Source organism: Larus michahellis, chromosome 2 (genome assembly GCF_964199755.1).
Source record: "Larus michahellis chromosome 2, bLarMic1.1, whole genome shotgun sequence".
Classification (NCBI taxonomy): Eukaryota; Metazoa; Chordata; class Aves; order Charadriiformes; family Laridae; genus Larus; species Larus michahellis.
The window spans coordinates 100,652,859-100,724,947 of NC_133897.1; positions in this window are offsets into that span (position 1 = coordinate 100,652,859).

The window sequence follows — 72,089 nt, forward strand, 5'->3', positions numbered from 1 at the left end:
TTTTTCATACACTTTCTGGAGGCTGTTTCATGCTGCAGATGAAATTTAATTAACTGCTTCTCAGTATTTCTATCATTCGCGTATTTCTGGTGCTGAGGAGCAAAACCGGGAGTCACTTCTTGTTCTGCACCTCGTGAGAGGACAGGCAGGGCTATGATGGTGATCTAGACTTTTTCCTTACTGTGAGCTCCCTGAAGAGACCAAAGGGTCTTTTAAACTCAAAAAGGCATTTTGTATAGAACAGAAACGAGGAAGTTTAACTTCATAAACAAATAAACATTTTCTCTCTCTGTGAGGACAAAAAAAAAAAAAGTAAAGAAAAGCTTATAAACAGCTTCACCCCTCTACCCCTGTGTGGTGTTAGGTGGGTACTTGCTTCCAGGTTTGGTTTCAGTCAACTCAGTGACTTTCTGGGTTGCGGCAAGCTCCGCGCAGTCCTCTCTGATCCCTAGGAAGTTTTCTTCCTGTCGCCAAGGGAGCCTGGCTGTGCATATGTTCCCCGCTCCTTTCATGAGCCTCTCCATGAACAGCAGGCTCCCATCTTCTCGCTAGGGCTCCCATTCTCTTCTCCTCTCTCCGCTACACCCCGAAGCCCGGGAGCTCCTCCTATCCTCCTCCTCCTCCTACCCAGTCCTCAAGCATGCTCATCTGCTCTCCAGGGAAAGGAGGAATCTCTGCTCCCTCCAGGGGGTCCATCTGACCTAGTCACTCCCTTTTTAAAGGAACATGACATACAACGGAGAACAAAAAAATAAAACAGATGCTGTCCAAAATAAACCTATTCACATGCCAGAAGAGAAAATCAGCACATCTCCCAGGCTTGGTTCTCTCAAACCCCCATCACGTGGACGCTTAGGCCCTCCAGCTGTTTGTTGTCTGTGTATGGAGCAATGAGACCGTGTTCTGGTAACTTCTGCACAAACTGGCCAAGATCCATCGGATTTTTTGATCCAAAGCTTTTACCCATTTCCAGATTGCAACTCGCTCAATGCATTTTACACGAGACACATGAAAACAGAGGGAGTAAATCAAAGATTCTTTGCTTCTCTCTAATGCTCATGAAAATAGCAAGGGCTGCATGGCCAACAGTACCTAACATGGTGGGCCTACGGGCTGCCTAAAAGTCCTCGTGCTACCGTGCAGGGCTTTGATAACCATACTGGACTTCTTTGTGTACAACTGTCTCTTCCTTATCCTCCCCCCAAACTGTGCTAATTGCTATTGCTTAGGTAGCAAGCCCAAGTCCTCATCCTCTGCAGCAGCCCAATAAAGTCTGAGAGCGCCTCAGTGTCTCCATGGGCAGCGCGTGACTCAGGTCGGTAATTTATGGCAGAATTAGAGAGAGAGCAGGATGAAGTTGAGAAACATTTTCAACATTTTTACTGCTGTATCTCACTGTCTTGCTATGTTCAGGTGTCTCATTTTCCTTCATGGAAGATTAATGGAACTGACTGATGATGGTTTCATGCGGTTTAAGGCCAGAAAGGATTATTAGATCATTTTAGCCTGACATCCCGTGCATTGCAGGCCATAAAAGGTATATGCACATGACACGGTGCAGTGCTGTACAGAGATACCCGCGCTACCTCTGAACAAATTAGCTCAGCTCCAGGAAGCAATAAAGCTGCATTAGACTGGGAGCAGTGCTGAAAGCGGTACAGCTAACGTAGTCCAGGCGCGCCAGCTCCCGGCTGCAGCTGTGCTGTCTCCAGTACCCAAACTGTCACTGCCAGAAGTGGCTCAGGTGCCTCTAATAAATCCCCTCTACCAAGAAAACTATTTAGATTTAAGCCTTTCGGTCTTTAGGGATGCTAAACTGCATGTGACAGGAGAGATGGAGACCATGGCGTCACTGGCTGGAGGGGATTTCTCCACCAACGCTCCTTGCAGTATTGTTACGAGGAAAGCAAAACCCCGTTAAATTACTGCCTGGTCAGAGGCTTGCATGGGACGACCCACACCAGCGAGGTCCAGGCTTCTTCTGCTGGGGTACCCTTGTCACAGCCTGTCTCTACCCACAGTCTGTGTGGAGGGACCTGGCAGTCCAGCTTTTCGGCTTAGAGTCCTGTTTAAGTAGCCTCACAACCAGGACTTGAAATCCACTTCCACTTGATTTTTCCCAGTTTAGACATCTGTGGATCACATCAAGTAAAGTATTTTTTTTTTTTAACTATAGTCTTGCAATGGTAGTTGAGGTGGTTAATCCACATTATCTTTGAACTGATCCTTTTGCCACTGTATTTTGAAGCAAAACCTCTCAGCCTGTAGGCGCAATTTTCATTCTTTATTCCTAGGTATATTAATTATTATATTTTTTGGGGGGGGGGGCATGGCATTTTAGGCAGATTATTTGGCTCATTCTTGATGATCCTCTTCATTATCTACCACACTAACCTTTAACCTTTGTGTTATCTGCAAAACTTATTAACAAAGATTTTTGTGCCATCTTTAGGTGACTGGCACATGAGTAAAATAATATGGATAAAAATAAAACCCTTGAAGACTTCCTTAGAAACAGGAATACCTCGGCTGAGATCTTTTAGTGAGCTAGTTTGAACCTGATCTGCGTAGTCTCTGTCAATTTTGGAGTGTCCTGTGCTCTGGAGAATCCGTGTTTATTATGGTAGCACACATTGATTTAACTTGTAATCTTGACAAAAATGGTTGTCTGGCAACAATTCTTTCACCAAGCTTATCTGTAAACAGAATCCTAAATTTAAAACTTTTAGTTAAACCAGGTTGGGTGAACCTTCTATCAGAATTGTGTTGGTAAAGGGAATTTTTCAACACCTTGAAAATTCCCCTTTTTTCATATGTTTGCAAAAACATAACAGTGGTTGTTCAAAAGTCTGTGATTATTTTATATAAGGCTTTTGCATGTAAAGTTTTTTCATAAGATATGTTAACTTGAAACCATACCATTTCAGCATGTGTTTCCTCATGTGCCGTCCTTTGAGGGTGGTAAACTCTCTGTCCCTGGGACTTTATAGAATGTGATTGGTATAGCATTTTGTTAAAATGAGAACCCCCAAAATATCTATGGAACATACGTACCTAGCTACAGTTTGCCATCTAGAATAAACATACATAACCTAGGGTTTTTCTTGGTCCTCTACATTTACATTCCTTTTGTTATTACTTACTGTTGTAGCCATGGTTATTTGAGGATATATTTAGTGCAAATTGTGCAGGGAGAGGGGACGTTTTCACTAAATTAGCAGATGTAACTGGAAAAAACAGACAGGCTTTTGGCCATACAGTCCTTTCTTCAGGCTGAGTATATTTTAACTTGTAGCTTATAATGCTTTGTTATTTAATCAGCTTTGTTATTTAATTTATTATTATTTAGTTATTTTAATGCTTTGTTATTTAATTTATTATTATTTTATATTCAATTTTGTTTTCAATCTCCTTTTAACTAGGATAGCTTCTTGCTCAGTATAATTTGTTTTACTTGTGAACCAGACTTATGTATATCTGGGATTTTATTTTTTTACAGCTCCCATATTTTGCACATACTTACCACTTTAAATATGTGATGTACCAATGACTATTTCATTGTTCAATATACCAGAAAACAGCCTACACAAAGTTCATATAAATATATATATATGTACATAGTTTGGTGATATGTTCTGTCTCCACAAGGTAAATGCAATCAGATCATGATATCTATATCTAGGAAACCATTTGCTTTATGGTAGCAATTAACTCTTAGTTCATTTAAATAAGATCAAAAACTGAGTTACCTTTTTTGAGTTCAGGAGTTTCTGCATAAAGATATTAACTTTTCTTATTTTTAGAAATTCTGGAAAATTTTGTGATGCATGAGATGATGAGCAAGCATCTTCCGGGATGAAGTCACCCCTATTAAAATTTTTAGCTTTGTTACACATTATAGGCAGATGTTAAAGAACAGTAAAGGCTGTTATCTATTGTGAGTAGGTTTTCTATTGTGGATTCTACAAACAGGCCAGTAGATTTCTTTTTAAATTTTTTTTTTTTTGCTATGTAGATGTTTCATCCATAACATTTGCCTCCCATTCTGAGCTATCAGAAATAACTAACAATGTCTTTGATGTGAAGTCCCTGTCTGTGCCTTTTTTTCCCCATTTTATCCTTATGGAAGAAGGTGGAAGTATGAAAGGCTTTTTTAGTTGTAACAACCATCTTATTGTATTTCCAGGACCAAATGCAGAATATTCCTTCTCAGGCAAGAGCACCTCCAGCTGTTATTTTTATTATCTAGGCTCCTCTCGCTAATACACAAATGGTTAAAAATGTGTTCCTTATCCGACCCCTTTTGCTTACATTATCGTGTGGACGATACCATAAAACTGGTTTAAACACTTGAGTATATCTACTAGGATTATCCTGTTACCACCGTCCGCCTTCATGGTTACATTAACAGCAACCTAATACCTTACCTAGAGATTATTCCCTCTACTACTATGATGGTATCCATTAGAATCACGCAATCTGCCTCTTTCCATGGTATCTGTGTACTCCACTGAGTACATGCTCTTTCTCCTTCAGAATACCACTACAATTATTTACGAAGAAAAGGAAGATATCAGTACAAAAAGACCTTAAACTTTAGGAAACATAATTTTCAGGTTGCTAGGAAAAGGAGACAGTTCTCACAGAACTGCCCCATAGGAACAGAGAAAAGGGAGAAACTTAATGATACTGACCAATAATTGCAATCACATTTGCCCACCAAAATATATTTTACCAAGTTAACAGAACTACAGGGAATAATTAAGTACAAAAAAAAAAAAAGGAGAAAATTCATCTCAGGATTCATAATGGCATAAAAGCATGTATAATCACAAAGCAAAACAGCCTCATCATTACAGAAGCACATGTAAAAGCACACATTAAAGCAGTTCCAGCTTCATGAAGGTGCATGTAAGTCTAGAAACAGGAAATAAGAAAGATTTAGATTTTAGAACGTAGATACAAAGTTTGATCTTTTATTGATCTCCTTCCACACAGGAAATAAATAAAAAAAAAAAGATAAAATAGCAGGAGTAGGATATGTGTTCTTTCTATCAGCTATGTAATGGCACAGACGTGCCTTAAAAGCCCATAGGAGAAATGTCCGAGGGGAATTGCTGAAGTAGAAGCTCTGTAACAAATACACAGATTAAAAATTCAGACCTTGTGGATAATTAGGTGGTGCTAAACAACTGAATTGTAGCCAAATCTAGCTGTCTGTGACATGTGAAGGGGGATGAGAAACATCAGTGTATCAGTTGAGTACCAGAATTGGTGGGGCTCCTGAATAAGAAAAAAATCCGTGTTGGTCCTTACCTTCTTCCTCCATATTTGAGGTCTGCGTTTCTATTCAGTGCCCGTTGCAACCTTCGGCACTTCCACTACACCGCGCTTTCTTTTTTATCTCCCATTTTATCTGTGCCATCCAACAGTTATGGTCAGGATCTTGCACTCGGTGAGCGTAACAGCTGTGCGGAACCTACCATTGCTTTTAGCATCTGCAAAAGGCAGGGCAGGGGGAACAGAGCGGGCTGCACGTGCCAGAAAACACCGCTGTCGCCAGCCTCACCTTCTTTAAGAGCAGAGCAGCTGCCTCAGTTCTGAGCTCGGCGTGAATGAGGGTGCCACTCGAAATCCCTGCATTGGCAGGGTAGTTTTTCTTCATCCCCTAATACCGAGTTGCAGTCGTAGGCCACGGTTTCACTCTAAACAAGTAACCTTTACATTCCTTTTCTTCTGCAAACAATCAACAGAAATCTAAACATGTGCATAACAGAATATAGTAAGAACAGAGCTCTAAATTTAGAAGTCGTGCATTTGGGATTTCAAAGCTGCTTCAAGTGCTGTTAGTACTTTTGGCAGCCCAGATTTATGTTAATTACATGAGGGTTGCTGGAGATGTCTCTCAGTGTCTGGACATTTTTGCATGTACTCTGTCTGTCTTGGTTTCCTGCATGCCACAGTCTTCAACTGAACGTCAAATTTTAGTTGCAGCACTGAAATCATAATTCCACACAAATTCTAAAGGGCCAAAGAGAGTTGTATTTCATAGCTTAGGTTTCTGCAGCAATATGGACTTGGTATTACAAACCGTGTAACATGTGACTGCTGCCGAAGGAAGAAGGCACAGCTGGCTGCTGCGTGGATGAGCAAGCACATTGAATGAGGACATTTTTCAAGCACTGGTTGGGGAGAGAGAAAAATATGCAAATAATTTCTTTGGCAGTGTTTATTTATTTATTTTGGAGCTCACCCCATTGTTTATCATCATGATAGTTTTTGACAGATCATGTGTTGTGGTTACTTTGTATTTCAAAGGCGGATGTTCTGATATAAGTGATGCTGCCCACCCCACTTATTAATAGCAAGGGGTTGTAAACTTCCATAACTGCACAGTTTATCATATCATATGTTACGCCTTGTCTAGGAGGAATGTTTTCATCCCTGAAAAGATGGACAATAAATAGACAATAACATACCATAATTTGTGACAGCCAGAATGCCTTTGCCAGGAAATGTGATGACCAAGCTGGGCAGATCATTTGGACTGTGCTATCCAAAAGCCACCTGATTATTGAATGCATTGTGCTTGAATAAGGGTTTGTGAATGCCCAACCAGCACAGTCATTCCTCTCCTATACTAAATGAAAAGTCCATTCCATTTCCTTGCAAACCCTCTACTTCTTGTCCTAGGTGTTTTACCTCGTTCAGTCACATGCGGGATCAAGGACAACTGATCAAAGAGAGGTAATAAAAAAATCTGTTTCAGTTACAACATCAGCCTTGTAATGTCCAAGCTTCTTAACAAACGTGGCATATATTCATGGAAGTTTCTGCTTCCAGGAGAGCTTAACAGGAGGAGGTGATGCTCTGTGGACCCTGGTCTTTCTCGTAGTACCATTCCTTCAAGGCCTTTGATGACAGCAGAATCAACCCCTGGCTACACAATAAAATCAGCCCCAGGGCAGGGTGAGGGTGGCAAAATGGCCTTGTCATATTCCAAGTCCAAACAGGTAAGGCATTAGTGTCCAATTAGTAGTGCTTGGTTAAAAGGAATCATGACAGCAAGATGGAAAATGTTCCTTTGGCTAGAGCTGGCTCAGAAATTCTCAATGTCTGTAGGGAAAACTGAATTTTCTTACCGGCAATGGGATGCCAGGACAAGGACAAGGTTGGGAACTCTTGCAATGAAAGTGGGAAGGAGAAGGGGAAAGGGCAGAATTAAAGAGCTGAGGAGAGAGGCCTGGAGAGTTGAGCATGTTTTTTTCCTCCTGCCCAAAAATGTTTTCTTCTTTGGGCAAACTGCTCCTGCGGAAAGGGATGTCTTGCACATGGAGCACTGGTCCTCAGCAGTATAGGCTCCTGAGGACAGGGGAAAGTAGACAGTTGATCCAAGACTATTTGCTGCCTCCAGGAACTGCCTACTTCACCATGCTTACAGCTGACCATGTTATGCTGTGGGGAGTTCATATCATATCATATCATATCATATCATATCATATCATATCATATCATATCATATCATACCATACCATACCATACCATACCATACCATACCATACCATACCATACCATACCATACCATACCATACCATACCATACCATATCATATCAATACAAAGTGTTGCTTTCTACTGATAGCATACCTTCTTTAATTTACCCTGGCAAAACTATCTGTCTTAAAATTCTTCTGGCTGCAAAAACTGCTGTCTGTGGCTGTCTGTGGCAGCTGACTGAAATATTCTCTTTAGTCTTTAAGTACTACCCGGGGTATTGGAAGCAGATCTGAAAGAACCAGTGCTAGTAACCCCAGCAGATGCCTGAAGCACAGCCTATTCATAAGGTGAAGTTGCCCTTCCGCCAGTTCATGTGCATACCTGGAAAGGGGCATATTTTCCAGCAGGGGAACTCCCCTCTGCCCTGCCCTTCAGGTCCCATTTCTCTAAGGCAGCTAAGGAAATCACTTCCGAGGAATAATACATTAACATGTGTTTTTAACCTGGAACAGATCTAGATCTGCTAATAGGCATGTTATGAAATTCATGTGTGTGTGTAAGCGGTTCTCTGGATGTAATTTGTACAAGCAAAGCCATGGCTTGATTCTTCAGTTATCAGTCTTCAGTTCTTGGACTACAGCTTGCAAGAATGAATTTACAGAGGTCCTAAACCCGTCCTCCTTTATTCACGCTGCCCCTTGCAGTAAATACTCCGGCCCTCGTGGTGCCAGAGCTGGGCTGCACCTCATCCTTTGTCTCGCCCCCCTTATGATCAGATCTCTCAGCTCCACACTTGTTTCTACAAAACTCATTGTCCAGTGATTCCAAAATATGGTCTGGGGGCTTGTGATAGTAGCAGGTACATTTATTTATATGCAAAACTCTTTGCAAAGCAGAGGATTAAGGGCCAGATCACTAACTTCCATTAAAAGTGGAATCTGGCTGCTGCCCAACAGTCAACATAATGTTTTATAAAAAACCATATTTCTCTACTTTTTAAAAAAAATTCAAATGTCTGGGAATTAACAGTTGTGTCTCTCAGTCTTCTCCCTCTGCACATAATTCTTTATAACTCAGCCTCCCTACACCTGTCTCAGGCTGGCCCCCTCCCATCTTCCATCTGAAAAAATATGTATAAAGGTCAAAATAACAAATTGCTGGGAGATTGTTGGAAATAGAGCATTTAAATAGGAAATGGTGTTTAATAATCTGTGTTTGCCCTGTTCCCTGTAAGGGCAGAAGTGCTTATAATGGCAAAAGCAGGAGTCAGTAGAACCATACCATGTGGCCTGTCTCTAAAAGGGAGACAAATGCGGTGGAAATAAAGCAGTTGCATAGAAATTGCAATACAGAAATTACATGAGAATTGTATTGCAGCTAAATAAATTGGGCAGCATTGCCACAGTGTGTTCGTTACATTGAATCTCTCAGCCTGTGGTGCAGAGCAAGGTACCCGTGTAGCCAGCTTCTCCTGTGCAGCTGTGGTCAGACGTCACCCAGCTCATACAACGAGTGGCTGAAAAACAAGCGTGAACACTGGCAGCAAGAGAGGGAGGCTGAAGTGTTCCCTGAACAAGCAGGTGAGAAGAGACAGGGGGTCCTTTGTTTGCTCCTTTTGGTTCTTTTTCACCAGGAATAAATTGTCAGAGACGTTCTGAACCAGCTACAGATGCCTTCTCGGGGCATCCTGACACTGCGGAGTGGACGAAAAAACCAAAAGGACTGAGAGAGCTAGTGGGAAGGGATGCCTCACTTGAAATACACAGGGGAGTGAAAAGACTCCACGACATTTTTTTGGACATGGAAGACTTGATGTTAACAGGAAAAGATTGGTGAACTACATCTCGTGGGTTAGAAGCTGCTGGAGTTGGTATTTCAGGGGAATTGACTAGAATAACCTCTGGAGGGAGGCTACAGACAAACAGAATTACAAAGCTTAACACCAGCAGTCTCTTGCATCTTCACTCCAACACTTGCCCCCTCCACTCGTTCGCTGTGTACTTCATCCACCATTCTGTACCGTGACAAAGATTGTCACATCTTTTTAGGAAGCAATTAGAACAAAGGATACAAAGCTTGATAAAGCCTAATGAAGTCCAGTTAGTGCCTCAGGCTATTTGAACAACGTACTGAGCTATGCCCCCTGCAAACCCCCACCATTTCTAATTTGTTAGGTGTGTTCCCGTGCAGCCTTATTCAAGGTGAACGAGGGATATCTCTTTTTACTTGGAGAAAAAGTAAATACTGAATAAATTGACCCCTAAAAAGGAATTTTCGTACATTTATTAGGTGTTCAATTATTTTAAAATAAAGAATGTAATCCAATAAAAGCCTTTTAATTATATATTGATATATTAATTGCTTTACTATACAATAATTCTAATGCTCACACTAAAACTACTTTGTAAACATTCTTGCAATGCTAGTACACAAAAGTAAGCCTCCAAATGACCGCTGGCTAATTTATGAGAATGGAATAGCTTAGTAGGAGTAATATTCTAGCTTCTTAAGGCCTTGTATTCACAAAATCTAATGTTACATATTTCAGCAGGTTTCATCCCTCTCTTGTGTCTATGGATGAAGAGTAAGCCAAAGAAAACCTATATCCCATAACCTTATTGAATAAACTCTACTATTAATCTTCTCACAAAGTAATAGATTTTTTTTCTTTCTAGAGATATGGAAAGAATAAAGGGAGAGGAAAGTAAAGGAGGGGGAAGTAAAGAAAAGTTGTACAGAAAGAAATATGAATATTTCAGCTGTCATTCAGAAGCCACTTCAAAGCATATTATTTTGTCTTTATTTTTGAGGATATTTTGCAGTCCTAGAACATCCCGAGATATGTTTTAATCTGTTTTATGCCTGTATGCATTTTAATGTCCATCCACAAAAAAATATAATTTTTCTAGTTATATGACCTATATTAATAGCATTGGGCTTGCCAGTACAATGGCTTTTTTTTCCTTGAACCTCTGTTAAATGACATTTAACTTCAACCTTTATACTGTTCTCAGAATATTCAGAGGAATTATCTAGTTTGACACACTGAGAGACTGTGTTGTCCAAGACCAACATTTAGATGCCTCGGGTCTCCAGAATTACAGCTTAGCTCTTGCCACGGCAGATCTACCAGAAAAAGGTGTAAATTTATGTTTAACCCTTCCAGTTGAACTGGTGCAAAAAACCTGAATGCTGAAAGTGTGTGGCAGGCTCAATGTTGCAAAGCATTTTCATGTGTCTTATGATTTGAGTGTCATTTATGCATTAATTTATGGTTGAAATTTCTTGCTAATAGCATCTATCCTGAAGATGATTTTTCACAAGCATGTGTAAAATTTGTCTAAAGCTGTTCAGCTCAATGTGTTTTAGAGATCAGAGAAAATTACTTTTCAACCCCTTTTTGGGGGGCAACAATATGCATATGAAAAATACGGGGTTGGAAAGTGCCTTTTCATATGGAAATAGTTCACTGAAGTGTAATGCAGAGACTTGTTCTAGATAAGCTTTTTGATTTTGTGAAGCTAAGAGTGCTTAGAAATCTTGTATCAACCATGCACATTATTTTTTAAAGGGCTGTCACTTTTATCTTTCAGGGTTCTGCAGACACACGTTTGTAGTTAGGTCTATGGTTGGGGAAAACTAACAGTGGTTGAGATTCTTCTCAGTGGGAGCAAGTAACATTCTCATTCTCATAATCTCTCTGGTACTGAACATCTAACCAAAGTGATAAATGACCTGAGTTCAGTTCATTTATTGATCGGTCTTAGTAAGTTCAAATTTTCTTCACTGAAACTTTGTAGCCTCTCCAATAATAAATATATTTCCCCGAAATGTCGGGTGACTGAGAGTCATTTAGGTCAACTTGACCAATCTTTTAGGATCAGGTAAAAAGGATTGCAATATAGAAACAATCCTCCGTGGCTACAGAAACATTGCAGAGGGTCATATTCAGCTGCTTACACCATGCTTAGTCTTTTCCAAGCTACCGCTTTGCTATCGGATAAATTTTATCTACTGCTCCTTTACATTTACATTTTATCATAATTATGTACACTTTATATTTGACGGTGTAGAAATGGAGTCTTGTTCATGCCTGGTTTACCAAAGAAGCTATATTGCCTTCTCACCTACAGGCATACGCCATGGCATTGAGCCCAATATTCCTTCTTTGACAGCAGTCCTTAGCTTTTGGCAGGGGTGACATGATGACCAGAAGGTGATTTTCCCAGGGAAAATCTCATCAAATGTGTTCGTACCTGTAATTTCCTCAGATGCAGAAAACAGCTATATATTTTATGTTACTGGTGAACTGCATTTGAGCTCTCCCTTGGCTTAGCATAAAAGCCTAAAACAACTCCAAGGGTAAATAATAAGGGAAAATAGGAGAGTCCAGTAGCAGTACTTTTTATGAGAATATTCTCCCAATCTCCAACAGTACGTGACAGGGGAATTTCCCAAACACTGTCCTGACAGTTGATTGCTATTGATGGATTTTTCTTCCATGAAATTGTGTGTGGGTTTTTTTTTTTTTAATCCAAACACATATTTAGCATTCAGAGTTTGCCATTCTGCCAACAAATCTCAGTGCTGTTTTCTATAGTTATCTTTACTATTCTAAATACTTTAATATCATCATAACCAAATTATTCCCCAAATATTAATTCCTTTTCAGATGATTGATTAGCACAAGATCCCTTTGAGACTCCTCGTGTGATTTCCCTTTTTTTATGAACACTGACCATTTACTCTTACCATCTGTTAAAAAAAAAAGTTTATCCGTTTAAGAACCTTCTCTGAAAAAGCCTTTGAAAATAAGCTTTTCTGAAATTCTTTTGGATATTTGAGAAGGCTAGATCAACTAAATCTTTGTCCACATAGCCTTTAACTCTTTCAAAAAAGTTCTATAGGTTTGTGAGGCATGACAGCCCTTCATCAAAAAGTGTTTTTTCGCCCAATATTTCAGGTTTATCCACATGCCCATTAAACAGAGACTCATCTTCTTTATAGATCACACTTTCCCTATCCTTTATCAATCACTGATTTTATCAATAGTAACTATTTTCAGATTATTGATAGAAAGATTGAGTAAGAAGGGACAAAAAATGATCAATAAGTTTTCCAGTTTCATATTTTTACTGAACAGTTAGAAAGATTTTTCACTTATTTAATGAATAGTACTTAGGCTTCAGTATTTGATTTCTTCATTAGAATATGTGGTATCTGATCAGCTACAAAAAAACCCTCTGTATACTCCTTTTTTTTTCTTTTGTAAGAGAGATATTATGGAAAAAATGTATAAAGCAACTTTGTGTAAGTCCATGTTCAGTAGGATCAGTTATATTACTATTCTTAATTCTTTTTTAATCACATGTCATGCTGGGTATTTGATTAATCTGTGGTCAGTGTCAGGTTAGAAGGCCTGTAATTGCTATGCTCTTCCTGTTAATTTTTCTAAAATATGGACACAATAATAGCTTTATTCCAGTTTGGGAGACTTTTACAAATTCCTAGAGTTACTGAAGAACAGCCTTTATAATCTAAAGAGTTCTTTGTTAGTTCTTTTTAAAAAATTGCCTATTTTCTAGAGTTAATGATTTCAAAATGATTAGATTTAACAGGTGGTGTGTAATATCCAGGTAATAAATTTTCCAGCAGAAGGTGTTTCATCATCATAGCACTGTGTACCTATATAATTTGGTTTTCTTTCAAACACAGTTTTGCCTTCCTGTATTAATTCTTGGAAATTCTACTATTTCTATTTTTCAGGATTTCTTGTTTTCCTAATATTACAAATATTCTGTCTAATCGGTGATCGGGTAATAGCGCAATGGGACTGTGCTTTAAATTAAAGAATCCTTAAGGTGCAATGACTCCCATCGGATTTTTCATTTATGTCTAGTGACAAAGTACCGAGAAGGGAAGCTAACATTTCCATCTCCTGAAAGACTCATGTGAACATCTTGGGTTTTGCATATTTAGGGGAAAATGACACTAAGAGATCAAAAAAAATATTGCTGAGGAGGGGAGGGGGTAGGGAATCCTGCTTCTGGAATGAATCAAGGTAGCATAGCAAAGAAATATCTTGTCTGTTCGGAAAATCACCCCAAAAGCTGGACATGGTGTTATGACCAGAGCTGGAGACTGCAAATGGTCAAAGGACAGCTAAACGCTGTTCAGGAATACCTTCTGTGTCTTTGTTCTAGGGTTCCTGGAAGTGACTCGGGTGCCTAAATGCGGAGTCCAGAGAATATATGGAAGTCCTACACAGGGATTTCAGATATGACATGAGAGTCATGGAAGACCCACACACTTCTGGAGCAGCAGCTGATGAGTGGCAGGATGATGGAAATAATCCAAAATGGGCTGTGTTTAGACACACTTGCATTGCTGCCCTTTTGCCAGGCTGGGAAGTTGACTTAATTAATGGTGTCAATTGTATTCCCTAGTTGTGTTTTTCTCATCTTCTAGATTTGTACTTGACATCCTGAGCTACCTTAACTCAGCAGAGCAGACAAAAATTAGAATTGAAGATACAAAGCAGTGCGTTTTACTAAATACCTATTGAAATCAGATCCTAAGCATCTTAAATATGTGAAATGTTTGGAAACTTTTCATCCTAAATGCTATTTATAAAATAAGTCACTAAAATGTTAAAACACATGCTGATCAAAGACTCGCAGAAAAGAACAGTAGACTCTCATACTGACTCATATTTAGTCTGTGATGCAGAGTAAATGATTTCATATGCTTGCAGACCCATTGACCTACTTGCAAACTCAGACTAGTTATATTTGCCACTTTTGCAGAAGCCTTTTTGCTGCTTATGGATGGGAGAGTTCTGTCCATAACTAATAGTATTTTAGTTTATGGAACAGAATTTGAGGTAAAGAAACCCTGAGTAACTTACTAGAGGTGGTAGTTACTGCCTCTAGAGGTAGAGAATTTGCTGTCAGCCTACTGAAAGCCTACTAGTTGCATACTGCTGGCTTGCTGCAAGACTATTAGTAAAAGGAGCAAATGAATGCAGGAATGTTTTTGTTAGGTGGGCACATACAGTATGAAACGTGGTTTATTAATAGTTTTTATTTTATTAGATGAAAGCCTGGATCATGTAATGGCACTTGGGGAATTAATGCACAGACCTTTTACCATCTTATCAAAGTGATCTTCTTTCAGCCATGTCTTTCAGCACAATCGTCCAAAAAAACCCGCAACAACCCTTTATTTAAATAAGTATCCTGCTAGCCATGAATCCAATTCCTTTATTTTTTCACTTGTCTGTTCACCATGACCACCAAGGCAGCAGTTTGTTCAAGAACTAGAGGCTCTGGCAGACCCAACAGCAGATCAAGACTCAGAATGTGTCATTTCTTTGGAACAATGTGCTGTGTATTTAAAATAATGGGAAGTTCCCAGTTCACATAAAATTCTATGAGCATTTGTCTCAGTACAGCCTTTAGGTAAAAACACCTTATTTGAGCCTTATAATCAAAGGCATTGAGTAAAAATTTTTGGCTGCAAGTTTGTGTTTTTTTTTTTAAATAAAAAGCAAGAACATCACCAAAGCAAGACAGAAAAGCAGATGTTCTGCTAAGCTGGGAGTTACTCCACAATTTTTTAAATATTCAGTTTTCTGATAATCTAAGGTACTTTATACACTCACTAGAGTTAACTAGCTCTTGTTATAAGCTCACATAAGGAATTCAGTGAATGTTTAAAAATCTGGGAAAATAATTCAGCAAAAGCGAAATAATGTTTAAATACTTAAACATAAGCATTTCTTTAAAAAGGTGGTTTACCCCCTCATTTAATGAAAATGTAATAAGGCTTGTAAAAAACTGCCCAGATTGGTGACAGGAGTAGGGTTAAGAAGGTTTGGATTGGTCACTCTAAATCTGAACTCTCATAATTTGTGTTTGTGGAAAGCAAATTCCACACGTAGTAAATTCTACTAGTGCAAAAATTAATTCAGGCATCCATTTAGTCGAGCAGTCTGTCTCTGCAAGTGGTAGAGATGTTTCAGAAGACAGCGTATAAAATGCTGCACTGTTCCATAGAACTTCTCCCTACCACCAGGTCACTAGAAGCTGATTTATGACCTTAAGTGGATAGTTTTTATAACTTAAATTCATGTGGGTTTTTTTTTAATTATTTATTGTCTTCTTATAAAAATATGAATCCTATAAATTTAAAGGTCTTGGCCTTGACATCCTGTGGTGGGGAGTTTCAAAAGCTAACAACGTGATGCATTCATTGTAGATTGTGACTAATTAGTAAATGAGTGAAAATAAAAATTCAGTGATGTTTAACTCCCCAAATAGTCAAAAAAGTAATCAATTTTTAAGTAATATGTCTAAGATATATGCTGATTGAAATAATATGATCCAATGCGGATGTCAGTGCATATTGGAAATTAATTTCTTACATGTTTATAACTTTTTTTACTGTGGTTATGACACACCTTCTGAAGGATTTGTGACCATTAGCAAGTGCACAATGCCATATGTCCTCATGCGCATGGCTCTGATTCAAAAAAGGAAATAAGAAAAGTCTGAAGGACACAGATTCTGAAATGAAACAGGCAATTCTCACAAGATGTCCATCCACATTTTTCACATCTGAAACATTTATAGAGTTCAGAATACTTCAGACTAGGATCCAGACTTGTAAACTGAGACTTCAAGGTTTTTGAAATTTGGCCATCTTCACTTAGTAAGCTTCAACCGGGAACCCTTTAATATTGACTTCATGTTTCACTTGAATAGCAAAGACATATGGTATTCTTTTCACATTGCCATTTAAGCCACCTGTCCACCAAAAAAGGACATACATAGGTAGAATTTCCACAAACCTGGGAGTGAAATATTTTCCTTAGCATTTAGGATTTACTTAAAAAATGTTATGCTCTATTCTGCAAAAACAAGATTCTCCTACACTGTGATGCTGTGGCATAAGGACTGACCTCGATCCTGGAGATATACCTCAAGCTATATCTCCACCATATCCAGATTTTTATGCCTAATAGTTTTTAAGGAATCTTATTGAAATAGCTCCCTTCTATTATATTTCATGCACTGAGAAAATATTAGGCTATAGATACTACCTTGTCTCTTTGGAAAGCTCTCAAAACCGCAGGCTTCTAAAACATGCTGGCTTTCCTAGTTACCATAGTGTTTATCTCATTCGAATAACAAAGCTTGAAATCCTTTAATAATACCAAAAAAAAGGAGAGAAAAAAAAAGAACCTCTGATAAAAGGATTTTGAGTCTCCTATAATAATACAATTCAAACCAAATTGTTTTAATTCAAGTATTTAGAATGCAGTAACATATTTCAAAACCATAATGCGTTTGTAGATAACCCAATTTCTTTGTGTATAGAAATCTCAAAAGAGAGATGTGAGTTTGTTACTTAGTTTTGATCATTTATTTTGTATAAGTAATGACTATAACCTAAAATACTGTGTGGTGTTTTTTTTTATTTTTAATTTCAGTAAAATATCTTCTATTCCATGTTTAGCACATGAAAAGACAGGATTTTTTTGAAACAAACACAGTAACTGCAACTTCTCTAGAAGGGCTTACAGTAAATGGATTTGATTTAGGTACAGTACAGTGACAGCAGCCTGGATGTGCAGCTGACTGGGTACTTTCTACCTGCTGTCCTTGATGAAGCCTAAACAGGGTGATGAGATATTTCTGGAATAGCAACTCTGAGGATGATCCTTTATGACAGGGGAGAACCCAGTCTCTCCTCCATGTCCCTCTATGCAGGAGCCTTCATATGGGTCTCACATGGAAGAAATCTGCTGGAAATGCCTTTCCTACCAGCCTTTTGTTTTTTCAAGGTGAAATCTACAATCTTGCCCATCTCGTTCCATCTGTGTGGATGGAATATTTTAAATGCTGAATGTTGATTTTACTAAACCGCTATCGATCTGTCCATCCATCCATCCATCATATTTGAGAAGTCGTGGCAGTCTGGTGAAGTTCCTGCTGACTGGAAAAGGGGAAACATAATCTCCTTTTTTAAAAAGGGGAAAAAGGAAGACCCGGGGAACTACAGGCTGTCCAGTCGCACCTCTGTGCCCAGCAAAATCATGGAGCAGATCCTCCTGGAAACTATGCTACGGCACATGGAACGTAAGGAGGTGATTGGTGTCAGCCAACATGGCTTCACTAAAGGCAAATTGTGCCTGACAAATTTGGTGCCCTTCTATGACAGAGTTACAGCATTGGTGGATAAGGCAAGTGGAACTGACATCATCTACTTGGACTTGTGCAAAGCAATTGACACTGTCCGGCATGATATCCTTGTCTCTACATTGGAGAGATGTGGATTTGACAGATGGACCACTTGGTGGATAAGGAATTGGCTGGACAGTTGCACTCAAAGAGTTGCAGTCAATGGCTCGATGTCCAAGTGGAGACCAGTGACGAGTGGCATGCCTCAGGGGTTGGTACTGGGTATTGTGACCAGTGCTACTTAACATCTTTGTCAGCAACATGGACAATAGGATTGAGTGCACCCTCAGCAAGTTTGCCAATGACACCAAGCTGTGTGGAGCAGTTGACACACTGGAGAGAAGGGATGCCATCCAGAGGGACCTGGACCAGCTTGAGAGGTGGGTCTGTGCAAACCTCATGAAGTTCAACAAGGCCAAGTGCAAGTTCCTGCACAAGGGGCAGGGCAATCCTAAACACAAATACAGACTGGACAGAGAATGGATTAATAGCAGCCCTGAGGAGAAGGACTTGGGGATGTCTGTGGATGAGAAGCTCAATATAAGGTGGCAATTTGCACTTGCAGCCCAGAAAACCAACCGCATCCTGGGCTGCATTAAAAGAAACGTGGCCAGCAGGTCGAGGGAGGTGATTCTCCCCCTCTACTCGGCTCTGGTGAGACCCCACCTGGAGTACTGCGTTCAGCTCTGGAACCCCCGACATAAGAAGGACATGGACCTGTTGGAGGAGTCCGGAGGAGGGCCACAAAGATGATCAGAGGGCTGGAGCACCTCTCCTATGAGGACAGACTGAGAGAGTTGGGGTTGTTCAGCCTGGAGAAGAGAAGGCTCCGGGGAGACCTTATAGCAGCCTTTCAGCTCCTAAAGGGGGCCTACAGAAAAGATGGGGAGGGACTCTTTATCAGGGAGTGCAGTGACAGGACGAGGGGTAACAGTTTTAAACTGAAAGAGGGGGGATTTGGTTTAGGTATTAGGAAGTAATTTTTTACTGTTAAGAGAGTGACACACTGGCACAGGTTGCCCAGAGAAGCTATGGATGCCCCATCCCTGGACGTGTTCAAGGCCAGGTTGGATGGGGCTTTGAGTAACCTGGTCTAGTGGGAGGTGTCCCTGCCCATGGCAAGGGGTTGGAACTAGATGATCTTTAAGATCCTTTCCAACGCTAACCATTCTATTATTCTATAATAAACACTTTTTTATTTAGTGGTTTTTTGTTTGTTTGTTTGTTTGTTTTTCTTGGAGTGGAGATTTTTCTTCCCCACCAAAGTTTTCAGATGTGCTCAGCACCTGTGTAGTGAAGGTAAGTCTGGGAGAGGCAAGGATGCATATAAGCCAGGATGATCTGTTAAATACAAATAAAATGTTGGGATATGGGATAAGTCCTTGACCAGAGTTTAATTAATAGTAGAAGACAGAAGGATGTCTCTGTATTGGATCATGCATCTGGAGGAGAACTTTTTCCAAGGGATTGCATGGCCTAGCACAAGTGTCAGGGTGTTTGTCTCCCAGGCTTTGTCTCACAGCTAGGAACGGGCAAGGGCCTGAGAGGAGGAGAGAGGAAAATCTGCCTGTCTCTCCTCAAAAGGTAGAACAAAATAAATACCAAAGATGGCATATGTGGTGATGCTATGTCAAATACCAAAGGTGGTATATGTGGTCATACCCTAAAGAAACCAACTGTAAGGTTATCCTGGTTCTAAAGACACCTTGGAGGTTGAATCTCTTCCAGGCACAAGTCTTTAAGTACTGTGGTAATGGATGAGTGGAAATTCTTGCCAGCTCCCCTGTGTCCTGCTCAAAGTCTGACTGAATGGACTTAGCAAGGGAGAAAAACAATGTGAAGTTGAAGGGGAGGGTGGAGGGGGGAATTGTTTCCCTGCAGCCCAAAGCTATGATGTGCAGAAGTTATGCTGCTGTAACCAACCACTACAGAGCTCCTCGGCATAGTGGCTCTACATGATGCAGAGACATAATAATAGTCGTACTTACAACGTGCTCCTCCCAGCTTCCTTTTTGGACCCTTTTGGAAAAAGACAGAAATTGTGCAATAAAATTCAAGGACACATGGAATTAGAGGCTCTGTCTGCAATTTGCCCGATGGCACCCTTTTGGCCTCGAGATCCTTATGTGATGAGATTTAGTATTTGGCATAAAAAGATTTAAGGTTTGAGGGGAACTTCTTTAGCATTTGTAAAGCTTCAGGCAGTAAATACAGACTCATTTAGATTGTTTATGTGCCTGAAGTTTGAGAAAGAACTGTATCAACTGAAAAAAATACATTACAAAACGTTATTAAAATATGCATTTACATAAAAAGCAAGTTTGTTCCTGTCTGGGTGCTTTGTTTCCTGCACATGGAAAAGACCACATTAAAATAAACAAATGAGCATTTTAGTTAAATGATCATACTCAGAAATAGTAGAAGAATAACTTGACAGCAAAGATACCCCCTGCGAGCTTGCTCATAGCATTGCTCCTGGCTGCTTACTCTGTCTTCTCCCACACTCTACCTGTAGTAGAAGGAATTGTATACTCCAGACATGACTGTCGTAGGCCTTTTTTTCTTAATTTTGCTCTAGTGACTGCAATAGGCTGAACTACAGTCTAACTGCATTGCTACTCAGAGAGTAATATATCAGAGGATAAAGAGGAACATCCTATACAGTTAAGCTTCTAAAATGCAAACCAAAACATCATTATTGCACTTTCTGCAGAGAAATAAATGCCTCAGAACTTTTCCAGCTATTCCTGTGTGAGGCTATCTCACAGCTCTGAACAGTATTAAGACGGAAATGAATCATGAGTACATGGATGAAATTGCTGGTTGGACATTCTCTGTGAAGCCGCCTTTATTTAGGAGTTTCCTCTTCTTCAAGCCACCAGTTCCTACTTCTGTTTACCTTCTTGACACATTGTGGGACTGCGTAAGGCACAGGTTCAGCTGGTGCATTTATATGTACAACAGAGGTAATTACATAGGTCCTAGTCCTGCAATTGAGCCTATCTGGATGGTTTACACAGGAACAGCTAGGTCAATTTGTACTGTCAGGTCAATAATTACTGTTGGGCTGCAACTCTTTGTACTGGATAAGGTATCTTTACTTAATCTGGAACATGAAGAAATCATCTTTGCAGTCTAAAATTTGTCCTTAGCATTCTCATATGTAAGTAGCTTTATAGCAACACATACTATTCTAGCAGCCTCAACAGAATTATTCAAATTCCTGATGTTACTTTGATGAGAACTGTGCAATCAGGATCTAGAGAAAATGAATAAAATACGTAAGTTATCATTTAGCTCCACCATTCAGTGTCATATGGAAATTTTCCAGTGAAAAACACTTTAAGTTTCCACAAGTGAGAATCAACCAAGGAGCTTCACCATCAGTCAAAGAAGCTTTCTCAACTGAAAGCAGTGTTCTCCTATCTGCGATGAGAATACCCATAATCAAGACTCTCACATTTACCCAGGATGGGGATTAGCTTCGAGCATCAGGGGAATTCAAGAATGGGCCACAGTGTCAAACTATAGCAACGGGACACTCTGTATGAGCACTTTGCGCTAGAGTACCCTCCTGGGGTGGAGCCAGGAGATGGCATTACCTAGTAGGCATCTTCATCCTTGTGGACCAACTAAAACAGACCAGACCACTTGGAACTAGCTGTGTTCTTAATCCCATAATAATAAATGCTCTGACTGCTCATCCCTACTCTCTGCTGGAGTTACCCCTTTAGTACTTGGTCATCAGAACGATCACCTTTAGCGCTGAGTTACTGGAAGAACAGTTTCTGAGACATTCCTCAGCTGCTTCAAGCAGATTCAGACAGGTTATGGCACACAATCACATTAGTTGTTTAAATAATATGTCTGATTTTCCTTTAGATTAATTGGAGAACATCCTCACGACTTGCTCCAGCATTTGACTGTCAACGTTGGTAAATTCCTGGTGGAAGATAAAGTTAGGGATGGTAAAGGTTTCCATTCTTACAGCTAGAGGCAGAAGACATAAAAAGGGAAATGAAAGAGCAGTTTTGAGGATATGAGTAGCAACTAAAAGGTGGCCAAAACAAGCATCTCCATGGCAGAGGATCTCCATGTAATAACAACATAACTGGTACATGCACACAGTACAATGACCAGTGAGCAATAACAGGAACCATTTCAAAACTGAAAATGGAGTTACAGAAAATGAATGTGGGCCTGTTGTACCATCACAGGGCTCTATCTTTCAGAACTAGTTGAAAAATTGTAGTAAAGCTATCAGTTTTGTTAAGAAAGTACAGTCACACATTCAAATGTACATTTTGTATGCACAGATACTGTATTTTCAAAGGTAGCATCTGCTTTTGGAGCCATACAGAAAGTGATGAAACTGTAACAGTAACAAGACAGAATGAAAAATCTGGGTTTGTACTTTCACCTAAACACTGCAGGTATATTTACGTATTTGTGTTGGTTTTTTTTTTGCTTTTGTTTTTTAATTGCATTAAATGTATAGTGCAACTTTTATTTACTGACCAGAAATATTTTAATTAAACAATATTAGTAAAAGCCGAGAAACTGCACAAGTATAGCATTCTTTGATATTAAATGAATGCATTAGATGTGCCGCTTTTCTACTACAATCTAAGTAGAATACTGTTTGATCACTAATAAAATACAATAACCATTCCACTCATGAGATTAGCCTGAGAAATCACTTGCTGTTATGGGCTGAATTATTCTGTTAATCCATACTCATGGGATTAACAGCGATTATATCCTTTGGGAAATCATGCAGCTTTCTAAATATATTTCTAGTTTTCTTCAGAAGTACTGGTAGGAAAACAAGAAGTGAATGGAATATACGGAGTGATTTCCCATGGTCTTTGAAAAGCAATTCATCTAATTGTATTACATTTACATAACTCCTAGGCCTTTTGCTTAAAAAGTGGGCTTCCTTTAATCCATCTGTCGTACTTTATTCTACTACAGGATAGAAATCACAACATGCTTCAGAGAGTTAATCATTAAAGACTATGAATTGGAGTTTTATGCACAAAAGGGCATAGGTACTGGCACAAATACACATTATATCGTCTTATCACACTATCTGCTACACATTTAACCGCCTTTGATCTTATCTAATAATAGATATATTGCTGAAATAATCACCATTTAAATATATTAGGTTGTTTGACATAGGTACTACACACAAGGAAAATCAATAATGATTATACAATCACTAGATACAATGTAAACTGCATACCGCAAATGTCTTTACAGGGTTAGATAACATCACAGAAATCCTAATGAAAGTCAATAGCCATTAGTTTTTAGAAGCAGCACTTGAACTTTTGGGGTTTTTTACAGTAACTAGTCCAACCTTAGGTGCAAGATTTTAAAACAAATGGAGATCAAAGAAAGAATGACAAGTAGATTTAACAAAAACGCCTCTGGACCTGGTCAATATTTGCTGTGCTTTTGAAAAACTAGTAAATATATATTAATCTTCTGTAGTAAGTGGAATCTATGCTAGCAATATTATCCAGAACCTTCAAGTGAAAGTATGATTTTCACGTCTTTTTTGCGATGGTAGCTGAGCTAATAGCCACCACCTGTTAGCTCTCACAAATTAAAGCCAGTGTGCCTACCTAAGAGATAAGGTTACTACATAGAACTCTTTAGCAAAGCTTTATTCCACAATCTTAAGTTGCACAACAAAACAAAATGACAACAAAGCCTACAACTGCTATTAAATACATGTTCAAAATCAAAATGCGGCTTGTGAGTAATGCTTTATTCTGTTCAGCCCATCTGAAAGTGCACTGTAATATTCTTGTTATACTTTCGGAAGCTACATTCCTGTCTAATTTCAATGTATACATACTTGACAGGATTTAATATTGATGAGAAAGAACAATATTTTGACTTGAAAGGTGCAAAATTAAAATTAAAAAAAGTAATCCTTTTGTAGAGAAACTGTAGCGGTCATGAGAGAAAAGTACAAGGTTTTATCAGAAGCTGAGAATTAAAATAATTTCACATGTTTTGGCATAGCAAGAACATAAGGACTTTCAGCAAGAGGTGCAGCATTTACCTTTAATCAAAGACGAGTGCAGTTTTATCTCTACACAAAATCAATTGGTAGTTCTTGGTACTTGCTAGATGTAAAAGAAAGTGCCCAATATAATTACACTGACATAAAGGTCCTGCTGCTTTTCTCACCAATAAGACGTAGAAGAGATTCGGTAGATAAGCAGGCTTTGAAAATAGTTGCAGAGCTGTAAAACAATTTTGTCTCAATTAACTGCTATTTTTAGCAACATTCAGAAGGCAATACGGCATTTATTCTATATCTCTATGGCTTTGAGTCAGACAATTTTCAAATCTCAATGTATAAGTAAACACCAAAAGAGGATAAAAAAAGTTTTGCAAAAATATAATCCACTCATTCCTGTCTTCTTATAAAATTAAAAGATTTTGGAGGTATAGAACCAACAGTTTATAACCCTTATCTTCTATGCACTCTAACATGGCTGTCAAATTTACTGTTTAAGCTTTTCTTTGTAATCACACTATTACGCACTTCATCACCTTCCCCACCCCCATCATTCGATCTAATGGTTTTAAAGGGAAAGGAAATTACTTGTCTTCACTGCCAGCACTTGACACTTTTATGGGTCATTTGTAATGAAGCTATTCTTTGGTTTTAATGGAGACCTTGATTTGGACCAGTGTGAATAATTGTCAAAAGGTGATTAATTAAATAATCACCACCACCCTGTAAAATGGATCAACATATTACATTACACTGATCCAAAAGTTATTTTATTCCTGCATTAGACTTCAAATTCTATGCATTTAAACAAGCCTTAAACTGGGCCATATAATTTACTACACATTAATTATACATATAGTGTGGCTAAAGTAAGGAAAAGTGTTTTACACCTTTTTTAACTCTGTAAAATATGCTGCTAAGGCTTATAACAATAAAAGATCCTTTGGGGGAATAATATTTTTGACTGACAATACACACACACATACACACACTCACCTATGTATATAAATTAAATAATATTATCTACATAAACTTAACATTTAGAAAGATCTCCGTGTTTTAGAAACACACAGTTTCAGGTGAGACATAGATTTTAAACCCAACTCCACCTTTAGCTAAATCCGAACAAGAGACAAGCATATGGTTAATAGCCTCTGCAGAAGATGGATAGATATGTACTGTTAAATCATGAAATATTATTCTTTAGTTTAGACAGTCCTGTGCAGGTTTATGCACTGCTAACTCTTCCAAGTAATAAACTTTGTTAGAGCCATAGCTTTTGTTATAGCTTATTGCCTTCAGTTCCTTTTAGACAGTTGAAATACTGTTAGCAATACTATTTATAATTTGCTCACGGTCTATATAAATGAAATGTCAGGATTTTGAATCACAATTTTTGAGACTAAATAAGATAATGCAGCATTTTGGTTGCTGAACATTTCCAGAAGAAATTAAGCTTAAAAGTATTGCTGTTTAAGGAATAAAAAGGCACCAAGCAAAGTACATATATAAATAGTCATTGTGGGAAACGGGAGAGAGAGAATTTTTTTTTTTTGGAGCACATTTCTGCACTTGTTCCAGTGTCTACAAAATACTTCAATAGACTGACAACAGAGTCACATTTCAGAAAAACATTAAATAGCACCAACACGTTAAATGATGATAGAAAAGGCAATACTTCACAGAAATATGTAGGTGTCTGCTGTACACAAAAGGCAAATAGCTGTTTTGAACTGTGAAGACTATTTAAAGGTTTAGTGTACACCTTGGATTCCTGCTGCCTACATAAGTACAGAGACCTAAATCCACTGCATACTGGGACTAACTGATCAAAGCAGTAGTTAAATCTATCCATGGAAAATCTAAGTAGTCTTTGGAGGCAAGTCTTTGAATGCAGATTAGTGATTTCATTGAAGTAGTCAATCAACTGCTTTTTTCTGGTTGTTAAAATGTCACCGAGTGAACACAGTAGATAAAAAAATGATGAGCAAAAAATAATATTTCAACTTGAACAAACTTGCTATTTGTAGACTGGATCACATGAATCTGCTTCAGTCAAGATCATTTCAGAGGTAGCTACAGGAATGAATCCCACAAAGGGACTAAGTTTAATCATCCAATCCCAGACTGTATTGATTTTGGAACTACTTGCAATGACTATATAAATAAGCCATTTCTTTGCAACTGTATCTGGAGCCGGTCATGAACCCAAAACCTTCACAACCTGGTCCAAAGTGAATTATGCCCTGCAGAAATAAATTAATAAAACTAACACAGCTAGGCTTCTCTACCAACTTATTTTCACGTTTCAAGAGCTTAAAAATATAAAATCAATAATCATTTAGTCATAAGGGTAAATGAAGCGACATAACATCAAAGTATACCCTTTAGCCATTCAAGTCATTCTAGGTAATTTATCTCATCAAAAGGCACTGGTAATAATCCTTTCCACTCTGAGACAAGCCGCCACACAGCTGCTGTATTATCCTAGAGTAAACAAGTTTGGAGAAAATATTAAAAATCAATATCTGTTTCCTTCTATCAGGCCAGATGGCATCCATCATAAATCTGCCTTTGTAAAGAGTTCTTTAGGTTTAGCAGCCAGAGTGTGAAAGACAACTGAATTAACAATATAAAACTCAGGCCAGTTTAATAGGAATTGACAGCTGGATTTCCTTAAACTTACAATATTGAGGCAACTGAACAATTTGCTAAAATTAAACAGACATGGGAAACAATCCATTGCATTAATGTGCTATCTAAAGGAGGCTTTGACTAATCTTAGACACTCCAAATAGTAACATTAACTTCACAGAATCCATAACAGCACAAACATAAAAGACTCCCAATTGTCATTTTTTGCATTCCTGTGGTTCTCATGCCACAAAACACAGCAATCACCTCTCCTTTGAGGGTCTGCCACACAGTCCTATTGCTGTCAGGGAGCACTTACAAAAAGTTTTGAAAAAAGGAACTCGATTACAACATCCTGAACACAATAGTTGCAATTCTCAATCAGATTTTGTAGCAGCTGTTTAAATCACTGTTGTATTGAAAAAACAAATCTGCAAGTTCATCTTGGCCCTTCACGTACAGCTTGAATGTCAAATGCTTGTAGGCTGCTGACTGCACCACAAAACAGCTTTCCTCATCCTTCAGCACAAACTAGGGCCTCAAAGTGAAAAAGACTGCAAAAAAGACTGTCATATTTCATGTTTTGTATCCTGCTACGGGATATTTTCTTGAGTATTGTCAAAATGGGTTATCATGTGTTCCTTTGTAAACCTGCAGAATGGGATGTGCTGGAGAGGGCTCTTAAACGCTTCCAGTTCAGACTGCACCAGCTTCCTCTTACTGACATGTGGACTACTCTGCTCAGTCAGCCTCTTTCATCCTCCCCTGCTGTTTTTACTTAAACAATCTTCTGTTCCTTGGGTTCATCCAGAATGTGGGACTTCCAACCCTAGACTTCAAATGTTAAAGACCCAAGAAAAACTCACCCTGTCAGTGTTCAAGGTGACATCACTGCATGTGGCTTTTGGATGGATTTGAGAATCTGTCTTCAAACAGAAACATTGCTGCAAGCTTACTCACAGTGTGGCTAATCACCATGCCATGATACAGCTTGATGCCAACTCAATTTCAAGGTTTGAAGCCATAGGAGTCTAGGTGTCTTCTGGTTCACACATGACACAGATATTTATGTGCTGAAGGGGCTTCAATTAGTCACCGACTGTAGTATAACTTACTTGTGACATTATATTCCAAATTTCATCAGAAACTTATGCTTTTTAATCAATCCATCATTTATTGTCAGTCATCTGTATTTTCCCAAAGTAGATGCACATTCATTTCTCTGTGTTGGAGAATGACTCAGACTTCACTACAGTACTCTTCCTTATGCCTATATAGCTCCAGAGTGTAATAATTTACAGTCTTGCCAAATCTGTGGCCAGGAGCAGATGAATTATTTGTTGAGCTTTTTGTAGTTCCATATTTGGCATTAGCTAATAAGACTATTTGCATATTTTCAGTTCAGTTACACAAAATTATAAACATCAGGTGATAAGGCAACATATCCGCTCTCAAGAAAACCTGAGAAAAAGCATAGCCTGTGCAACTCTTTTCAGTCTTAGGGGGAATAAATGGCTGAATACTCCGGGTGCCGAGGAAAGGGCTTGCGAATGGAAAACTGGCAGGTGCCTGGGGCTGAGGGCAGGCTTTTTTTTCATAAGAATTGGGAAAAGCTGCTGGGATTGATACTGGCCTCCTCGTCTGTCTCTGGCAGTGCAGCCCAGCTGCTGTTTCTTCTTTCAGGTACAGCAGACGTAAGGGATAGAATGATCATTTGCCTGGTTGCCCAGAGGAGCCACTGGCTCTCCTAGAGCAGCTTTGATAGGGCTGTGGTAAATTCTTCATTTTAAGTCAAAAGCGTGAACTCTTCCAAATCTAAAACCTAGGGGTCCTGTGTCACACAAAGGACAATACCACGTGAATGCCAGTGGTCCCGTCTGCCATACAATTGTCTGGCTGGCAGAAGGAGCAACTGTCACCCATCCTTTAGTCTCAGCTGCGTATGCCATGGCTTAACTTATTTGCAGGAGCCCAGGGCAGACTATCAAATAAGCCAGCATCATTCCAGAGATAAGAGACTTGGAAGGCTTCCAACTTTTGGGATTCTTCTCCCACTCCCATGCTAGCTTCTCTCCTTCTCACAAAGATTCTCCCTTCCCTCTGCTCTCTGATCCTGTTATTGGGTTCACAGCACAAGTGACTTTGTAGTGAAATTTGCTAGCATAATAAGTTTCAGTTAGTAGTTGAGCTGGAGGGCAAAGAGAGTCTTGTGACATGATAGCATTTCCCTATGAAATTGCACCTACAAAGAGAGCTGGGACAGAGAAGCGCAAAGCTGTGGGAGGAGGGAATAAGCTTGAAGAAGCACCCAAAGAAAGCAAAATTAAAAAAAATGTGGTCCTCTGAAAAAGCCTGAGTAGAGATTGGCAAGATGAGTTAGATGTTTAGCACAGATCTGGATATATTTCTGGGAATAGGATCTAGATATCAGATGACTGTAAAGGTACTTTACAGTATCTAGGTGATTCAGGGCAGTGTTCCTTATGCATTTCCAGTCTCCTCTTTTCAAATCAGTATCAGTATTCTCATTCACATAAAAGGATACAGAATGAAGGACTGATTGTGCCAGAAAAGTCATTAGATTTAAGTTATTTTCCCTTCCCGCAGATCTTCCATAAGATAAGATGGTTACATTGAAGGTAATTATATAATATATGATCATTTAAATAATAAAGATGTGAGACAAACATGCTGGTTATTTCCCCCTGAAAACTATAATCATTATACCATACTACATTATGTCAATGCTAAAGGCAATGGAGTTAGTTAGGTTTTTATTAAGCAGAGTTCTATAATTAGTCTGCCTATTTTATTTTCTCCAAATAATGTTATTATTGATGTTATCATTCCTCTGAACTTAATGGTAGACAAATAAAGGTAATTATTTCAATAAGTATTGTCAGTATTAAACACTTTATTAGGTGAAGTAGAAAGATTAGACAAGTTTCTTCTAAAATACAATGGCTGAAATAATATTCTCTAGCATTATTATTCTTATATATTTTGAATTTGTTAAAAGCACTACTAACTCACATGATTCTGGTAGGTATCCTGAGTTAAAAATGTTTCCAGTCATTCACTCTAGAGGGCCTAAAGTTTTGGCTTAATATGGTAACTTACAAATGACTAGCCAGACTTCAAATGCCTACCTTTCAAAAAACATACTCCTCGCTTTTGCTGCCAAGTTCAAGTTGTGTGAACTGAGGACACAACATTTGGCACAAATTAAAGATCTTCTGAGCAAAGAATGAGAAATACACTGTAAAAGGTAACAACTACCCCACCTTGCATTTACAGTTGAGAACCATTGACATCTTCTTCATTTTGATTGACACAGACTGAAGTACAGATACTGAATTCACCTGAACTTCAGAAAGTAAAGACATAATCGTCGTTTTGATGTAAAAAAGATACACACAATGAGAATATCATGCAGTCTCTTATACATGAGGGACATGGCAGATGATTTAAACAGAACTTTTCGTAATCCTGCACAAAAATTGCAATGGGCAGATGATGAAAAGCTCAGAAAGAATAAACACTTCGGCTTACCTAGGAATTGGCTCCAAGTTAACAACATTCTGTGGCCCAAGAGCAAAAAGGCTGATAACGGGCTCAAGGCTCAGTATAACACAAGTTTACCTTCATCACTGAGGATGAATACCTCTGACGTAACTTTGTCATTTATAAGTATGATGTCTAGTCTTGATGCAGTCATCCTATGCCCCCTTTGTGGTCAGTGGAAGAAAATGGGCATCTCAAGAGATGCTAAGATAAGCATCTAAAATAGGACAGCCGAACTGCCCTTAAGAAGCACCTACTTCTCTCCATTGATTGTAAGGGCAGCCTTAAGTAAACAGCTCAAATGTAGACATCAAATTTTGCCTAAAACTCCATCAGAATCTCACCATGGGGAACTGATATTCAGCCTAGAGACCAGCTAAATGTATTTGCCATATCTAAGCTTAATCAAAAGCAACATTATCTCCATAGATAAAAAGACTGAGACAATGCTAAAAGTCATAAGGAAGCCTTTTTTTTTGAGACTCCTTCTTACATAGAAGCCTATCAAAAAGGATAATTTTACAGAAAATAACAATCTCTACAATCACAAATATTTATTTATACAAGCTGATGGTATTGAGCATGAAAGTTGCTTGTACACTACAGATCACAATTATAACAGAAGTCTTTATGCCTCAGTAGACAAAACTGACCAAATTTGCATTCAACAGGATGTTGTCTTGTCAGCTTGAGAGTTGAAGGTCTGCCACAGCAGTGTTCAAATGATGCAATTGCTACATTGAAGAAGGTATAGTCTGGATCAGTTGGGTGGTAAATTGAACAGAAAGTCTTTGTCATGGGAGTCATGAAAGACCTCAGAATTTACTTCTTCCAGAATGATTACGGTTAAATCCATGATAAACAATCATGCTTCTGTGAAAAAACCCACAGTTTTGAACTCCAGCCCTTTTCTGGACATTATTGCTCTACAAAAGAGTTTATTCCCTGTGTTGCCTGTGTTCCCTGTCTTTCCTGTGTTTTCACTTTGTTGGAAAGTTAGTCATTCACCACATGCTTACATCTAATTTGTTGAAATACAAATCTAGAATGGGTTTGTATAAACTGCACATGGTTGCTAAAGATCAAAAGTGACCACCCTTCTTAAAACCAAGTATCCTCTCTGCTCCTTTAGCATTTGGGAAAAAAATATTTCCAAACTTTAAGAACAGCCTGATATTTAGAGACCTAAATGATATCAATCTCAACCTCACAGCAGCTCCTGTTTATCGTGCAACCCTCTTAGTTTCAATGAAACTCTCTCTTGGGGAAGAGCATTGCCCGCTGTAATCTACCAGCATCAATCAGTCAGTTGGTGAACTAGTCAAAAGCCCATCAAAGCTAGCGTTAAAGTAAGGCATCACATTTCTTCTTGTTGCAAAGAAACCTGAAGTACCTATTCCTAGATAATTCTGGGCAATTTTATCACCAGTTCCCTTGATACAGGCACTCTCTACATCTCCTGCAATCCAAGATTTCTTAATTTACTCACCTTAGAGCATACTAAAATTATGGTTAATAATTTAACAGAAAAGTTTAAATTCAATTCATGTATGCACAAAAAAGCATGTATATGGCACAATCCTAATTTTAAAATGGAAAATAAAAAATTCATATGAACCCATAGGAGAAACCGAACCTTGTTATTTTTAGAACTTTTTTAATGAGCATGAACTCTTTTGTACTTTTGATAAGTATCATGAAAAATTGAACAATCCTAATTTCCACTTGTGGTGATTCTTTCATATTAGACATTTATTTACACAAATTACTGGTCTTAAATTGAATTATATTCCTGCAACTCCTCTGCTTATTGAATACTTTTAATCTTTAATAGAAATAGAGCAGCTTTCCATTTACACAACATACCTATATTATGAAATCAGGGCATAAAACAATATTGGTTTTAGATGACTGAAAAAATTAAATGACAGTTGTTTGATATACATACACATATATAATCTATAACTATACTATACATGAACAGATTAATATTTTTTATTCAAACATACTTTTTAAATATTCACTTTTCAACTTGTCAGAGACATAGGTTACACCTGCCCAAAAAGATGTGAAGTTCTATGTCAGCAGAGACATTTAGAAAAAACTTATAATTGCTTATCCTATTGCTTCAGTTGAGATTTTTGTCCACAATCTATTGTCTTTTACATGAGAACTGCCTCCTTTGCTATCTACAGCAAGACCAGTTGTGTTAAGACTGGTCTGACTGGACCTCTGCATCTGGAGAGCATTCAACAGTATGAAAGTTTTTTGTATGACATAGCTGGACTAATGGTTTGTGTTGGAAGATCATCTAGTTCCAACCCCCTGTCATGGGCAGGGACATCTCCCACTAGACCAGGTTACTCAAAGCTCAATCCAACCTGGCCTTGAATGCTTCCAGGGATGGGGCATCCACAACTTTTCTGGGCAACCTGTTCCAGTGTCTCACCACCCTCACAGTAAAGAATTTCTTCCTAATATCTAATCTAAATCTACTCTCTTTCAGTTTAAAACCATTACCCCTCATCCTATTGCTCCACTCCCTGATCAAGAGTCCCTCCGCATCTTTCCTGTAGGTTCCCTTTAGGTACTGAAAGGCTGCTATAAGGTCTCCCTGGAGCCTTCTCTTCTCCAGGATGGACCAACTCAACGCCCTCAGCCTGTCTTCATAGGAGAGGTGCTCCAGCCCTCTGATCATCTTTGTGGCCCTCTGTACTTGCTCCAACAGGTCCTATCCTCCTTATGTTGGGGGGTCCAGAGCTGAATGCAGTACTCCAGGTGGACCTCCATGCACTCCAGCTGGTTATTGACAGAGACGGCGACATTCCCTCTTCATCTCCCCTGCCTAAAGAGCCTGTATCCTTCCGTTCCAACACTCCAGTCATAGAAGCCACCCCACCATGTCTCCATGATGCCAATGAGATCATAGCCCTGCAGACATGTGCAGTCTTTAAGTCCTCTTGTTAATTCCCCATGCTATGTGTGTTTGCATAGAGGCAATTAAGTTAGTGCCCTGATGAAGCTGACTTACTGGCTGGAGTGTCTGGAATTCCTTTGTGCCCCACTCCAGGTGCTCTCCTGCTGCCCCGTGATCCTTCTCCAGACTCTAGGCATCTATTGCTGGCATAGGCATTAAACTGGTAGGCATGGGATGCATTGAGGTTCCCCTTCCCTGGCAACTTTAGTTTAAAGCCCTCTTCACAGCTTGGCAAGCCTATGACTGAAGATGCTCTTCCCCTTCTCTGACAGATGGACCCCATCAGCCCCCAGTAAACCTGGTTTCTCAAAGTGAGTCCTGTGGTCTAAGTAGCTGAACCCCTGGCTGTGGCACCAATCCTGTAACCGTTTATTGATTTGCCAGATTCGACTGCCCCTTTCAAACCCCTTCCCTTTGACTGGGAGGATTGATGAAAAAAATACCTGCCTCCAGAGTTCCTTACCACCTCTCCAAGAGCTCTGTAACCCTTCTTGATGCTCCTCAGACTGCTCCTGGCTGTATCACTGGTGCCTATGTGAAACAACAGCAGCAGATAATAGTCAATGGACTGTACGAGTCTTGGTAGTTTCTCGGTGACACCCCTGATATGAGCCCCTGGTAAGCAGTACTTCCTTTCCTTGAAACACAGGATGCGAATACATTAGCAATAAGTTTGATCACCAGTTACCCCACAACATGCCAAAGCCTTAATGAGGAATGACTAAATTATTCATCACAGTAGAGCTAGAAATACCCACGTTGAAAGAGCTTGACGGATTCAACATCCAAAAAGGCAGTTGGTCCTTTAAATGTTCTCAGTTTTTTCCAATTGTCATCATGATCAACACATTAGCCAGGCTGACCTCGGGCCTCAAAAATACAGTTATACACTAGATAGAGTGTTTGGGCTGTGACTGGAAGTTCAGGACTTGAAAAATGGAACTGAGGTCTCCTAGAATGTAACGCTATTTTTCTGCTGCCGAGGAGTTTGACCTGGCAGTACTAGCGCAGGATCAGCAGAATCAGAATTCTTTCAGGAACCTGGAACAGAAACATAATTTTCTTCTGATAGGCCATTCTTCCTAGGTTTTGGAAAACTGCTGTTATGATCCATGCTTTCAGCTTCTACTACAGTGACTATCTCTTGTCTTTTCTCCAGCTCTTACATCTGTAACTCATTTTGGTTTATCTGCAACATCTGAAGCAGGTGCCAAGATAATTAGAGTAAATTAATTTCTGGCTGGAGCTGATTTACCTTGATTTGATGTGCATCTAGCAATTCATTTTTTTACAGTAAATCACAGGCACCTGCACTCCACTCCACAAGAAATATTTCCTGATGTTGTATATGGTTAGTTAGCTAATATTTTGGTAAGGGACTTCTGAGCTTCATAGAGCTCCAAAATATTATGACATCTTAATAGACTTTATAAACGTATTTCAGAGCTCTGCCACAGGGCTCATGGTAATTGAAACATGTACAACTTTCATAGTGCTGATCCAAAAATACCTGTAAACTTCTCAGGTTTAGGAATTTAGTAACTCCATAGTTCATGGGACTAAGAAGTAAATGTCTTTTTGCAAGAGATCTATCTTAAAAAACACACTTAGTATTGTTTTGAAGTTCTATACACCAAACAAGTTTGTTCAAGGAGTGACACACACATAGTTTACATAGTTTACAGAGCCCTTAAAATAAATAGTTCTGATTCCAGGAATGTAAAAGTTAGTTAGTAACTGTTTAAATATTTATAAACATAGTTGAACGTTTGATAAAAGTAGTCAAAATCTTTTGGAAAGAAGATGTTTTTAAAGTAAGAAAAAGCTGTTCATTCAGTTAAATGTAGAAGTGAATTTATAAATTAAAGACAAGAATATTCATGTTTGCATAGTAATCAATCTTGTATTTTACAGGTGCTGAACAGAGCAAAAGAAAAGCGCTATAAACTTTGCCACAATGATGTTTTTAGAGTCCTTGTTCATACTTTTTTAAGTAAACAAACAACTAACATATGTTTTGAGTCACAAGCAGTCCTGACAAAATATCCACCAATGCCAGGATTAAGCTACCTTCACCTCCATGGATTCAGAAGAAAGCTACAGTAATAACTCCTAGTCTAGAAAACTGCATTAAGGGACAGACTAGAAGAACTCAATCTGTTTTGTTTATCTGAGAGAAAATTGAGTGGTTACTTGCTTCTGTGTTATACAGGTAGCTGAAGAGAACATTTCTGATGGAAGGGTCCTTCATCTAGCTTGAAAAGGTGTGACAGGATCTTTCAATTGGAGGGTAAAGTGAAATAAATCCAGACAAAATCTGTATTTTTAATGGAGAGGACTGCTGTCTATCAGCACAACTTGTTAATTACAATGATGGCCTCTGCAATACTTGAAGTCTTTAGATAAATGTTGGTGACTGTATAAAAGACATGTTCTGATTAAATCAGGATATGTAGAATTCATGTAGGAATCCTTTAGTGAAAATCTCAACCTTCTGTTATTCAGGAAAGTCAAAAGAGACTGCTGTAATGGCATACCCTGATATTTAAACTCTCTTTCTCTTTTTTGGCTGAGATTCAGGTTTCATTTCGTGCAAAGAATTATGAGGTCTGCAGCTCTAGAGGGGTATACAGGATCCTAGATGACCATATACAAACCCAAGAAATTTGAAAAATGTTGTCCTGGTTTGAGGTAAAACAGAACAATTTTCTTTTCAGAACATATTATTTTCTAGAATGGATTTTAGCAAGAAAATGAAGAAAGGTAAGTCTGGTGGCTAAGACAGTTTGTAGGGAAATTTTGTGGCACATAGTATTGTCAGACTTTGAGCAAGAATTCCTCCACACTAAAGAGAAGGAAAGAAATCCTTTTTGAAGCTTACACATAGCCCAGAAATTTCTTGCATTGCTGTATTTGCACAATGACTGGAACCCACATATGCAAAGACATCTGAACCACTGCCACATTCCCTTTATATCAGATTCAGTACAGCAGCTTCACCACAAGCACAGGTGAGGTCTGAGGGCCTGGCAACATCCTATACGAACAGTCCTACCACGAGTGCTGGGATACAACCGATGTGACTATGTTATCCATCATCTTTTGTGGGATCACAGCTGCTTAGATAATGCCCTGAAAGCTGTTATTTAGGAATCTGAGGCTGATTACCTGATAGTACTAGAGAAAATAAAGCTCACAGGAGCAAAGGAGACCTAAACTACCCCATGTTCATTTTAAGGAAGAAAATACAGGAACGAATACATTAACAGTAGCTGAAGTATAAATGAGACACAGCATTTTTTTCAGACACTTACTGTCTCATTGGCCCCAGCAATGACAGCAGAATGTGCAACCAGGGTTCCTGCTTCCCAGGGCTCTAGGATGCTGCCTGCATTTAGATGCATCTTACACAGGGTGAAGATGAGACTTGTATTTGAGCTAAAGCTCAGTGCAGACTGCCAAAAAAGTGCATTATGCTAGGTTCTGGGTTCCTGGCATGCCCCTGAATTCAAAGCTCTTTGGGATCTCTTTGGGACCACAGGCACTGTGTAGTGGTAGCATCTGTGGCTTTGGGGCAGATTAATTACTCCACTTGACTAGATGAGTACTACTAGGTGAGTAGCACAGCTGGTATCCTGCTCCTGGCTCTATTCAATGTGCATAGCCAGTCTACAAGAGTCAGTCAGTCCACAACATCCAGCGAAATTCAAAGATATGTTCTAGGAGTGTAAGTCAAGTTGTACACAGACTTCATTGCATGGAATGGCTTAACGTAGACATATGAGTGTGGAAGGGTGGCCTTGCCAAAGTTTTGAGGATGAGAAATAAGACCTATGCCGATATGAATTCCCTTTGCAATTTTATACTCCTTCAAAGATGCACTGGTACCATAAGTGTGATTGTTATCTGGGACATCAGACTCTGCTTTGCTGACAGTTGCACCAAGTTCCCGGGACTTGCATACAGCACCCCGGTCTGGGACACTGATGAAATCTGAAAATCCCATTGATAATGTCTGAAAACTCTCTTCAGTTTTGCCTCTCTTCAGCAGAGATGCCACTAAATTTAAGAGCACGTTTCTGGGGATGAACATAACAAATACCTTCTGGTACACTGATCAGAGGGTAAATGCAGCAGGGATCATTGATCTGAGTCTTCCCAGGTGTCATGGTTTGGCCAGATTGGCCAATCAGAACAACAGATGGCCCTCCCCCCCTCTCCAAAGAGAGGAGAGGAAGAGACAAGATCTACAAGTTTAGAAAAAAACTAAAGTACTTTAATGAAAATAATAATAATAAATAAGGAAATAGTAAATAATAATAGAATAATAACAAAAAGTGTACAATATATACAAAACTGTATCCAGCTCCCAGCATGACATTGGGAGCAGCGTCACCAGCAGACACAGGGAAAGTCCCAGACTGGAGTCAGCAACAGACAGAAACTGAATTCTGGAACTAGAGTCAGGAATGCTCGGATCGGGATCAAAGGCAGACGAACAGACAGGGTCCTCCTCAGACGTCGGCCATTGAAGAAAAGAGACTTGCTCCTTTGATTCCTTAGCTTTTATACTGAGCATGATACACATGGGATGGAATACCCTGTTCGTCAGTTTTGGGTCACCTGTCCTGTCCACTCCTCCCTATAGGTGGGACCCCTCTACGCTTCTCTGCTTCCGACCCTCTAACGGGGCAAATAGCGAAGTTAGCTGACCTTGGCTGTTATAGCAATAGGTATAAGCAAGAGCCTCTGTGCCTACCATTCCTTGGTATAATCAGGTCTTATCGCTCTGAGAGTGAACAGTTTCTGAACAATATGCTGTTACTTTCAGAGTTTAGTCAGTTAGAAGAGGCCCAGCTAAAAAGTAAAATTACAAATCAGAAAAATGGTTCTGTTATGCCTCAAACCAGGACACCAGGAACTGGTCAGATGTGGGTATCTTCCCTTCTCCACAGTAGGCTTGTATAACTTTATGAAACCCTCTCAAATACAGTGGTTTGGCTAGTGTAAGTAACATTATGATGGTTATACACTTAAGCACCTTGCATAGCACTTTTATGCAGTAATATGCTAAATAGAGAATGATCTATTTTCTATCTTTGCTAAAATTTCTCATTCATCATTAGTTTGTTAACAGCAAGCTGGCAAGGAGCTGGTCAAAACCTTTTAAAGGGTGAAGTAAAAGTTATCAAATAATTAAAGTTTTCCTGTGTCCTTTGTTCTGTTGTCATGATCAAAGAAAACATATATTTTTGAGACATAGGTAACCTTTGCAGAAGTTACAATTTATGGTTTCTATTATATTGTATAATTTGTCTGTTTAACCTAATTTACCTATTGTTTAAGTAACTTTTTCTAATCTGTCATTCCTATTCTCACACTTGATGCAATAGAGATATATCAGCTTGTTAATATATTACTTCAGGCAGTTAAATAAACAGGATAGATGTTTTGGACAAAATCTTAGGCATACCAATATTAAATTTCTTCAGAACTCTAAGATAAAAATGCTAGAAATCACCATAATGGTATTCATTCATCAGCTTACTTCAGTTTCCTCTTTTGTTGCTTTAGTTTCTGCCTTATCTCCATTGCACAAGAATAGAAGATCTGGGATGAATATCTCCCACCAGCTTTTAAAAATATCCAGTTAAATATGTTGATGTCTAAACAATGTCTGTATTCCCTTTATACATTAGCAATGCTAAACTAGGAGGAGCAGTAAGCCAATGAATACACTTCTCCTATGCTTAAAATATTTCATATTAATCTGTTCTCTAAGTTATTATCTTTTTAAAATTTATAATTTACAGTTTCCCTGTTGTAGTTGATTGTTTAAAAAATGATTAGACAGCATTTGTGCTTGATTGAATAGGATTTTCTGAACTGAATATTTTTGTGCTTGGAGTAATCTGCTTCTTTTTCCCTCTTGAATACCTCACTGTTGATAATTCTTGCACGGCTGTAAAGTACTTACTGGAGAAGAGACGATTCTCAAGCGCTGTTGGAATGTGTTTTTAGTAACTGTATTCTGTAGTTTACTTTTATCATGTGAACATGGATTGGAAAAGGAGAACTGAAGAGGCACTAGCAAAGCAGACTAACGTGGCTGAAGTTAGGCTCTCTATTACCCTTGTATTTATGAGTGATATGGATGAAACTTGACAATGCATATTGGAAATTGTCATGGTCAGTCAGGCCTTATTATAATGTATTAAGAGTTGAAGGTATATTGATGCTCATATCAGAGCGAACCCAAAGCTTTCGCTAAACTTGGTGGTTACTGTTTAATATTGACCATATTGTTGGCAGGCAAACTGAAACTGGAGTCTCATTGGCAAGTACAGCAAAACATACAGCAAGATTTTTGTGCTTTCTCCTAGTATTTATCAAAATATTTCTCAAAATATTTTCCCAGACCTTCCCCATTTGAGAGGAACTTCTCTTTATGTCCCCAGAAATTCTAGTTTGCTGCAATAACACATTGCTTCTGCTGATGCAGTATTTGTGGAAGACTTTCAAAATACCTACTTTTTCTGAATGGCTGAAGTTTTGAATGCTAACACTGTAAGTGGCCTCAGCTGAGGTACAGTAACTTCACTGATTCTGACATCCATGACCAGAAGTTTAATATTTAAGGTAGTAGTCAAATAGCATATGATATCAGTCACAGACTACAAAGCACAGAGCAAAGTGGAGCACCATGACAGCATCACAGTGTGATGAGCAGACAAAAGATATAGGAATAAGGGGGCAAGGTCATCATAAAAAAATCTCCTAAGCAATTTCTTGCTGCAGCAGGCCATGGAGGTGCTGAATTCCCTCATTAAGTTATTCTAGGTACATAGATCATAACTTTACTTTCAGTGGCATCTTAGGCCAACTAAAGCTGTAATTTTCTCCCCTCTGTTCTTGACTACAGTTTCTGTCTTCATGCTGTGCTTCTTCTCTGCCAATACAAGTGTGTGTCCCCACACAAAGTGAAATGGATTGAGAAACCGCTCTGGCTGCTAGTTGTACATGGAGTCCTGATCTGGTTTGGCATCTGACAGACATTTGCACCAGCATGGCGGAGTAGGCAGCATGGAGCAAGGACAAATGGCCAAGGGTTGGAGTTGATGTGGCAAGAGAGAAGGAGCTGCTCACTGCCTTTTACCTCCAATTAGCACTCAGCTGAGATGCGGAGGACCAAGACGGAGGATGTCCTCTGCTAACACAGAGTGATGGGATAGAAGTGGTTATGAGTTTCATATCCTCTTTTTGCTACAGATGAAGAATAATTTAAACGTTGCTGTTCTGTGGACTTTAGCCTGATTATCAAGTGTGTATTCTAGTAACCTGACATACAGAATGACACAAAGAATACTTGCTTTGTATATAGGCCTGGTGCCAAGCAAGAAGAGTGAATGAGTAGGTACCTCCTTAGGCTTATGAGAGTTTCTGGTCCCTGATGTGGCTCAGATGAGATCAGATGTGGATCAGATGTACCAGCAACCTGGACCTTCCACATTCTAACTGAGACCTTTGCACTCATGATAGGAAGGTAGTGCCCACACAACACTGTCTGTATGAGAAATGCTTGACACCTAACACAAGAAACCTGTTCACAATTGCAACTGTCAAGGAAATAAATGAGACTGAACTTCTCAGATCTGAAGTCTTCCTTAGTGACTGGCTTAGCTGGCTCCATCTTCATTGTGTCAGGTGAAGTAGAGCTTACCATCCAACTCTTCTCAGATATTGCAGTAGGGAGCTTGGGGATCAAATCCAGAATGAAATATAGGCACAATGAGACTGTGCCACAACAACTGAGTTAGGTGACCGGCTCTAGGACATTATTTCACAGTTGTGAAAGAGAAAATGTGGAAGTTTTACTCACCTAAGCTGGGATTTGTACTATCCAGCACACTCAGTGCAGTTTTTCCAAAACAGCCTATATGAAATGTTGGCTGTTCAGTCCATCCTCCCTTGTCTGCTTTGGTTATATATCTGACATATGATGTGTGGAATGCAAAAGCAGTCCAAGGAGTAAGTTTTTTGGTGGTGGTGGTGGTTTGGTGTTTTTTTTCATTTTTTAGCTATCTTTTGAAATGAACCTCTCTATAGCACTTGGTGTCCTCTGCATAGTCCTGGCAAATCAAATCCTTCAGTAGACATTATGACAGTCTTACCTTGTGATAGACATGCCTAGGCACGCTATTTCAAACATACTATAATGGCATGCACACCAGAAGACCAACTTTTAGCAATTGTAATGTTAATCACAAGTCTCCGTCCACCTGATATGCATGATAGCAACACAAAGTCCTGGAAGCAGTTTTAATGAACCCCTCCTAAATTTCACCTTTCCATGCCCGTTCCTGTCTCCTTCCCATTCTTATGTTGGTTGGGATAGCTGGGGTTGGAGATATGTCCATGCTTTACTCTGCAGGAGACTGGTATCACTCAGGGAAAATTCCCTAGGGAAAATGTTTAGTCATGGATCACATTTTGTATTAGTTACTTTTGTGTAAAGTCTCCTAGGCAGACTTTGCTAAGTCAGCTCTAGGAGCTACGGAGACACTTAACCCAGTTAGGAAACAGTAAATCCATTGATTTGAAATGGACTTAGTTTGAACCGCTTACAAGAGTAAGTGCTCCTTAATGTCAATAACAGCTGCAAAAGTGAGCTCTAAATTTACAAATGTGCAATAGATGCCTCAATGAGACAATTCCTTGATCTGTTCAGCTCTGACTGAAAGCTCCAAGAAATAAACACCGCATAGAGCTTGTTGGTAATATCCTGCTGAAATGTTTTAGCAATGGAAAAATCCTTTTTTTTTCCTCCTGAACTGAAATTTTTTATATACTCTGATGTACCACCCTGGCACAAAAGTGACAGTTACTTCATCTTCCCAAGAAGATAATTGTCAATGGTCTTGTAGATGAGCTGGCATATAGGCAGAAGGCAGAAGATCCCAATCACCTGCCTCTGGCATCTCTTTCCTCCTCCAAGTCTGGTTGCAGGAGGAACAAGACACCCGTGGCATCCACTTTTTTGTGTCCTGACTCAACATGTATTTTTTTCTTCTAGAAAATGTAACATTTTTCACAGACTAGGATTTGCATTTTATATACAGCTTTGGTGTCAGAACATCTGCCATATCTTGTACAGTAGCAAAAAAGGAACATTTCTTTTATAGCATCTGTTACTATGTTGATCATTTAGGTCGGAAATTATATGCAGTGGTCACATGCTTCATGTAATATTGTAGACATTCATGAACAGGTCATCCTGATTATGACTTTAGCTCTAGTTAGCACTCAAATCAACAATCCTGGTTCGGGTCAGAAAATGCAAACAGTAAAACAGCACTTGAACTTCATTAGGTGCACTGGCAATATAAAATCACTGATTCTCCCACAGAATTATTAGTTTCAGCCTCACTTATGTTTCCTTACATACTCCTCAGGGTTAAAGCTCCACTTAACTCGGTTAGAATGTTTTTGAGTGACAACGCTCAGTTAAAATTCGGCCTACTACTGCAATGAAGACAAAACACAGAGGAGAAAAAGAAAAATAAAAGAAAAAAAGAAAAAAGAAAAAAAAAGCTGTTTGCAGGGTCAGAAGATTGAAAAAATTGTTCTTTCCTGCTTATCTTAGCATGAGTTGGTATAGGAAAGTTGAACGGCATTTTATTGATTCTAGCCTTTAGTTTCAAAGAGAATCATTGATGTTATATTGATATTCTCATATGTAACTACTGTTTAATGCCATGATCCTATTTATTAAATGTTCTTGTAGCAATAAAGCATTTTTAAAGGAAAAAATCATTTGTCTAAGTAAGGAAAGGTAAGGTAAAACCTATGCAATTATTCACCTTTTGATCTTTAAGAAGCTTATTTTCTAAAGAGAATGTGTGAGTGCTGTTTAGCTTTTGGTTCAGCTAAACTCAAACCTTTGAAAGAGATGCTATGCATAAATAAAACAAAAAAACAATAGAATGGCTGATTTTCACAGCAGTGGAATTTTGTCAATGAACTGAAGCTTAGTGTTATTAAACAATAATTAAGCACTTGAAGCGTAGTCTTTTACACTTGCTAATCTTGGTGACTGTTTACATGCTACTGTTTGTTAAATGGCAAAGTTTATTGATTTGGCAAATTCAGTACCACATTGTATATTTTTATTCAGTCTGTGTTCCTACATGCAGTTCAGCATTTTTAAATGTCAACTGCAAAGTATTATTGATCTGTAATTAAAAGTGCAGAGAAAAATTAGCATAGTAGAAGTTTATGGTCATTAGTACAAGTACTGTTAGGCAATTATTTAGCTTGCTTTAACATCTCTTTTTTTCAGTTATTGACATACAGTACAATACTCACCTGCACACTTTTATTTTGTTAAAAAGGTAAGTTGAATAGTTACCAAACAGTGGCCCTTTATAGGGTTTTTGACATCAGCACTTTGTGGAATTATCTAAAAATCTTTTCTCTGAAAGTTTTTCTTAAATGGAATATTAAAGGAAAACATAGATAGCAAGTGCTATAGGTATACTCACTATCTAGAAACACTCATTGTCTAAAACCAGAAACTGCATTTTCTGTATGAATAGAGCTGAGAAAAAAATGGAATCGGACTTTTCTTTCTAGCTTGGGATGTAGATACATTGATGAAATACATACTATATAGCACATATGTATTTTTTTCTCTAATAATACTTTTTTCTTCTTTAGGTACAGCATATGTTCACTGAAAATGTTCTAACATGGATTTTTTTATTTTTTGGTTCATCTCGAGATCAGGTGAACAATAACTGCAGGTGACTGGCAACTCTTCAGTGGCCTGAACAAACAGCTTTCCACATCCAAGTCCAGTTTCTGGTAATTGGCACAAATTGTTGACCTTGCCATTGATTCAACAGAGGGGCTGGGTAACTTGAAGAGAGGACCAGCCAGGACGAAGGGAGGAAGAGTGTGCAGGAGCTGCTGCTATCGTGCTGTCATGCTGTCTGTGAACACATAAGAGAGAGGCTCCTAGGCCCTTGCCCCAGCTCCTTCTATGAATACTCATTCTGTAGTATGCACACTTACTGTACAATACCAACTCACTGATGTCTAAGAATAATTTGGAGTATATGGAGTGTATATATATGGAGACACTTGTAAAATTACCTGATGGTTGTTTTGTTTTGTTTTTCTTTTTCATTTTTTTCCCCTTCAGTTATGTATCTCATAGTTCTCAGATACTGGCAACAACCCATTTTATATAGATTTTAAATTAAGAAATTACAATCATTGAGCTTCAATTCAGTTCATCGTGAAGCTTTATTTCCTTCTGACCTCGTGCCTCCCCCATGCAGCAGTTTGCCTGGTGGGACTGTGTGTGCCACCACGTCTCTGAGAAACCTTCCATAGCCAGTGGCGTAGGAGCCGATATGGCTCAGAATATCACATTAAAAGATGCAGTCTGGCCATTGAATCTGCCCTAAGAAAAGGCTGCAGTTTTCCTGAACATAGGTAACTCTTTTCATGAGGCCATGGGCCAGCATATGAAATGCAGTTTGGAACTGCTCTTCTGATTTGGCTCCCTCAGATGACTTCAGTTCCACTCAACTGTATTATGCAACTGCTAAGGAAACAAATAAATGAGAATTTCCATCTTTGCTGACAGGACATCCTGGGTACTTCGGTCTCTTTGTTTTCTAGTGGCCTCTGAGTTTTGGGGCATAATTCTAATTTACAGGAGACGTCAACAGTAAAAACAAAAAGGCTTTTAATTCTGCATGAACTGAATGAGGAGCCTCATGACAGTCATGATACAAGAGTAAAACTTGAGACTTTGATGAACAATCTTTTTTCCTGTTGTTTACAACTTGTCGTGCTTCTGCTGAAACCTCACCTGGACCTAAGTCATTATATAAAGACTTAGTTTTTACTTTTAGAGATAAAGAAATGCCTCACCCTCTTAATTACAAGTTTGCAAGGAAATTATAAGGAATTTAGAAAGATGGAGCTTAAAACTCAAGAAAAAAAAACAAAAACAAACAAACATAGAACCATGTTTTAAAAAACTATTACGTTAAAGCTAATCTCATGATTGCTGTGGCCCAACTTGTTATCAGGCATGTTAGTTGTGAGGAGAGAGACAAGTACAATGTGTTACTGTTCCCAAATTGAAAGACGCTTCAACCTGATTTTTTTATCCACAGTATGCAAACAGCACAATACTTCTATGCAGTAAATAGGTGCTAGCAAGATAGTACTATCTTTGCTCAAATGCAGAATTTCCTAAATTCTTTTTCCTTTCCCACCCATTACTCTAAACTATGGTTAATATTTTTGGTACTTTTTGGAAACAATAGAAATTGTAGGGGTTTTTTTGAGACCATTTCGCTGACAACAGGAGACTCCCTCCAGATTACTGGAAAAGTTGAAAGATCAGCTAATTGTAAGGAATTGCATTCATATGCCATGTCTATTTCTTGCTTTGGACTAGGATTTTCAGCAAAGGGTAGTTGATTAATGTACAGAAATTGGTTAGTACTGTATAATGTTTATAGCACAGCACTTTCTGTCCTTGTTCTCCATCAGAATTGTGTCCAGAAGCTACATGTGTTTCAGAGCATGATATTTACAATCAGTTAAGCTAAAACTTGGGTTTACAGAACCCAAACAAACTCCCAAAGTTGTTAGCATGGACAAGGAACCATTAAACAGGCAATTCAAAATCCCTGAAACTTTTAAAACCCCCAAAATTAAATAAAATATTTGGCAAAAAAATGAAGTCAACACAACTACGTGTAATACAGACACTGAGATTTTAGTTTTTCTTTTCTGATACCTATAGAAAAATATTAGAAAAATATTTTGAAAATAGTTATTTTGAAAGTTTAGTTGTGAAAAAAAAGACTGTGAAAGTTATGAAGTATGAAATTATTTTATTGAGTGTAGGGTCGTATCCATCCAGGAATCAGAGCCCTTTTTTGGTCCTAGTGTAGAATCAGCTAAAATGCAAATACCTTGTCTTGTCTTGACAGGAACGTTTGCCAAGTCAAATTAATATTTTTTAAACATAAATTTTGGTTAAAGAGAGATTTTTAGATTTCTTGCTGAAAACAGAACGAAGGAAAAAAATCCAGTCTTGTTAATGTGAAGATCATGGTTGTTTGTCTCTCTCTGTTGACAATATTGAAAGTAGCAGTGCAATTTCTGTAACAGCATCACATCTTCTCATCCCTTTTTTTTGGTGATTGGTATTTGTATCATTAAATCAGTTGGTTTTGTGTAAAACTCAAAGAAATCAGGGCAAGAGTTCCTGTGAATTTTTCACACAACTTTTGGTTATGTGAAGAATAAATATTTCCTCTGATGCACATAGTGAATCTAATATACTACACAGGTACCATGGATGAGGGGACATTTAGATTAGATATTAGGAAACATTTTTTCCACTGAAAGGTTTATTAAGCATTGGAACAGGCTGCCCAGGGAAGTGGTTGAGTCACCATTCCTGGAGGTATTTAAAAGACGGGTAGACGTAGTGCTTAGTGATATAGTTTAGTGATGGTTTTTGTTAGTGTTAGGTTGATGGTTGGACTAGATGATCTGAAAGGTCCCTTCCAACATAGGCAATTCTATGATTCTATGATTCTATGAATATGGGTTAGAGTCACCAGAAGAGATTCCTGACCCATAGCATGCAGCACTGAAGATCTTTCATACTTAGCTTAAATTGACACAATCACCAGTCACCATCTCAGTTACTTAACCATTCAGTGGCAATATCATATGGAAGAGGACTGGAAAATAATGTTGGAGTAGAAACCCTGGCCCAAAACAGGTTCACTTACCTAGCCCAGTTCCTGGATTGAAACATCTTAGGACAGCAGGACTACTACATGTAGGAAGTGACATTCCCTATACAGACTTTTTAACTTGTGCACTGAAAACTTGCTTCTTCAGAAGCTTCAGGTGGTGAGGAAGCATATTCCCTTTAGTTAACGTAGTTTTGCTGTCTTGTTTTCATCTTTGCTCTTTTGTCATATCAACTGCAAATTGTGGTAATATGGTGCTTTGTTTTTCTTTACAACTCATCAGTGTGTAACATACTGCTTTTTATCAATATACAGATCTTTGAAATACTGTAAAAAATACTAAAATATGACACAATAATATTTTTTAGGGCCTGGAATTGAGAGGTATTTTTCCAGCTTTTGTAGCATGAGTGAAGTAACATTTAGCGGTAGGGCATGCAAGATAAATTACTGCTCCAAAATCTAAAAGTGCCTAAATAATTTTTTTTTTTAGCCCACAACATGCTAACTGTACAATGTGACTATGTAGCAGATCGTTTCAGATCACATTGTATTCTATATCCTTTCCTTGAGTGGCATTATAAAAAAAAAATCTCAATATTGCAATGTTAGAGGCTTTTGTAAATCCTTTTGAACAGTATTCTGTTACTTTGGTAAAATACATACACATGCACATACACACACACACACACAAATAATCATAAGCATTTCCACTGTAATAGTAACCTTTCCATAGACTTTCCAACTTGTCTGGTCTTCCTTGAAGGTCGATTGGGTTTTCAACTCTGTTATCTGCTAGGTGTTTGATGGAGTGGTCCAGATAACAGAGGAGAGAGCAAAGGAAAAAGAATTTTTTGAAGATCAAAAGTGTCTGTTCATTTTGTTATCTGACCCTATCTGTTGTCATAGTAACAGGTTTCTTTTAACCTCTGCCATCAGATGATTTGTCTCTATCTGCTATGAATTCTGCTTTGACTGAGTAGCTGCTGGTAAGGTATAAAGTGGGTACCGTGTTTTCCAGTTTCCTACTGCAATATTAAGAACTGAAAGATAGAGGATGAATTCTATTTTCCTGTTGGGTTGCTCAATATTCTCTTTTTCAGAAATATTGAACTGTCATCCTAATTTGACCAAATAGATAAAACTTCCAAAATGGTCATATAGTAGTCTCAGTTCCAGGGATGATAGGGTAGAAATGAAAATCCACGGCCAAATCCCGAGAGGAACAGCACAATTCCTGTTTAAGGCTGCAGAGCCTGAAGTTACTCATTAAATGCTCATTGCCTCCTCACAAAAGCAGGAGCAGGTTGTGAATGGCTTAGCCACATACGGGTCCAGAAGAACCTTATTCTGTGCTGGATGTGCATAATGGCAGGTCACCGTAGTAGTTCCTATTTGCATGGACTATTAATTCTCTCTTCCCCTGGGTGACCTAATCATCATCCAACATATGGAAGGAGAACACAAGATCATAGAACTTGAACTGAGTCATCGTACCTGGTTGTCTGCCATTGCAGAAATCACAACATATTCCTCCTTTCAAAAATAGAACAAACCAATCAACTCCACTAAAAATTACAAGCTTTTTTTTCTTCCCCCACGCCCTCAATTTCCTCTGTTGAAAGGCTGTTCCAGAATCTCATGGCCACCATCAACAGGCAACCCTGCAATGCCTTATTTTCATTAGGTTCTCTGCCAAGTTATTTCAGTCTCTTGCAAGATGGACTCTGAAGCCAAAGCAGAGATCTGTGACACTTAGAAATTATAGCTGTATTAATCAGGATATAATTAATAATGGATGGTTAAATATAACCGTACCAAAATAGTTTAAACAACAACAGTATACAAATATTTTGCAAAATGATGCCAAAAGTGGTGGCACAGCCAGACACAATGTATAAGCATTTTACATAAGTATGCGAACAACGCTACCATCAAGGGGGAAAGATGTCTGTAGCTGCAGGTAAGAAACACCCACGTAACAAAAAGTTAGAAGACAAAGAACAAACACATGGGCTAGCTGAGGACAACCCCTTTTGGGAGGGGGGTAAATAGCATTAAAAATCAGGCAAAAGCAAGGAAAATTGGAGAACAAAGAAAATGAGTCCATTTCTATTCCAACATCTCTCCCAAAAAGAGCTCTTGAGCCTCATTACCTTGTAATTGTGCATGGTCATAGCTAATTTGTACGCTCACAACTAAAGATATACATATTAAGAAATAACAGTTTTCCATATGTAGTGAAAATAATTAAAAATGTGTTAAAACTGTTAGCAAAAAGTGTGTTATTAATGAAAGAATTTGGTAAAGTTTTGTTCTAGCATTTAAAACTGGCCTCATTTATTACTCATGGCAAAGTGATCTCTAACACTGATATATATAGATAGATTTTCAGTTGCAATGACTCTTCATTCTTCCCATAATTATAGCAAAGTTTTTGCTTCACTGGACTTTATCTTTCTATAACACACGTGACTAAAAATTATTTTCTGCAACTGTCCCCTCAGTCTATAGACACAATTTATAAGACTTATCTCCACATCCACAGAATTTCAAAGCCCTGATTTAGCTATCTAACAAACTACATTCTGTACTCCATGCCTCAAATTCTCAGTCAGTCTGAAAGGCTGAAGGTTTTGAATATTTTCTTTTTCTGTGGGCTATGGTAGGAGCAAAAGAAGTGTCATTCTTTAACTAATAATTAGATGCATGTGTTCGGTACTCCTCTGATAGGGAGTCATTGTCTATAGATTCTTGCTCAGTTTTGAGATCATGAAACACTAAATAGGAAGAACTCATCTTTATATAAAAAATATAAAAAAGTTTGAAAGATGGCTGAGATGGCTACTAGAACAAATTGTAAGTTATCAATTTACTAATAGCTGTTAAACCCAATTAATTAAACCGATCTAAACAAGCTGTACTCAAGTGACTTGTCAAAACATGTGGCAATGATAAATGAGCCTGTGAAGATGAGGTCTACTATTTGCAGTGATTTTTTAGTAATATGAAAACCTAGCAGATTTATCAGACTGGTTCCCTGAAGAAATATGTTTTATAAAGTCAGGGGATCTGAACATCTGTCTAATGTCTTTTGAAATTACTAGCAAATTTCTAGCAAGTTTGGTACACGAATAGAGATTTCAAAAAATAAGAATTTTCCGCAGGCTTTGAGGTGGCTGAATGGAGAAGGGCCTGCAAAAATGAAAGATATACCATGATTTCTAATATTAGAATCAGAAGATCCACACGGAAATGTGTTATGGAGGCATTAATCCATTAGACATGGAGCAATTCAACCACAAAAGTCACAAGAAACCAGGCTTCCTAACTTCTGTAATTCATATAACGGTTACAGCTGCTATTGATACTTGCAGTTGTGAAAAAATCCTGATTTAGGATTCCTGAAGTGAAACACCCCTGGGCTGTCAGATGGCTGGGCTGTGATTGTGCTATGCACAGCTGAATGCTGAGAGGTTCCTGAGCGTTGTGCAGCAGGGAGGAGGCTTGCAGGTCTGCTAAGAATAATTGGCAAAAGCGAGAAATTTGTTCTGTTATGCAATATATACATGGCAAGAGAAAGAAGGTTTTTAGAACCTCAGATTGATTGCTCCACTCAGAGGAGTTTCTTGAGCTAGATATGCATTTGAGTGGGGTTGTCTGTCAGCGAGGGCCTTTGATATCAAGCTAAGGAAAGAGACAACCAGTGGCTAGCTCTCCAGCGAACACCAGCTTTCCTGAATACCGGACAGACCATTGCCAATTAACATTTCACAAAACACTAGCTGGTCAGAATTGTCAAAATAGCTCTTTTTAATCACTGGGCATGATGATGTAGGTGGTTAACAATATTATTATTTTTAACTAACAGGAAATTTATGATGAGAAATGAGTCCTTTGAGTGGGTTTACAATAGTTACTGGGAATCCACATGGGAAACTTGCCAGAGAAGCTGTTCTTCATTTGCTAAGAATAGATTTTAAATAGTAAAGTGGTAGACTTTCTTAAGATGTATGCAACCATGTATTTTGGGTGTCAGAAGTTAATTGGTGGATTTCAACTTGACTCCTGTAATGTTAAAAAGAATTTTACATCTGTATTTATATGGTGGCTGGGTTTATATATTGACCTATGTGCCTGATTTTACTTTGATAATTGATAAAAATTATCATTTTGATAGTTTTGTTCCTAGAATTCTGGTGTTTCATTGAATATTTGCTATTTAGTAGTGCATTCTAGCAGTACCAATATTTTCTCCTGTAGGTGAGATACCTGTAGCTTCTGGTCAAAGAGCAGACTGATTTCAGGCTGCCTGCAATGCAAATCCCCCCTAGTCTTGTATTTCATGATGTCACGAGCTTTCTGGAATGACCCTGAGCCACTTTATTTGCGTGACATCAGCCATGCGACTATGTAACATGGGCAGCTGTGATAAACAATGACAGCTGGAGCGCGTGCTCAGCCACTAACTGCCATAGGTAGGTGTGCAGCTAGGACTGTCCTGAGAGGCAGCAGAAACACAGATTTATTTACCTGACTTACCTTGCCACAGGAATGGAGAATGAGATCAGGTTCTTGCATCTTGGAGATGCCAGAAGTATAGTGGAGAAACACTCTTTTGGATGACGGTGAAACATCTACATCTGAGTACTCGTGCCTCCAATTTTCTACCCCACCAGCATAATTATTGCTGGCAGACAAAGTTTTGATTTAGGATTACGGATCTCAATTCTGCAAATGCTTATACATGTGTTTAACTTCAAGAATGCAGATAGTTCCATTGTGGTTTATGAAACTAGCCATGTGCTTAGAGTTATGCATGTGCATAAACGTCAAGATTGCTGCCTAAGGACATAATTTACCAGTAAGCTGTAGGAAAAAGAAATGTCTTCTACAGAGGGCAGCTATTTCTTTCAGAAATGCCTACATGGGATATTGTTTTTACAATTATTTTTAGATTAGTTACTTTTTAAAAATCCTGGTTCATGGGATTTTCTTTTGAATGTTTTATGGAAATATCTTGCTTTTTTTATTGAGGTATTTTCTGGTGAGAATTTTAAAGTAGTTTTCAAAAGCTAGTTGGATCCAGCTTCTTCTCTTTAGAGCAGGCACGGGTGGGCCTGGTTCCTTTAGATCTGCAAACTGGGGAATCTACAGGCAGGTCAGATCTCAGGAGAGGAGTTTGTCATATGGAAATGTTTAACGGTCCAGCTTATATTCTGTATAGTCTCTCTTTTATCTTTTCAGGGTTTGAACATGATCCTTTCAAAGCCAGATAACCCAGAAAAATCCTCACGACTGCTTTGCTCGCTCCCTGATTCCTATAATCACAGTCCAGAAGGAATAGGTTACTATGACAATATCGTTGCAATAGTTTTGTAAAGTGTTTTTTAATTTTTTTCAAGTCCCTCTCAGTGCTGAAGTCCTTTTCTGTTCTGCAAAATGATACTTTCTGTCATTTCGCTTATGCTACAATCAAGAAACAAAGGAAATAGAAAAATATTTTGCTACATGAACAAGCGCGGCCTCTGAGTATTTATGTAAGTAGAGGAACATGGTCAGAGACACCCATTTAGAAAACCTCTTCATCTGCATGTCCAGCTACATGCTGCTGAAATATCTTTAGACAACTTTTGTTTGTTCCCAAATGTCTAATATGACATGAAGAGCACATTGTTGTTGTTGCGTCCCTTGTTATACCGATAAGATCATCATCAGGGACTACAAACACTGATCCTCTCTTCCAGTTAAATTGTGCTTTTGAAAACATTATGCTTATCAGCAAGTGTCTTCAGTAGGTAGAAGAGGGAGAACCATCAGGCAACAAATAACAGAAATTGGGGCCAAAATTTTTATAATATCTTAGGTCTATGTCATCAATGTAATCCTCTCATATATTTTTGCAAACTATGATAATGTTATCATATATGAGAAGTAAGATGAAATAAAAATTGATGCAATTTAAGGTTTTGATTTTTGAATTTTTGTATCCTTATGTTCATAAGGGCCTAGAATAATTTGTTGTAAGGTTCTAAAGGTCCTCAGGAAGTCTGCAGTCAGACTCTTGATCAAAGCAGGGTAAGCTACAAGGTCAGACCAGGTTTCTCATGGCTTTATCCACTCTGGTCTTGAAATCCTTCAGAGATGGAGCCTGGCCAAACTCTTTGGGCAACCTGTTGCAATGCTTGACTGTCCTCATGTCCTGAAAGCCTCATCAAATTTGCACAACTCTCTGGGACCAAGATTCCTCTCCCTATCCTTAGTTTCATTCCTAGATTTTTAGCCTGCCTTAGTTACTGATGTGAGGGTGCAAGTTCTGATCTGGAAAAAATCTCAGGCATCAGTTCATTGAAGTAAATGGAACTTCTCTCATGCTTGAAATTATGCTTCATGCTTTGCTATGGTCAAGTCCAATCCTGAATGGTAGAGTTGCATTTTGCAGGGAACATTTTGCTGTCTACATTTTGCTGTCTACTGCCTGCAGTGATTAATTGTTTTTAAACATTTCGTTCATGAAGTTGGCTTCATTGTTATGGTTGCTACAACTTTCTCAACCCAAGGCAAAATTCCAGGTCGAAAGGTGTGGTTACGCATAAGTATTAGACTGATGTCAGGAGAGAAGAATACATCTACCTGCAAGTAAACAAAGGACTGTGCAGAGATACCTTGCAATTGCATGTATATTTTTGAAAATATTTTGCATATAGTTCTTTGGTAATCAGTGATGCTAAGAAGCTAGTGGAGTGTTACCCTGGCAAAACTGTATTGTTTCTAGTTCTCAAGACGTGCTATTCAGAACTCAGATGGTGATTATGTAGTATACCCCTTATTTCTACCTTGATCATAATCAAGTCAAAGTGATATTCTAAAGTTGGCTCATAGGGAAGACATTTTATTCTGCATACTCATGATGGATTACAGGATGTACAAAATGCAGTATATAAAATATAACACAATATAAGTGCTTGGAAACAGTACAACGTATTTTAGTTTACATTACTAGATAAAGCTTAAATGATCATCAACCCTTTGAAAAAAATGGTAGGATAGAGAAGCAAATTTAAAGTCATATGGATAGAATCAGACACAAGATTATGTTGGATTATATATTATAATATTAAGTTCATAATGAAGACTGGATTCTAACAGCAGAGAGTGGTTGTAATGCTTACAGAGACCTCAACATCACTGATGAAGAAGCAGAGAGAAAGAGGTAAAGGACTTGCTCTGTCCTATGACCAACCTTCTGCTGTTGGCAGAATTTTGACTTTTAGAAAGACAGTCACTGGTTCTCAGAGACCATATCTTCCCCTATCTTTTTCCAGGCAATAAGTACATTATCAGGATGAACAAAAATTCTCTATCCTCTGATTTTTTTAATCTTTTGCACTTTTCCTTTTGATTTATTTTACTGAGCAACATGGGAACTTTCCAGAAACGCTACTTTTGCTGTAGCACCATGTCAAACTGGTGCTAAGTGTGGCCAGATACCTGCTAAGGATAAAATGGAGGTGGAAACCACCATTTGTACCATGCACAGATAACTTGTAAGGTAAGTAAGGGAGCCGGAATCTGGGTATCTGGTAGATACAGGGAGATCAAGGCATGTGGGAAAAAGGACCGGAAACATATGGGGTGCAGAGACCACATGGGGAGTGGGAGAGCTGGCAGGACAGCTGGTCCCCAGATGATATTGAGATCAAATGACTGAGTACTTCAGCATGGCTTAAATAGTTAGGAAGTGTGGAGATGGAACTCTCCCTCAGACACAAGAATGTGCATGTATTGCTGCTCTAATTATGTCTCCTTCCCTGAGCATGAGTATCAGAAGAAACTGAGTATCAGAAGTCACTGAGATGGTTTCCCCATAAAGATCAGGATTTCCTCAACCAACCTATAAAAGTGTCTGAAATCTCCTAGTCCTTGGAGAAACCATGCAGTTTAGAGGCTGTGAACCTGTAGCTCATATTGGACTTATTCATCCCAGCAAAACAAGTCTATCTAGTGTATCTGTTATATCACTGAAGACATGCAACCGTTATTGCACTCTAGTAAGCCAGTGATATTCTCAGGGATTTTGCAGAAACTGTGCACTAATTGTTAATGCTGCTGCTGCTTCATTTCTCTTGCTCTGGTTTGTGACCTGTGCCTGTGATGTTCACTGTGAATATGATTGCTTATATATGCTTACAAATACTATAATCACATCTTTATTATGTTACAGAGGCAACAGAGGAGGTTCAGTTGTGAGCTACTCTGTTTCAGCCCATGGTGGCTTACAGAGTTTGGTGCTTTTAATAAAAACTGCTGCAGCTTGTTTAGGCTTAAATATTTCCCAGCTCTGGTTGTTTTTTATAAAGGGAAACTTATTCAGAATTTCTGAGGAGAAAAGTTGCACTCTACATAAGGCAGAAATCTCACTTTCCTCCTCTTCCTAGTGCAGTCTTTTAAAATCTGCTGTTAATATTTGGGATCATAAGAATAATTCCTGTATCAAATGTACTCAGTGAAAAAAGACAAAGTAAACATATATTGCTGATAAGGAAAAAACAGACTTCACATTAAGTGATCAAGCTGGAGATTTGACTCTCATGTGTATAATAGATGACCCTTTGTTCTGTCTTAAATTCACTATTATTAGTCGGCTAATGCTTTGTAGGGACTGTAGTTGCTGGAAATGGGCATTTCAGAAAGATCTGTAATCACATTGTAGGTTAGGTGTCCCTCTAAGTGTCTACAGACCGTGAGATTAAGGCCCAGAGGGGAAGCGGCTTTCCCAAGATCACATGGCAACCTAGAGAAAACTAGAGATAGATCACAAGATATCTGGACTGCTTTGTTGGGGGCCTGTCCACTGGCTCACAGTTTCCTCCAGGAAGCCTGTCTCAGGCAAATCTTTGCTGCTCCGTGTCCAGGCCTGTGCTGGTTGAGTGCATCTGAGCAGGCCTCATGTTTGCATGTTCCCAAGCCTACCCTTACTCCTCTTCGGCCTTTCTCTTCATCCAAGAAGCAAAGTCCAATGCAAAGCTGTAATTCACACACCTCCAAGTGTCAATAAAGCACTTCCAGTAACTTATTGGTGGATAGAGACTATGTGTGGAAATTTTAATCTACAAAATGGATCAGAAACGTTGCTATTACCAGAGAAGAAGGAGCTGGAAAGAAAACAGTTAGGTAAATGCAAGTGTGAAAGCCTCTGCCTTACCATTACTCTAACTCTATAAAAATATTGCCAGTGGGGTAATGAGATCAGTCTGGCCACAGCTGTCATTGTCTTTGAAAGCCAGCTAGTAAAGCATGTCTGGTTTTACCTTGCTGTATTTGCTATAAAAAAAACAACTTTAAATTGTGCTTTTGAAGTGAGAGCAATGGGTGGAGGACTTCTTACCTAAAGAGAGCACAGGATCTGTATTAAGAGGATTATGAACAAATAATTTTTATTCCATTATTTTTAGCCTCATCAGTGAAGGTGGTTTCATGCTCTAACGATATTCTTTTTAGTATCTTCACTTCACAGTTCATAAGACCCAGGTGACTACCCTTTGCAGGAAGATTTCACATGCTATCCAGTTACAGCATATTTATTTGCCCTCTTGAAGCCATGTACTCCGTTGGAGGGATCCAACTCCCGCAGGAGAAGACGTGCCTGACCAACTGACATAGGCAGGGCTTAGTCTGCAGGGAGGGTTGAATTTCCTTAGCATGACAATGGCCCGGGTTTTATTGGCACAGACGGTTTGTGTCAAGCATGTGAACATATGTTCCTGAGGTCTGCAGGAGGAGCAGTTACAGATCTCTTAATACCCAGCTTGGGTTTTACGTAGGCCTGCTCCTCCCACTCAGGAATGACTCACTATGTGTCTGAGTTTACTGGGGGCTACCTACTCCGGAGAGCTGGTAACCTGGCTGATTATGCGCTGAAATGTTTGACAATAGCTTCATACTCCATGTTTTAATGTTTCTGACTTACAGTTAGTTTAAAATTTCAAATATAGTGCCCTGAAACCCTCTAAACTTAGAAAAGAAAAAAAGGGTATCTGTTTTCAGTACAATACGCAGGTCCAATTACTTCCACCTGACTCCTAGTTTGATTTCAGCCCAAACAATCTTACATTTTTGGCCAAACCCAATAAAACTTTTTAATATATAAAGACAGAAATCAAAATACTTCACATTAGGTACCAGCTTTCTGTGTTAAAATTAAAACCAGTCTCCCAAATAAGTAAACAGACTTCTCAGGATGGATGACAGTTGAAAACACAAAGAAACAGTGTGCCTGAAATCCTGCCCAGTTCAGCCCTAATGGACACAGAGACCATCATCTGCTCAGGATCTGCAGCCTGAAACCATCTGAGACACCAAAGTTGTGATTCATTTATCTTAACTTGGATATCTAAAAGTAGGGTAGACATCTAAGTTTAAGCCAGTAATTCTGGGGTCCCCTTGTAGTAAATGGAAAGAAACAGACACCTTCAGAAGACTATTCATTTCCTGCTAAGACAGAGATCTGGAAATAGGCCGGATGAATCGCACTCAATAGGTGTTTCTTACTGTTTTCTTGTTCTCTCTCTAGGAGCAAAAATGCAATTATCACGGCAAGAATAGTGGATTCAGAGAGACTTGGCTCACACACACTTCAGTATACTTGTTGCCAGAGGCAGGGTTCAAAGAACAAGAGATTTTTGTCTAATAGAATTGACCCCTATGAAATGGAAGAATGACAATTTTTTTCCCTCTAGGTTGAGAGAGAAGATGTTGCTCATGATATGAGTCTATAATGTGTATAAAAAACTAACACCAGTCAGTGAAGGACAGAAGACCATGATGATCTTATATGCCCTCTCTCAGAAGATGGTTACTCCGGTGTTTGAGTACTTGGGTGAGGTGGGCAAGGGGAAAAGATGTGCCAAATATATAGATAACCTGTACGGTATGTGAAATGTCAAAAGTCTACCTCATTTTATTTCTATTCTGCCTTTTCACATCCTACCTTCATGAACATTTAGACACTGGAGTCACTTTGGGCTCATAAGATGTCCTGTCTCAGAGAAGCTGTCCTCACATATGACTTCTGATCACAGGTGTAATCTTTCCAGAGTTGAGACTTTGGAAAATTTAATTTTAAACAAACAAACAAACAAACAAAACCCCCAACTTAAATCCCCTAAAGACTTTTGGAAGCATTCAATGACATACTGATTACAGTTGAATAACTCAGTAAAAAAAACATACGGCAGAGATGTCTGATTGGAAGACTTGTTGAAATGATTTTATGCAATTCAAAGGTAATACCTACTTCTGCTGCAGAATATAAAAAAATCACAATTGGCTTACTGGGAAGAGGATCAGAGCTTTTGTTATGCAGTAGAAATAATAAGGGCGTTAACAAATATAGTGTAATACGGCCATGTTTCCTCTTAAAGTTTCCTATTTCCTTCCACCCTGTTTTCTGCAATTTAGTTTTCAAAATGTCACAAATAAACCTCCTGGTTTTGTGTATTGTTTCTTAGGAACAGCCTTTGTCTTGCACTCCAAAAGCCTTCAAAAGTATATTTAGGACTGTCATGAGAGAGTTAATAAAAGCTTGAAATTTAAAGATGTAGGAGAGAGACAGGATTTAAGCTGGCACTTGATTACTGTAGCATTTTCCTACAGATGAATGGACTCTTCTGGGGTAAGGATAAATATTCTTGAATTTTTCTGAGAGGTGTTTGAATTATTGATATTTCCCGTGAAAACACAGGGCTGTGCAATAAGGGCAAAATAGTTTTACCAGCCTTGAAATAATGCCAGCTAATACAGCTTATCTCTAGTTAATTGGAAACAACAGCAACAAACCTGTTAAAATATTTCATTGTAGATAGTGTAGCAGTTATAAGAATATTTCTTTCTTCAGACCTTCACTGCTGATGATTTGTGCTCATGACTTAAAATATGTTCAAAAGAGAATATTGGTTTGACACCGGCATGTCTAGAAAGTCTGGCCACCACACACTCGCTGAGACTAAAAGAGATTTCTCATTAAATCTACTGGATATATTAGACACATATCCAATAGAAAAGATTTGGGATTTAGTGCACAGGTATAACCATAAGGAGATATTTTTGTTTATATTGCTAGCTTAGGTGATTAAATAATAATTACATTAGCAAAAAAAAAAAAAAGAATTTCTTAAAAGAAAGATAAATATGATCCTTTAAAAAAGTATACAAAATGTGCTTTAGTAATTCCTAAAAAAAAACCACAAACAAAAGCAGAAGACAAGCCCAACAAATATTGTTGCTGGACTATTATAATTTTGTAGCTTTTGAAAAACTGTCAGGGTTCTTTCGGTTTTGTCCTTTTTTCAAAGCATCCTAATGCCATTTTGGCAAGTTTGATATTTCATTTGAAAGGAAAATAATAAAGTGTTTTCTTTGTATTGATTGAAGAAATATAGTGCTTATTTTTTGCTTGGTTTTCTAGTAGTTATTCAATAGGTTAAAGGGCAATACCATCTGTTTCCTAACAGGACATTTTGTGTAAGATTTGCAAGTCCTACAGGTACCTTTAAGCATGGATAAATATGCACTCATGGTTTCAGCTGGATAGTTTTTCACCACCAAAGGATGATTATGTTGTGTGCCTTGAGACATAGGCTATAATATATTTCCTGTCCCTTTATTGCATTTTGGAATCATAAACAATGACTGTTTGGCTCAAAGCCATTTATTCAGCCCAAAAAGACATTATTTGCACAACAAAAATCAATAAAAATGTTACTAGGTCTGGCTGGATACTTTGCTTAACTGTGATATTTGTCTGTCACTGATGGCATGCCATCTCTCGTAGGAGACTGGGGCCAAAACAGAGCTATTGATCCAGTCATCAGTGATGGATACTGGCATTTGGAACGGGCTGCTGCAGAGAATCTCGATTAAAAAAAATATTTCTATGTTTTGCCTGCAGCAGCGTCAAGATAACCTGAATGAGGAGATTTTCTCTTTTATATTGGGTTTCTCCTCTTGTGGTTGTTAAATGCTCTGGACCAAAGTTCATTATTGAAAGAATTAAGTCAATCTATGTTTAGCCAAAGGCTTTGACATCATATCAAGCTCTCCTGATTTAGACACAAGCTAGTTGTCCTTTTCATCACCTTAAAAGCGTAGGGGAAGTGTTTTATACACACCAGTGATAGAAGTGATATGCTGGGGTGTGCTTACACTTTTTTTCTATTGTAAAACATCAAATTATGTCTAAGAAAAACAAGACAAAAACTGATTCTCACACATTGTTATATAAACACTGACCTATCCTTCGAGGCACTGAGTACTCTCAGCTCCAGCTTTATCAAAAGTTTAAGGTACTCAACACTTAGAAACTCCCGATGTTTATCCCTAGGTTATCTAATTATGAAACATCACTGCAGCTGCTTAAGAAAATATATTGCAGCTGTAATATAGAAACATTTTAGCTTATTATCATTGAAAAGTATTTTAAAAAGCTATCTGACATTTTAAAATGCATTTTAATATTTCAAAATAAGTTTTTATTCACCAAATTAATGGATTTTAAAAAGTGTAATATTTTATGATAGAAAGAAGAGAATAAAACGGCCCTTTCAATCAGTCTCTCAGAAACACCTTCAAATTAAAGGTGTTCACATTCTTCTTGTTTATTTCCTTTTTCTCTCAGAGGTCAGAACTTTCACACGAAGTGTGGTCATCCAAATATTCCAAGTGTGACTGAAAGTAGGTACGCTTCCTAGAAATAATATTGTCATTCACAGAATTGAGGGGTATTTAGGAGTAAGAGATCACTTACTCAAATCAGCTGTTTTATACGTTATGACTTCAGTTCTGAATAACTTACAGGCATCATACTAGCCGTTCTGATTTTGACAGGACCGTTTGAACTGCATGAAATCAAGCACACATGAAAGTCTCCTTAGGATCATGATCATTGAATGGTGGCCAAAGACATGGAGGCAATGTAATTTTCAAAGCACTGAGTTCATTTTGAAAGCCTCACCTTCCATCGTATACATAATTAAGAAAATTAAATCTCTATTTAGAGTAAACTAAATTCCTATATATTATCAAAGTTGTAGCCACCACTATTATTCCAACAACTGTAACATGAGAATCCTGTTGATGGTTCGAGTGGCTACAAAAGCATCTAACTTGGTTGTTTTGGAAGGAGTTGGTAGCAGTTATGTGGGGTTAGTTTAGCTGCTCTTAATTATAGTTCTCAGGCCAAAGATGAGATACTGGGAAGAAGTATACAAACCTACACAAATTCTGCAAATTTGTAATTTTCAACCAAGAGTATATGGAAGAGAAAGTCATGAGTAATACCATGTTTGAAATTCATTCTTCATATGTAGTGTGAATCATGAATTTGTAACTGAAGATCTTGTATACCGGCCTGATGAGAGAAATAACGAGAGTGTATTGGCAACTGGGTATACCTAAACAGGAGAAAAGATACTGTTTTGCAGAAAAAAAAGGCTTGGAGCACTTCCAATGAAGAAAGTTAAAGTAATGACCACTACATTATGCCTCATGGAAGTTATAAGATTTATTTGATAATCAATATTAGTTCTAAAGAAATAACATGACAACTGATGAGGGAATATTTTCTTTGTCTTTGCAATGTGCTTAGAGGTGAAAATTCTAAACCTTCGTACTTGTGTTTATTATTGCAGGTTATCATTTGGTCTGTCTTTTTAGGTTGCTAGAAACCCTGAGAGAAATTAAACTTTTCATCCAAGTAGGGGGCAGTTGGAAATAGACTAAAAAACAGGAGTCCCCTGATTGGTTTTTTAATGTGGTGATGCAATGACTCTTGACCTGCATTACCTAGTTCATGCTCAGACATGGCCGCAGAGGCCCAATTTTATGAAGTGCAGATTACATTATGACTTGCTGTATAGGTTTCCCTTCCATGTCTTCTCAAAAGCAGCATCATCAAAAAGAGCTGATACATAACTGGTACTCTATGACAATGTACATCTCCCTTACCACCTAAACCCACTTGCTATTGTCCTGTCACAAAGAATAAAAATGAAAATCTGACTCTTAATTAGCATAATTTTGAAAATTATAATCATTTCTCTTTCACATCAGAGAACTTTCCCTGGATGCATACAGGGCTCTTACCACACTGAGTGCTTCATAATTTAATGAAAAAGAACAACAGTAAATTTCTTCTCTTTTTTTTTTCTCTCTGAAGAAGCAGTTTGAAGATAGTAATTTATTTAGCTTTTCTGTTTCAGAAACATAATTATTAATAATATTATTAATCTGAGCAATAATATGCTAGAGTTGTTGCTTCTTTGTCTCATGATATTTTTGCATATTACTACAAATGCAGTTACGGTCAAACAGTCTATATCATCTGACGATCTGACCCATTTCAAAGAGAGGCAATTGGGCTTGAATGAAAACTCGAGGCTTACACATGAAGTGTGTTGGGAATGCACTTTCATGTTTGCCATCCTGCTAGGATTTTTAAAGTACACCTCATACTTTGAAAATTAGATGTGTTCTGCTAGCTACCATTTTGACAGGCTTTCCAGGACTGAAATCTTAGATGAAATTGTAATTGTTGGCAATCATGGTGCTACAATATATTCATTCTTTCTTAGACGAAAATTAAAAATGACTAGCATTAAGGTTCTATGTTTTAGCCATAATAAATTATATGTATTTGCGAGCTTAGAATGAAATGTATTCCACATTCACTTATATCAATAATAAAAAACTATATCAATTATGAATATGACACTATACATGTCTACACATACGTTTTTACATTAGCTGTCTGTGGAAATATCCTATTATTATTTAGATTTTTTTTTTCTATTAGGGTTGTGTGCTAACTGTGAAGACTAATGTAAAAATCATGTACATTAACTGAGTTCAGTTCTTCAAATGGAAATCTATTCTAGCATAATAAGGTAGGTGAATTAGCCTTATCTGAACTAAAATGTCCAGTGAACTGAAATTACTCTTGTAAAGGAATGAGACTGTTGATGCTATCTGATTTTTCTAAGGTACAGCTGTGCATTCAGTGGCAGGAGAATTGCAAAAAAGACCAATATTTATGACAAACACAAGAAATAGGGTCAAATCTCTAACAAACTTTACAGAAATGCATTAAATATTTTTAAGTAATACTCATCAAGTAGTTAAAGTACTTTAAGCAGGCATTACATACAGATTACGCTTAAGGAATCTAAATAGGGATTGTAGCACTTGGTAAAGATTTATTAAATACTTTTCTAGTCCAAAATCAATGCCATCGATTGTCATTAAAGTGGCAAGCTAAAAACAATGAAGTGGTTTCTAATTTTCGGGCTCCTGCTGGAGTCTGCTCTATCTCTTCCTTTTTCCAGTTAAGAGCATCATTAAATGGTAAGAGCAAACAGCATATTGAGAGGCCAAGTGTTTTATTAATTCATCATCAGAATTATCTCAGCACATTAATATTAATAGCTTCAAATTGGATTTCATTTAGGAGGTGAAATAAATATGCTGATAGTAAAAGCCTACATAGCCAATGAATCTTCTGAAATGGCACTTATACAGAGCAATACTCAAACCAGATTTGATAAGTCATGCTGACTTCCTTTAGCATAGGGGCACCTTCCAGGTAAAATTTCATTCTGGTCTGGAACTCACTGAAATTTTAAACTCTAAAAAAGCCTTGCTTTCTCCTTTGGAATTTTGTTGCTTACATGACTGAGACAAATGTGGACATGTATCACTCCCTTTGTCTCACACCTTTTTCATTCCCTTTGTTGACTGTTTTAGACAGTCAGCCCTAAACCCACAATGTGTTGGTTTTCATAATAGCGTGTGACTACATATCTAAGAGTATTATTTTGTGTTTACATTTGCTGTGACTCACAGCTAGTGCATATTTTTTTTTCTTTGTTATTATTAAATTCTCTAGACCCATAGACTTTGTGGCTGTTTGCAGGGAGAAGCACTATTGCCAACCAAGTACCGAAGAACATGAAATGTCCCCCATTTGCAAGGATACCACATGGCCCAAGGAGGAGATGAGGGGAAGAGCAGAAATGAATCTGTAGCTGTGCATAGACTTCACTAAAGGAACCGTAAACACTTCCTTATCTGGTGAGTCAGTGGTGATAGCTCAGGCCTTCCCTCTCCCCTCTGTCCTCCAGTAGACCTATACCTTCCTGTTGCCAATGCTAATCAGTTGGCTAATGCCGATGGTCCTACACTAAACTGGAAAAAATGGCCACTCAGGAGGAAAATGTTCTCTCTCTTTTTTTTTTTTTTTAATAAGGTGCCACAGCTGCATTGTGACATCTTACCTAATACAGCCTTTTTGCAGAAATGCCAGATTCAGCCAGATTTAGATGATACAGACAGCTCCACAGCCACATTCAGCACTCAGTTATTTCCTGCTGTTTGTGGCTCCAAGGGCATACTGACATTTATTAAGGACTACTGTCACGTGGAGATGACCCAGTCATGGTGTCATTCAGTCATTCAAGGAGGCTGCCCTGGGAGCCCAGAAGGCTTCCTAACTTCTGGATGCTTCTTATTGCTAGCAAGGAGACACAGATTAGTCAGACTCAGGCACAGAATATGCCTGGGGGTCTAGTTACTGGAACCACTGGATATTGAAAGACTAGTTTAATTTTTCTGTTCTACACTGCTTCTCAAGACAAACCTTAAAACAAAATTGCACCATGGAAAACATAATGCTGCACGGAAAACTGAAGTCATGTTCTGAGCCAAAGGATCCATTCACTGCAGTGAGTCCTCCATTTTGTAACCCGTACTTGAGGAGCATAGAGTCACCCCTGCAGAAATGTGAGAGACATTGAACATGGATTGGAACTTGCTAATGTATCCATCCACTGGTGTATATCTATGTCTGTATGAAGGATAGGGTCAGGGAATATCTTCTCACTTATCCACCATGCAGCCTATGTGAGAAGAGGTGGAGAACAGAGGCAGGGCAGTAACCAGCTCCTCCCTCCCACAGCCGTAGCGTGACAGCAGGATTGTGACACTGAGTGAAAGTGTCAGGGCTTGGTCTTTCATTTGACTTGGCAATTGAAGCAGCCAAAGCAAACTGGAGAATGTGGCTCAATTAATGTGTTTCTCTCCAGGACTCTCTCAGTTCTCTGAATTTTTCATAGGAGGAAAGCAACAGTGATCAGTAGAGAGCAAAACTAGCCACATACTTTGACTTCTCCCAGGCAAATGACGGTAAACCTGCTCAGAACAGGAGCATCGTGATCAGGAGCCTTTGAATATTCTGCCTACATCTTGCAAGGTCCTCTACCATAATGGCTATGCATGAGGACTGCGGTGTAACTGGATGGATTTTGGCACTGCTGAGAATGGAGAGGCAGCTCTGGCAGCTACAAAGTGCCCATGACACGGTATGGCTTCCTATCCATCTTTTAGCTAAAGTAACAGGAAGAATAGCTTGAAGAAGGGTTTGCCCTCTGCTAAGTCACTCTTAAAGGGGTGGATCAACCTCCTATGGCTGAAGGTACTGGCTGTCCCTCCAAACAAATGAGAGACATGAAGATTTGTTAGTGCTTGAGGCACAGCTGCTAGTAAGAAACAGTCCTTGTTTTGAATCATCCCAAAGTCTGAATCTCTCGTTTCAAACAGCCCAGCTTTACATGTCGTATAAGCATTTTGCTGGGAGCTTAGTTCAACAGCCTGCTACAGTCTACATGAGAAAATGGAACGGTTGTTTCCATGCATGATAAAATCCGTGTTAAACAAGAATGAAAAGGCTTCCGTGAGCGATTTTTTCCCCCCTCTCTTTTGCTACCAGAAATGTACAAGGAGATTACTCTTGTGGTTGTGGCTGTGGACTGAGAATTACAACATGATTTCCTGGCACTAACACAGATTTGTTGTCTGTTCACTTAATTTGTCCATGTTTTGGATCCCAACTGACCTCACAGAAGGATTCTTTCTTTAATGCAACCACAATGAAGATGCTTTCTTTAATGTTCGTGAGGGGCTTAGAGTCCCTGGTGAACACAGCCATGCAAAGCCCTTGAGACGCTGAGATTATATAAATTTTATGTAAGTTGTCCTTGTCACCTCAGAATATCTGGGCTCTTCCCCACCAGCAAACAAGACTTGCAGCCTACAGACTTTCAGAAGCGATAATGAAACTGTGGATTCGAAGCATTTATCTGCCAGTCTGTGCTGGCATAAGCCTCAAACATTGTTCTCAAGCTAGCGCTCCTGAAATTTATTATGAACTAAAAGAAGTTCCCAACAGCCTGCCACTATTACTGGAGAAAGAATGTACAACAGGGACTGCCATTTAGGCCACCATTTGGGACGGCATTTTGGAGCTGCTGCCTGGAGTTGATGTCCAGAATAATGAGGCTGACATTCAGAAGACCCACCCAGCAAGCAGAGGCAGAAGCGATCTAATTGTTACTGCTTTCTTTCAGACTTCCCCCCCCCTATCTTTTCCTGGCTTTTCCCCAAAATAAATTACTCTAATTGTAGCAAAAGTCTGGAATGGAGAAGAGTTATTCTGTTTAGTTTGTGAACTGGTATTTTCAAGTTTCCTTAATGACTAATATAATGGAGAGGTTATTATCAAAATATGCTGGGTTTAGAGTATATTAAAGCTCTCTTAGGACTCAGTTTAGTATCTGTTACAGTTCAGCCAAACCAAACACAGCATGCTCAAGTTGCTTCTTACTTTTTTGGTGGCTGTTTCCCATAGTACAACAGGGAACCATATACCTGGTAAGACTCTATTGACAGTCGTCTTTGCTGCTGGTCAGAGCAACAGCAAAACATTCGTATGTCACACTAGGAAAATCAAAAGGCTCCTTTTTGTCTGTTCATCGCTCCTCTTCTGAGGCAGACAGCAAGCGACCAGCTATTTATGAAGCCATATGTATCACTGGCTACCTCTTGTCCTCTCTTCTGTCACTTGAGCTCTTCTGCTGTATGGCAGTTTTCTTCTCCCTTCCATTTCTCATTTCTTCACTGCGGCGATGCAATACCTACACAGTTACGAGGCAAGTCCACGTTAATGTTTAGGCAAAAGCTGATACTGCTGGAAGTTTCTTGGGGCTGCCATTTTTCATCTTTGTGCAAACAGTTCTATTTGTACCCTTAAGGTAAAATAAGTTTCTGCCTTTCCTTATTCTTCACAAAAAGTTGTACATCTTTTCTACATTTTTTTAAATTGAAAATTCAGTGCCTATTACCAGAGAAGATTTTTTGGACAATAAGGACGTTAACAGGACTACAGCTTTGTAAATACTAAGGAAAACAAACCTGATTTACAGAGGAAGTTATTCTCATTCAGGAAATTTAGAAGATCTTTGAACTATATTTGCCTGCATGAACACCTATTTAAACTTAAATAAAGATAAAAGTTTCCCTCTGAAACACCCACAATTTAAAACTCAAGTAGTGGCCTTCCACCTGAGATCGATGTTGACATTTCTTTTCAAGATAAGAGTCCTTGCCTAGTTTACTGATGCTGGTGCAGGCAGGGCTAAACTTCTATGCAGACTATTTTTGCTTTGGGGAACAAGACCCTGAATCTCACACATGGGTCTGCACTTGGTCATATTCATTCTGGCTCTTGTTAGCATGTTACAAGTTTGATATATTTTGGCCACCAAACAGATATTTATGACCTAGATATCTGTCAGTCTGGCTACTCCAGCCTCATGGTTTGGCCCACATTTCTGTTGAGGTTCCCAGATTTCCTTGCAGACTTGTGTAGCCTGCAGAGAAATTTCTCTTGTTTCAGCCATGTGCTCCTGGTGGCAGAACTTAGCTAAACGGGTTTACGCTCTTGTGCTATAAACAAATTTCTTTCAGGCCATGCAGATTCACATTAGAAGAAAACAGGAAAACCAAACCTGATCTGAATCACGTTTTGAATGACTGGAAAACTGGAATATTATCAACTGGTGTGAAGGAATTAAAAATCACGTTTTCTGTCAAATAGCTGTAAAATAGCTTTGATTAAACAGATAAACAAGGAAACACCAAAAAAAACCCCAAAAGAATTATATAAGGAGACATTGTAAAAATGGATGTTACTTGACTCTCAAACTGCTCATTATGGCAGAGCATTTCCAGTATCATTGATGAAAAAAATGAAAAATCTTTTCCTTCCTCTTGATATTTTATCTTTGTCTGTTGGAGCATTGCTACCTGAGTTGCAAATAACTTCATTTATGTACTGCAAATGTCTGTGTTAGTGTTTCAAAGAACAGTATGCACTTGAAATTTCATTCACAACAGAGATGGACAAGGAAGGGTCAACACTGATTGAGGGACAGCAGTGAAACAGAAGGAAAAAATGGTTGTATTCTAATATGAAAGGAAGCTGATAATGGACTATCTCAAGAGGCTTTATGAGTGCTTAAATATTTTCATTGATGAACTGGATGAAGGGCTGGAACACCTTTGCTGAATTGCTCAAGACTGGTTGTGTCTTAGGATAAGTCCATAATAATCTAGCAAATCTAGGAGAAATGTTATCAATGAACAAGACAATGCAGGTCTTTGAGTTGATCCTGTTCTTAAAAGGCTTTTGAATTGAACATACTACAATTGTTCAAGAAAAATCTCTAGATCTTAGTAGCTCAGTGAACACATCATAGTACAGTTCAGTACAGTGTCACAGCCAAATAAACCAAACAAGATATTTAGTTATTTTAAGTAAAGGATACATAACACTTTAAAAATTAGGCTTGCAAGAATACATATGTGCATGTATGTGTTTAAACATACATATTTTATGTATATATATGTATTACACGTGTAGGCAGCTCAAATTACAAGTATTTATAGTTATGAAATGTATCAATATTACCATTGTTTGCTTTTATTTTGGTGACCATATGAAGTCTAACAGATGTTTTCAAATATCATCTTTAGTCAATGTATGTTCCAGGCCTCCCTTGGATCATTCAAAAAGCCACACTGCGTTCTTTTCATTTACTGAGAAGATATATCCATGACTAATTTTTACATTCTTTTGATCTTGTACAAGCATATTTAGTTTTGACAGTCCTTGTCTTTCCTTGTTTATCAAGTAAATGTATTTATAGGAAATAATCATATCCTGGCCCAGCGTTTGTTTCACTAGTCTCTTCTAAGATTTGTTCTCTAAAATCCCTTATCGTCTGAGTAGGCTGGTTTTGCATTGAAATTACCATTCTAAACATAGCTAATCAGAAGTGAGTCTGATATTCTAATGTAGTCTTAGTAAAGACTTGAACAATAGAATTAATTTTTCCTTCTCTTTACTTAAAATACCCCACGTGTTGCCTCCTGGAATTAAATTGTTTATGGCTATACAGCATTTAGATTGCTTTATCATCAACAGCTGTGTCCAGTTCCCTTTTCGTTTTGTTAGTGAGACCCCAATCTGCAGCAAAGTTTCTTCTAATTTGTCCATTGAACTTGTGATTTTGCACCTTGTCTTAGTAAGATGGTTAATAATACCCTCCAATCCTTGCTGCAGAATTCTTGGTCTTTCTAAATATGAGCAATGGACTGCAACTGTGATATATGAAAGTTTCATAAGAATACACCTTGTCCTTTCATTAAGGTGATTTGTGATCATATTAGCCATCACTGATAGATGGAGGATAAAGTTTCAGACATCACCAGTGGAATCTGCTGTCACAATTTTTACACACCTAAGAAACGTATGCTCAAATTGACAAGAATAACTGATGAGGAGGAAGTAGAGGGGTATATAGTGATTGGCAGAGCAAAAATGAAACAATGCAAAACTCTTGTGCTGAAACATTTATAATAATGCATTTACAAAACTCAATGAGAAGAAAGCAAGGCCAAAAGAAAAGCAAAAATATTTTGATCATTTTTTACTATCCTATCATGCAAAGTATGAAAAGGGATTTCTTGCATTGATTGAGAGGCAGATATAAATAAAATGTTTATTTTATAAATAAAAAGATATCATAGGTCGAAAGAAGAACAAGATCTGAATCTCAGCAGAAGATGCCTATTTAGAGACTTCTACAATCCATATGGCCATTGAACGAGAGGAGGAAACTGATGATTCAGGTAGAGTTGTGGCATCCTATAAACATTCAGCTCAACACAGGCAGGACAGCATTATAACATAAACACTTTCTGCTAGAAACAAGGTAGAAGAAATGTGTCAAGATTTATCAACAGCAAGGTGATGTGATAGCATCATCTTGTTAACTTACTTAGGAACGCAATCTCTGCCACAAATAGATTAAAAACTTTTTCAAGCAGTAGCAACAGCCTGATGTACCCATATTTCATTAGTGTTTTTATTGAAGACTCCTGTGTGATGGATTGGAAGATGAAAGTTGGAAATTCCATTATCAGTAGGAAGAAAAATTGCCACATGGTGTCTCTTTTTTTTTTTTGGTGTGGGCAGGGAGGAGGGGGAAGTGGACAGGGGTGCAGGAAACATTCATTTGTTGTTTCCTAACTGGTTTAATCTTTTATGTGTTTCTTTGCTACTATACTAAAAATTACAAAATGTTGGCTTTATCTTCCTCTGGAATCTTCACAGTCCTTACAAACCTTGATACTATTTGAGAGTACGAACTACATGAACACTCAGTGGCAGTATTCTGTGGTCCTGAAGGCATGTGACAAAGTGGACAGACAGGGCTCATGATAAGTGGGTCCACTGGACAGGTGCTGAAACTGTGCAATGCATTTTACTAGTTTAGATTTTTTCCCATCTGCAAAACAAAACTGATTAATTTTAAGGTGTTCTGGAATCCAGGGTCAAATCAACACTGTGTATGAGATTGTGCATTATGACAAGACATTCCCATTTGAAGGTTTACTGAACAAGCATTGGTCTCATAAGCAGCAAGGGGAGTTGTCGAGCTTGCAGGGAGTTACCTGCAACTACCTCTTTCTTAAATAGAAGAACGGCAGGTATCTTTCTGTTTGTCTCAGCTCTTCCTTTGTTCTTTGTTCTTTAGGCAATCAATCTGACAAAAAATTTATAAAGTAATGGAGTATGATAGTAGCCAAATGGTTTACACAGTTGTTACTCAGTTGGTTCTAACTATTAAGCTAAAACCATAATTTTGCATTTTCAGTCTGTATACAGCACTAATTCTAGATACAAGTGTGAAAAAAATACAGAGCATTTGAGAATAAAAGAAGATTTCTTAACTTCGTACACTGAAAGGTACATTACATTTTGATCATGCTTCCCACTGCAGTCAACCTAGGAGCAGCAGCCTCAAAAGCTAGTGAACATTCAAGAATTGTCTAAACTAAAGGAAAAAGTAACTAAAGTAACTGACAGATCCAGTGAAGCAGAATACTCAAAGAAGATTAATCAGCTGGAATTTGCAATAACTCAATCGTTGTACCAAATGCGATCAATGATAACAAAAGAAACATTTAGCCAAAAGGAAAACAAATATCTGTGGTCCTGGCAGGAGTCATTTATTGATTGAACTTGATTTGTCAAGTGTTTTTAGTATCTAAGACTAGACTCAGGCTGCGAGTAGTACGAGGCTCGGTGGCATAGGGGGATTATGCTACAATGCTGTATTTGTTCTTCTTTACTCTTTGAAGAAACTTGTCTTTTAGACACTTAATTTCACTTGCTGTCTTAAAAACATTTTATACTTAGGTATCTTTGTAGAAGAGCTCATATGTACAATATAGAGTCAGTTGTAACAGCTAAGGCTATTCCACATGGATCTTCAGCATATTAATTCTTATTGAAGTCTACGAGACAGAGATTCAAGGTTAAATACATTTAAGTGTTGTCCTGACTACAGATGATTTTAGATTATTCTTTGACTGTTTTCTTATATCAGAACCCGCTGTGGAGTGTCTTGGACCTGCTGTATGAAAAGTGTAGAAAGGTCTGATCAAGGTTTGAATGTGTTGATATGGGCATGCTGACAAAAGGAGCATACACAATTTAGCAACTATTTTTAAATTGCCAGAACTGCTCTCTAGAAAGCATATGTTCTGTTAGGACAATAGCTATTAGGTAATAGATATTATTCTGGAGTAGCAAAATGAAGTAGTATCTGAAATATGAAAGTATGTCTCAGACTTTTTGTAATGAGTATAAAAGGGTATTAGAGCCAAAGGAATGCAGTATATCAGTATACACTCCAAAAGCAGTAATTAGTAATCATTTGAAATTGGAAGTCTCTTAGATTATAAATTATCTGTTGTCTCTATCATCAAATTACAAGGAAACTGGAGATGGGGAGATAATCCCATTTGTTTGCAGTGTTATGCTGAAGAAGGACTGTAGAATGAAAGTACACAAAGAAAGATTTAACGAGGGAAGAATTGTTT